General features: G+C 42.0%; 1 protein-coding gene and 1 non-coding gene across 2 annotated transcripts; one reads left to right on the forward strand and one right to left on the reverse strand.

Moving 5' to 3' along the window:
• The first annotated feature begins 3,093 nt into the window (after positions 1-3,093).
• On the forward strand, positions 3,094-38,307 carry LOC133088297 (monocarboxylate transporter 1-like). The gene is made up of 5 exons (XM_061186171.1): positions 3,094-3,238; positions 28,860-29,120; positions 30,150-30,293; positions 33,334-34,200; positions 37,755-38,307. Exons 2-5 carry the CDS (start codon positions 28,904-28,906, stop codon positions 38,006-38,008), a joined length of 1,482 nt encoding a protein of 493 aa, XP_061042154.1. The 5' UTR covers positions 3,094-3,238; positions 28,860-28,903; the 3' UTR covers positions 38,009-38,307.
• Positions 11,280-11,386, reverse strand: LOC133089350 (U6 spliceosomal RNA). Its single transcript, XR_009700712.1, has one exon. It is a non-coding gene; the product is annotated as a U6 spliceosomal RNA (small nuclear RNA).
• Positions 38,308-72,089: the final 33,782 nt, after the last annotated feature.

The following is a 72,089-nucleotide window of genomic DNA, read 5'->3' on the forward strand; positions in this document are numbered from 1 at the left end:
AGGTGTCCCAGCACCACTTGTTGAAGAGACATTTCTTTTCCCATTGAATGGTCTTGGCATCCTTTTCAAAAATCAATTGGCCATAGATTTGTGAGTTTGTTTCTGGACTTTCTATTTTCTTGGTCTATACAGCTATCCTTATGCTAGTACCACACTGTTTTGATCACTATAGCTTTGTAATAAGTTTTGTAAAAAGGAAATGTGAGTCCTCCAACTTTGTTCTTCTTCAATATTGTTTTAAGTATTCAGCGTCCTGCACAATTCTATATGAGTTTACCACTTTTGCCAAAAGGGCTATTGCAATTTTAATAGGTATTACATTGAATCTGTAGATCACGCTGGGTAGTATTGCCATCTTAACAATATTAAGTCTTCCAATACGTGAACATGGATGTCTTTTCCACTTATTTAGGTCTTCTTTAGTATCTTTCAGCAACGTTTTACAGTTTTCAGTGTGTCTTCCACTTTTGTGTAGTAAGGAATCTGGCCTTGTCTAAAGAGAGGTCTGGCCTTTGTCCCAGCTCCTGGGAGATGACCGCCACACCCTTGCAATTTCCCAAGTGATAGGAGTGTCTCTGTAATTCATTGTGGGTCCCTCAGACCAACTCTGACAGTTTATGCTAATGAGGTGTCTAAGGGTGGGCCCCTTCTCAGTTCAGGCTAATGAAATGACTCAGGGTAGGGCTGGCAATGTCAGAAAGACCAACAGTGTGATTGGAGAGTTAGGGCTTTGTGTCACATGGTAACAGCCCAAACTTCAGGGAGGCAGGTGACTGGAGATTTTAGTTTGATCACATGGACTATGATTCATGCCAAGTAATGAAGCCTCACAAAGCAATGGACACCAGGGCTTGAGTGATATCCCAGGTTGGCAATACTCTTAGAGCATTGTCACACATCATAGCTGAGAGGAGATAACTCCACTCAGGACCTCACCTGGAGAGGACAACCAGAACTGTGAGTTTGGACCCCTCCCAGATTCTGCCCTATGCTACTCTTCCCTTGCTTGATTTCAGTGTACCCTTTTTCTGTAATAAATGTGACTGTGAATATAATAGCTTTCAGGGTGTTCTGTGAGTCTTTCTAGCAAATTATTGATCCTAAGCAAGGTTATGAGAACCCCCAAATTTGTGGCCAGATGGAGTGGAGTGAGGGTGACCCTGGAGACCCCCAATCTTGCAGATGGTGTCTGAAGTAAGGGCAGTTTTGTGGGCAGTGTTTCTTCAGAAAGTAGAGTTGCCTAAAATCTTTGCAACCTGCTTAGTTAAACCTATCCCTAGGTGTTTTTATTCTTTTGGATGCTATTGTAAATGAAATTATTTCCTTAATTTCCTATTTATTCATTTTAAAAAAATACTTACTGAGCACTTGCTATATGCTAGGCTCTGTTCCAAGTGCTTCACAAAAACTAATTTTATTCCCCTAGCAATCTTAATTAGGTACTTTGTTGGAAACTGGGCAGTCTGGCTCCTGAGTCCATATTCTGAACCCACTATGCTGTTGCTTTACGTGCCTTCTTTGAGAAGTTTCCTGGGAATCTCTTATCTACCTCTTCGCACTGCCATTCCATAGTACAGGCCCTTATAAATTTACACCCGAGCCACAGTCTCCCACTGTCTCCCTAACTCAACTATCTACCATCTACTCTGAATGCTGCTGCCACTAACAATCCTGAAGCACTGCTGATCTAAGTCCTGGCCACTCCAGTGACCTTAAGTGCCTTTCTTCTCTGCATTTACAAAGGTAAAAAACAATTACTGCTCACCGGCAGTACTTGACCATAGATTCTGCAATGTCTTCTACTAACATATTGAACTGTTACTGAAAACTTTGCTGTGAAACAGGCAGAGTGGTTGAGAGGAGGGCGCAAGGCCTGACCCCACAAACCCCACTCCTCCTCAACCTCAGGTTATTCATTTGCAAAACAGAAAGGCCTATAAGGCCTACTCAAAGTGTTGTGGGAATGAAGTGTGTGTGTGAGACAAAAGATGGAGTGGTAGGACAGGTCCTGGCGTGAGCAAATGCTCAGGAAATGTGGGCTGATTTGTATCTCAGTTGCCCCAAAGAACTTGTAAATTCTTTGAAGGTAAGGGCCTTGACATACTTTTTTGGTATTTCTCAAATCAAGATTATTTAATCACTTTAACAGATACACTTTGGTATCTGGACTTGCTCAAGAACCATGGCTCTTATGGCAAAAACCAGGCTCTGAAGTCTGACTTCAAATGTTGGCCACTACTAGGTCAGTGGCCTCTGTAAAGTTACTCAACCCCTCTGAACCTCAGGTCCTTTATTTGTAAACTGTCAATAGTACCTACTCCACAGAGTCATGAGGATTCAGGTGAAGTGTTTAGTATATAATCAATCCCCCCAAAACTTCCAGCCATAATTACATCCTGTCCCAAACATTTAGTGTCCACAAAAATCTGGCCTCTCTGCAATCTTCATTTCTCCATCTTTCACACACACACACACACACACACACACACACCCCCTCCCCCTCTTGGACCAATCTTGCTACCCTCTTACCCGCTCTTCTTTCCCGACTTCTGTGTACCTCAAAGACCATGGAAATCTCCTAAATGAGATCGCTTCTACTACTGTTGCCATTTTAGGGAGCAGGAAACAAGCCCTGAGGGTTTTGAGTGACTTCCCCGACGTCACGGAACTCAAGCAGCGAGCCCACAGCCCACGCTCTTAACCTCTAGCCCTCGGCCTCTTCCCGGGTCGGAGGTGCACCCGCGTCCATTCAAACCCCGCCCAGTCCCCCACTTCCAGTCACTTCCCCGCTCTGCCGCGCGCCCATCTCCCCCCACACCTGAGTCAGGCCCCGGGGGCACGCCCCATCCGTCCTTGGCGGTTTCCCCTTTTCTCCGCCAGAGACTGAGGGTGAGGCCGACATTGGCGTCCCGCACGCGTGGTGGTGACCGCGACGTTGCGGGGGAACACCCGGCGGGACAGGGAGCCGACGCCGGCGGCCGAGGCGGAACCACACAGAAGTCAGCGCTGTGAGGGCGGACGGAGGGGGCGGGGGCCCGTAGGGCCAACTCCGCCCCCTGCGTGCATGCTCCGACCCCCGCGGCGCGGTATAAGGCGGCGGCGCCCAACCCTCCCCACAGTGTCTGGCGAACTCCCACCACGTGGAGGGGCGCTTGGCGCCGAGAGGAGCGCCGCCCCGAGCCGCCCCGTCACGTCACGTCACGTCACGCTCACGCGGCGCCGCGACCCGCGCACAACGGTTAGATGGGTAACGGCGGGTGGCGTGCTGGGAGCCCTGGCTGCTTGGGCGGGGTGGGAGGGAGCCTCGGGGAACGGAGAGCTTGGTTTCCTGGGGGCGGGGGGCGGCCCTGCGAGGGCTTCGTGGCTGCAGCGCCGCGGAGCAGCGAGCGGTTGGTGAAGGAGGTGTGGACAGGTGTCCCGGCCAAGTGTCCCGGTCACCGGCGCGGGGAGATGAGTGAGATCGTGGTGACCTGGGGGAAATCTCTTCATCCCCACTGGGGATGCTTTCCATCTGGAAGAGTAATGACCTGAGGCTATAAAATCTGATAGCATTGATTAACCTCTTGCCTCCAGGATCTCTTGGCCAGGTTGTGCCTGAGCGAGGGGTGGGGGGTGGGGGGAGGTGATATGGGGTGGGAGGTTGTTTTGGCGTTGTGGCATGCCACCTGTAACCTTTTTTTTTTTTAACATCTTTATTGGAGTATAATTGCTTTGCATTGTTGTGTCAGTTTCTGCTGAATAACAAAGTGAATCAGCTATACGTATACATATACATATATCCCCATATCTCCTCCCTCTTGTGTCTCCCTCCCACCCTCCCTATCCCACCCCTCTAGGTGGACACAAAGCACCGAGCTGATCTCCCTGTGCTATGAGCTGATCTCCCTGTGCTATGCGGCTGCTTCCCACTAGCTATTTTACATTTGGTAGTGTATATATGTCCATGCCACTCTCTCACTTCGTCCCAGCTTACCCTTCCTCCTCCCGGTGTTTGCAAGTCCATTCTCTACGTCTGCGTCTTTATTCCTGTCCTGCCCCTAGGTTCTTCAGAACTTTTTTTTTTTTTTAGATTCCATATATATATGTTAGCATACGGTATTTGTTTTTGTCTTTCTGACTTACTTCACGCTGTATGACAGACTCTAGAGGTCCATCCACCTGACTACAAATAACTCAATTTCGTTTCCTTTTATGGCTGAGTAATATTCCATTGTGTATATGTGCTACATCTTCTTTATCCAGTCATCTGTCAGTGGACACTTAGGTTGCTTCCATGTCCTGGCTATTGTAAATAGTGCTGCAGTGAACATTGTGGTACCTGAGTCTTTTTTGTTTTGTTTTGTTTTAATTAATTTATTTATTTATTTATTTTTGGCTGTGTTGGGTTCTCGTTTCTGTACAAGGGCTTTCTCCAGTTGCGGCAAGCGGGGGCCACTCTTCATTGCGGTGCACGGGCCTCTCACTATCGCGGCCTCTCTTGTTGCAGAGCACAGGCTTCAGACGCGCAGGCTCAGTAGTTGTGGCTCACGGGCCTAGTTGCTCTGTGGCATGTGGGATCTTCCCAGACCAGAGCTCGAACCCGTGTCCCTTGCATTAGCAGGCAGATTCTCAACCACTGCGCCACCAGGGAAGCCCTACATGAGTCTTTTTGAATTATGGTTTTCTCAGGGTATATGCCCAGTATTGGGATTGCTGGGTCATATGGTAATTCTATTTTTAGTTCTTTAAGGTGTTCTCCAGAGTGGCTGTATCAATTTACATTCCCACCAACAGCGCAAGAGGGTTCCCTTTTCTCCACACCCTCTCCAGCATTTATTGTTTGTAGATTTTTTTGATGATGGCCATTCTGACCTGTGTGAGGTGATACCTCATTGTAGTTTTGATTTGCATTTCTCTAATGATTAGTGATGTTGAGCATCCTTTCATGTGTTTGTTGGCAATCTGTATATCTTCTTTGGAGAAATGTCTATTTAGGTCTTCTGCCCATTTTTGGATTGGGTGGTTTGTTTTTTTGATATTGAGCTGCATGAACTGCTTGTGTATTTTGGAGATGAATCCTTTGTCAGTTGCTTCATTTGCAAATATTTTCTCCCATTCTGAGGATTGTCCTTTCGTCTTGTTTATGGTTTCCTTTGCTGTGCAAAAGCTTTTAAGTTTCATTAGGTCCCATTTGTTTATTTTTGTTTTTATTTCCATTTCTCTAGGAGGTGGGTCAAAAAGGATCTTGCTGTGATTTATGTCATAGAGTGTTCTGCCTATGTTTTCCTCTAAGAGTTTTATAGTGTCTGAGCTTACATTTAGGTCTTTAATCCATTTTGAGTTTATTTTTGTGTATGGTGTTAGGGAGTGTTCTAATTTCATTCTTTCATATGTAGCTGTCCAGTTTTCCCAGCACCACTTATTGAAGAGGCTGTCTTTTCTCCACTGTATATGCTTGCCTCCTTTATCAAAGATAAGGTGACCATATGTGTGTGGGTTTATCTCTGGGCTTTCTATCCTGTTCCATTGATCTATATTTCTGTTTTTGTGCCAGTACCATACTGTCTTGATTACTGTAGCTTTGTAGTATAGTCTGAAGTCAGGGATCCTGATTCCTCCAGCTCTGTTTTTCTTTCTCAAGATTGCTTTGGCTATTTGCGGTCTTTTGTGTTTCCATACAAATTGTGAAATTTTTTGTTCTAGTTCTGTGAAGAATGCCATTGGTAGTTTGATAGAGGTTGCACTGAATCTGTAGATTGCTTTGGGTAGTATAGTCATTTTCACAAGGTTGATTCTTCCAATCCAAGAACATGGTATATCTCTCCATCTGTTTGTATCGTCTTTAATTTCTTTCATCACTGTCTTACAGTTTTCTGCCTATGGGTCTTCTGTCTCCTTAGATAGGTTTAGTCCTAGGTATTTTATTCTTTTTGTTGCAGTGGTAAATGGGAGTGTTTCCTTAATTTCTCTTTCAGATTTTTCATCATTAGTGTATAGGAATGCAAGAGATTTCTGTGCATTAATTTTGTATCCTGCTACTTTACCAAATTCATTGATTAGCTCTAGTATTTTTCTGGTAGCATCTTTAGGATTCTCTGTGTATAGTATCGTGTCATTTGCAAACAGTGACAATTATACTTCTTCTTTTCTGATTTGGATTGCTATTATTTCTTTTTTGTCTCTGATTGCTGTGGCTAAAACTTCCAAAACTATGTTGAATAATATTGATGAGAGTGGGCAACCTTGTCTTGTTCCTGATCTTAGTGGAAATGGTTTCAGTTTGTCACCATTGAGAATGATGTTGGCTGTGGGTTTGTCATATATGACCTTTATTATGTTGAGGTAAGTTCCCTCTGTGCCTACTTTCTGGAGGGTTTTTTTATCATAAGTCGGTATTGAATTTTGTCAAAAGCTTTTTCTGCATCTATTGAGATGCTCATATGGTTTTTCTCTTTCACTTTGTTAATATGGTGTACCACATTGATTAATTTACATATACTGAAGAATCCTTGCATTCCTGGGATAAACCCCACTTGATCATGGTGTATGATACTTTTAATGTGCTGCTGGATTCTGTTTGCTAGTATTTTGTTGAGGAGTTGTGCATCTATGTTCACCAGTGATATTGGCCTGTAGTTTTCTTTTTTTGTGACATCCTTGTCTGGTTTTGGTATCAGGGTGATGGTGGCCTCATAGAATGAGTTTGGGAGTGTTCCTCCCTCTGCTATATTTTGGAAGAGTTTGAGAAGGATAGGTGTTAGCTCTTCTCTAAATGTTTGATAGAATTTGCCTGTGAAGCCATCTGGTCCTGGGCTTTTGTTTGTGGAAGATTTTTAATCACAGTCTCAATTTCAGTGCTTGTGATTGGTCCGTTTATATTTTCTATTTCTTCCTGGTTCAGTCTTGGAAGGTTGTGCTTTTCTAAGAATTTGTCCATTTCTTCCAGATTGTCCATTTTATTGGCATGTAGTTGCTTGTAGTAATCTCTCATGATCCCTTGTATTTCTGCAGTGTCAGGTGTTACTTCTCCTTTTTCATTTCTAATTCTGTTGATTTGAGTCTTCTCCCTTTTTTTGTTGATGAGTCTGGCTAATGGTTTATCAATTTTGTTTATCTTTTCAAAGAACCAACTTTTAGCTTTACTGATCTTTGCTATCGTTTCCGTCATTTCTTTTTCATTTATTTCTGATCTGATCTTTATGATTTCTTTCCTTCTGCTAACTTTGGATTTTTTTTGTTCTTCTTCCTCTAATTGCTTTAGGTGTAAGTTTAGGTTGTTTATTTGAGAATTTTCTTGTTTCTTGAGGTAGGATTGTATTGCTATAAACTTCCCTCTTAGAACTGCTTTTGCTGAATCCCATAGGTTTTGGGCTGTCGTGTTTTCATTGTCATTTGTTTCTAGGTATTTTTTGATTTCCTCTTTGATTTCTTCAGTGATCTCTTGGTTATTTAGTAGTGTATTGTTTAGCCTCCTTGTGTTTGTATTTCTTACAGTTTTTTTCCTGTTATTGATATCTAGTCTTATAGTGTTGTGGTCAGAAAAGATACTTGATACGATTTCAATTTTCTTAAATTTACCAAGGCTTGATTTGTGACCCAAGTTATGATCTATCCTGGAGAATGTTCCATGAGCACTTGAGAAGAAAGTGTATTCTGTTGTTTTTGGATGGAATGTCCTATAAATATGAATTAAGTCCATCTTGTTTAATGTGTCATTTAAAGCTTGTGTTTTCTTATTTATTTTCATTTTGGATGATCTGTCCATTGGTGAAAGTGGGGTGTTAAAGTCACCTACTATTATTGTGTTACTGTCAATTTCCCCTTTTATGGCTGTTAGCATTTGCCTTATGTATTGAGGTGCTTCTATGTTGGGTGCATAAATATTTACAACTGTTATATCTTCTTCTTGGATTGATCCCTTGATCATTATGTAGTGTCCTTCTTTGTCTCTTGTAATAGTCTTTATTTTAAAGTTTATTTTGTCTGATATGAGAGTTGCTACTCCAGCTTTCTTTTGATTTCCATTTGCATGAAATATCTTTTTCCATCCCCTCACTTTCAGTCTGTATGTGTCCCTAGGTCTGAAGTGGGTCTCTTGTAGACAGCATATATACGGGTCCTGTTTTTGTATCCATTCAGCCAGTCTGTGTCTTTTGGTTGGAGCACTTAATCCATTTACATTTAAGGTAATTATCGATATGTATGTTCCTATTACCATTTTCTTAATTGTTTTGGGTTTGTTATTGTAGGTCTTTTCCTTCTCTTGTGTTTCCCACTTAGAGAAGTCCCTTTAGCATTTGTTGTAAAGCTGGTTTGGTGGTGCTGAATTCTCTTAGATTTTGCTTGTCTGTAAAGGTTTTAATTTCTCCATCAACTCTGAGTGAGATCCTTGCTGGATAGAGTAATCTTGGTTGTAGGTTTTTCCCTTTCATCCCTTTAAATATGTCCTGCCACTCCCTTCTGGCTTGCAGAGTTTCTGCTGAAAGATCAGCTGTTAACCTTATGGGGATTCCCTTGTATGTTATTTGTTGCTTTTCCCTTGCTGCTTTTAATATTTTTTCTTTGTATTTAATTTTTGAGAGTTTGATTAATATGTGTCTTGGCATGTTCCTCCTTGGGTTTATCCTGCATGGGACTCTCTGTGCTTCCTGGACTTGATTATTTCCTTTCCCATATTAGGGAAGTTTTCAACTATAATCTCTTCAAATATTTTCTCAGTCCCTTTCTTTTTCTCTTCTTCTGGGACCCCTATAATTCAAATGTTGGTGCGTTTAATGTTGTCCCAGAGGTCTCTGAGACTGTCCTCAATTCTTTTCATTCTTTTTTCTTTATTCTGCTCTGCAGTAATTATTTCCACTATTTTATCTTGCAGGTCACTTATCCGTTCTTCTGCCTCAGTTATTCTGCTATTGATTCCTTCTAGAGAATTTTTAATTTCATTTATTGTGTTATTCTTCATTGTTTGTTTGCTCTTTAGTTTTTCTAGGTCCTTGTTAAACGTTTCTTGTACTTTCTCCATTCTGTTTCCAAAATTTTGGGTCATCTTTACTATCATAACTCTGAATTATTTTTCAGGTAGACTGCCTATTTCCTCTTCATTTGTTTGGTCTGGTGGGTTTTTACCTTGCTCCTTCATCTGCTGCATATTTTTCTGTCTTCTCATTTTGCTTAACTTGCTGTGTTTGGGGTCTTCTTTTCGCAGGCTGCAGGTTCGCAGTTCCCCGTTGTTTTTGGTGTCTGCTCCCAGTGGGTAAGGTTGGTTCAGTGGGTTGTGTAGGCTTCCTGGTGGAGGGGACTGGTGCCTGTGTTCTGGTGGATGAGGCTGGATCTTTTCTTTCTGGTGAGCAGGGCTGCGTCTGGTGGTGTGTTTTGGCATGTCTCTGACCTTATTATGATTTTAGGCAGCCTCTCTGCTAATGGGTGTTGTTGTGTTCCTGTCTTGCTATTTGTTTGGCATGGGGTGTCCAGCACTGAAGGTTGCTGGTTGTTGAGTGGAACTGCGTCTTAGCGTTGAGACGGAGATCTCTGAGAGCTCTCGCCAGTTGATATTATGTGGGGCCGGGAGGTCTTTGGTGGTCCAGTGTCCTGAACTCGGCTCTCCCACATCAGAGGTTCAGGCCTGACACCCGGCCAGAGCACCAAGACCCTTCCTCATGTTTAGACTTCCATCACCCATCTGGCAGGGAGCAAGCCTCCTCAAAGCCCACGCAGCCGTCTTCCGGGAGGAAACACCACACCCAACAGAAGCCCGCAAGACAAAAGCAACTCAGCAAGATCCCCCGGCAGCTGAGAGCACGTTTTCTTCCTCTTTTTCTTTGATCTGTTGCTATACGCACTCTGCCCAAGACAACATCAAGTTTCTCAAGCTTTGCTTCCCATCCTATGAAAAGTTGGGCACAGGGCCACCTGTAACCTTCTAATCTTTAAACTCTTTTAAACTTTTTTCCCTCTTCCTTTGACTCATCCTGAGTTCTACCCCATTCTTGATTCTCCGTGACTTTGTCCATAGAAATTCCATTTTCTCCTCAAATCCTACCTATCCCTTGTCTCCATTGTATTTTTAAAAAATATTTATTTATTTAGGCTGTGCCAGGTCTTAGTTGCGGCACATGGGATCTTTTAGTTGCGGCATGTGGACTCTTAGTTGTGGCATGCAGACTTCTTACTTGTGGCATGGATGTGGGATCTAGTTCCCCAACCAGGGATCAAACCCAGGGCCCCTGCATTGGGAGCATGGAGTCTTACCCACTGGACCACCAGGGAAGTCCCTCCACTGTATTTTTTGTATTATGTGAATCTTTACACTTGTATTATTTTTGCTTACTTTCTCTCCTCTGTTGTAAGTTTCTAAGGTAGTAGCTGTCTTTGAAGTTCCCATAATGCATAGTTAAATGGAACAGTGTGTCTTGAGCAACTTTTTGGCTAATTACCGTGACCCATGGAATTCTCTCTTCTTGTGGATCCAGTAATATCTGTTACATTATTTAAATTAGCACCAAACCTTGTCTTCAGTAATTCCCTCTAAGGTGTAGGCCTTTGTCATGCCAGTTGCCGGTAACCCCTCTAGAGGTTGATGATTCAGATTTAGGATGCAAATTAGAAATGCACAATTTTACCTCGCTCTGTTGTGATTGCACCTTGCTGATGTTTGTCATTTTTCATACAGAAAACAGCCCCCTAAGGGGAGCAGATTAATGATTTACTGTATTTTTTTAGGAAAGTAAAATAGATTGTTGAAATTACTGTAAGTGTATTATAAAGTGGTTTTTGTTTTACTGACAGTATATTCTAGGACTTACATTGTCAGCATTTAAAGACTTAAGTTTAACCTATAATCGTATTTTGAGGTAACAAAATTTCATTTTTGATACTTTTTTAGTGTCCAGAAATGCCCTTTAAAACAACTTTGCAAATAACTGTTTATCTGTGCTTAGTGTAAGTAGTGCTTATGTTAGACAAACAGTACTTAATTTATTAGTCTTTTGTGGATTATCAGGTACTTTAGAAAAACAACTTTGTTACTTCTTTGAAGTAGTGGGCTCATATGTAGTAGTAATAATGATGTTCAGACTCAGTGATGGATATTAAACAATTATGTATACAGGAAAGAACTGAAAGGAGACAAATGTAATTGTCTTGAATTTGGGATGAAAAAAATTTTTTTAACATCTTTATTGGAGTATAATTGCTTTACAATGGTGTGTTAGTTTCTGCTTTATAACAAAGTGAATCAGCTATACATATACATATACCCCCATATCTCCTCCCTCTTGCTTCTCCCTCCCACCCTCCTATCCCACAAAAATATGGAACACTTCACGAATTTGTGTGTCATCCTTGCGCCAGGGCCATGCTAATCTTCTCTGTATCATTCCAATTTTAGTATATGTGCTGCCGAAGCAAGCACTGGGATGAAAACTTTAAGAATGATGAGTAAAGCATAGAGGTAAAATTTTAGTCTTTATTCATAAAAACCTATGAGATACTTTTAATAAAAGCAACTATAAAACTATTAAAAATTATGAAGCTAATTATAGTGTTAAATATTTCAGTAAGCAGTTCAAGTCATACCTTTTTTTTTTTTTCAAGAAAAGGAAGAACAACTTTCTCTGCTGTCTTCCTCCTTGTGACTACTTATTTTCCCAACTTGGCCTGAAAGAACTAGGTGTGAAGTAGATACCAGCAGTGGTATACTAGCATTTCTATTCAAAAGGAGTAATGTAGATGACCATAACCCTAACTCCGTACCTGTTTATTTATTATTTTAAAGTAGTCAGTACATTTGTGCTTCAAACCCTGAGACAAAATCAGTCATATATTAATAAATAAAAATAGTGTATTTAGGTTTTGGAAAGTCTACTTTGGATTACAGAAAACAATGTTTATAGATTATAGTCTAGATTATAATCTGGAATTCTACTGAACAAAACTCTCCTGTATAGTGTAAAGGACTTCAAAGGACACAGTCTCTAACTTCCCTTTCTTCACTATTACTTCAGATTTTTATGTCCTTTCTAAAATGTGAAGAAAATTGGTATTTAGAAATCATGCCAAAATAAAAAATTTCAAATAACAAAGACAGGAATTTGGTAATTTGGCCGAATTGTGTTGAGTCCATGTCTAGGTTTTGAATTTTTTTATCCATAATTTTTCTTTTGAATGCTCGTATTTTATTCCCTTTCTTCTTCTCTCTGAATCTTTTTCTTCCTGAAGATACTTGCAGTTTTTAATTTAATTTTGACACTGTGGAATAAAGTTTTTAATACAAGACAGTGTTATTATTAAAACTGATGAAACAGTTCTTGGTGACCAAAAATTGTGACCTTAAAAAGCAAATTGTGGGAGTTCCCTGGTGGTCTAGTGGTTAGGACTCGGCGCTTTCACTGCTGTGGCCCGGGTTCAATCACTGGTCGGGGAACTGAGATCCCATAAGCCAAGTGGCATGGCCAAAAATATATAAATAAACAAACAAACAAATAAATAAATAAAAGAAATTGTGAGAAATCAGAACCGGCAACTAAGCTCAAAGTTTAATCACATTCAACAAGTATTATATTAGCTGTTCCAACTGAACCTTACTGCATCAAACAGCTCTACTATCACAGAGTATGTATGTAAATTTAAGTGTAAATATTCTGAGATTAATTAACCTTTAATGTTTTTTTTACTCTTAATTCAGAAAATAATTTGTGAAATTCATGCCATGGAGCATTTCTATTTAACTTCAGAGCCCAGATTGTTTCCTTTGAACTGAGTTGTTATAGCTTCTATTAACTCAAATGGAAATTTTAGAAATCTTGGAGATATTTTTATTATCCTACCTTCAGCATACGTAGGTGAAATGCTCTGGGACAGGTAGTCTTCATTTTCAAATGGTGGTATAGTTTTATGGAATTATTTGAAAATCCTCAGTTTCATATGTACCCTGAATTTAGAATGAACTCTCCTAAGATGAGACTGGATGCCTCAGGACTTCTTTAACTGACTCATTTTATGCAAATCCCCTTCTCCATCATTTAAAAAAAATTTCTTATTGAAGTATAGTTGATTTTCAATATTGTGTTTCAGGTCTATAGCAAAGTGATTCATATACTGTGTGTATGTGTGTGTGTATATATATACACTTTTTCAGATTCTTTTCCATTATAGGTTATTACAAGATACTGAATATAGTTCCCTATGCTATACAGTAAGTCCTTGTTTATCTATTCCCTTGTCCTTCTTTACAAAAGAAAGACTGCCTCACTCATCTCTGTTCTTACTCTGGTGTGCTGTTCCATGCTATAAAAATCTTTGGGGAACAATCCAAATAAAGGGAAAAACCCAGAATGCATAGCTCCAGAGAGAGAATTTTGAAGGAGACAGGGATAGGTTGTAACAGGAATGTTTTTCAACGCACTGCTTTGAATTTGTAGGGAAGGAAAACTTTTCCCTTCTTACCTTCTAAGCTCTGTGGTTGGTCTAATAATTAAATAATAATTAAATTGACATAAGGCAGATTAACAGCAGAAAAACATTTAATTTTGTACATATGCGAGCCCATAAAAATATAACACTTGAGACTTCCCTGGTGGTGCAGTGGTTAAGAACCTGCCTCCCAATGCAGGGGACACGGGTTCGACCCCTGGTCCAGGAAGATCCCACATGCCGTGGAGCAACTAAGCCCGTGCACCACAACTACTGAGCCTGTGCTCTAGAGCCTGCGAGCCACAACTACTGAGCCCACGTGCCACAACTAATGAAGCCCGCGTGCCTAGAGCCTGTGCTCCGCAACAAGAGAAGCCACCGCAACAAAGAGTAGCCCCCACTTGGAGCAACTAGAGAAAGGCTGTGTGCAGCAAAGAAGACCCAATGCAGCCAAAAATAAAAAAGATAAATAAATAAATAAATTTATTGAAAAAAAATATGACACTCAAAGAAGTAACCTAAGCAGGCAGCTTTTATACCTTTTAGACAAGGAAATAATACATTTGTGAAGAATTGACAAGAGAAAGCATTTGGGCTTGGGTGGCATATTAGTGAAGAAGTAACAGGGTTTGTTTATACAGCCTTCTAGGCCCTAAACTCACTATCTCTGATAATAAGGATGCCTGCTATCCTCCTGGTACTGGGAGGGTAACTTTCGAATGGGAGATTTATTTCCTGCTACTGGGGACAAAGGAGGTCAGAGTGTCCATCTTGTACCGGCTGTTTCTTAAGTTACTTTAATTCAAAATAAACAATATGCCAAATGGCATATTTTGGGGTGACATATTCTATTCCCTTTCAAATTCAAATGAGGTCACACCTTTTCTGATAGTGAGGACTGGCCAGTTATATAGTGGCCATTTTCCATAAACTGAATGAGCCCAACTGCCAAGGTTTTGACAATGATATATTTAATGCACATATAACACAATATACAATATGCTAGAAATTACATGTTTGCAACTATCAAACTTATACAGTTTAGTAGTCAATGTGTAAGGAAGTACAGTTTCCAACGTTCATTTTGGGGCAAAATGGTTGAAGACCACAGGCTTGGGAGTCACTTGTACACACACTTAGTTCCTTTCAAAGTAAATCTAAGAGATTAAGAGAGGATATAATGGTATAATTTAGGACATTATATCAGCAAAGAATTTTGCTTGATTTTTTTTTCTTTCTTACACCAAATGTGATTCTTATAAAAAGCCTGTAGTTGTGGAAGAGAATTAATTTGGTAGCTCTATCTAAAAGACCCCAGGCAAAGGACATTATGGGATGTGACAGTATTTTCCTGAGCAAAAACAGAAACTAAGCTAGGGACCAAATTCCTGCGTCAGAACCATCCAGGACCCACAGAGACCTTTACCAAGGATGAATCATGCTTTGGGAGATGAGGGCCCAGTGGCATTGGGGAAACTTTGAAATGGCTCTTACATCAATCATATCTCTTCTGCAGGTGAAATTTACTATATGTCCTATACTCACTCGAGGACTTTCACTTATCCTTGTTTGTCTCCGTCAGTGAATGGGAATGGGCGGAAAATTGTATTTCTAATAATTTCGTGGTATAATCTTACCCATTCTGATGAACAGTGAAAATAAACGGAAATCTCTGAAGGAGATGAATCTGTAATTGCTACCAGGCCATAGAGTAATGGTGCTTTCATGTCCTGATTTGATTCCATCAATTTCTGGGCTTGAGCAGCTACTTAGAAAGTTGTAAATGTTAGGAGGAGATATCTGGGCTATTTGTGCCAAATCACTTTAAAGGACTTGAAACAATCTGATTGTGTCTGAGCTCCTGTAAACAGGACTATCCTAGTGGAACTTGCTGGCCCTGGTCATATCCCAGTCCTGTTTATCTGACCAGGAGACCCTGGGGAAGTTTGGAACAAGGCCAGAGCCTCTTAAGGAACATTGTTGAAGAAGTCTCAGATCCTTCTGGAGGAACAGGAGGAGTCTGAGAAGTTTGCCCAGGCTCCTGCTTTTTGTGGTGGCATTGCCTTGGGTGGGGGTGGTGTGTGTGTGTGTATCTGTTTAAATGAGATTACAAAATATGTCTTAGATATTTGTGTTCATGTGTACATATTATTAGGGATAACTAGTTCTGTAGGAGAATTTTTCGTATCTTGTATTTGTTTTCACTTGACAATCTAAAATAGATAAAGTATTTTCTGGATATTGTGGATGACCATTGTTTTAAAAGGAAAGTTCTTTGCATTTGTATTTGATTAAAATTAATACAGGTACCAAATAGTATGGATTTAATGATGCAGGCTAGTGAAGAATATGGATGAATACTTAATATTTAAATGATGGGTTTATACAAATGTAGACCAGATGATTTTATGGCATACTCTAAACTATGTAAAAACAAATTCAATATTAGTTTAAATAGAGAAAAAGTATATAATAGGATAAGCATATTCACTATGACAGCACTAATCTGATCACAGCATTAATTTATAATTAATTATAAATTACAATTATATAATTATAAATTAATGTTTGTAGTGCTTTTGTTTAGTATTACTATATCTAATATGTACATATGTAAGTAGCATTACAAATAAAATAATTTTATCAACCCAGTGATCCAGAAGAATTTTTATCTTTCCTCTTTTAAAAAGGGTCTGTACATTAAAGTACATGTGTTTTGGAACCAGACTCACTTGAATTTGGATATGGGCTCTACTGTTTAACAACTTTAGGCACATCTTCACCAATTAAATGGGGCTTCATTTAATTTTCCAAATAATATATTTGCCTGGTATCTGCCAGAACCTATTCTAGATAATGGAAGTATATCATTGAACACAATAGATATGGTGTCTGCTCACAAGAGCATACACAGTTTAATGGGAGAGCCGGGCAAACAAATTATACTACAATGTAGGTGTTATGATAGAAGTAAGACTGGGGTCCTATGGGTGCACATAGCAGAGATGACAAGCCTGCCCCTGGCAGTTCAGGAAAAATGAGACCTGAAAGACAAATAGCAGTTAGCCAAGTGATGGGAGAGCCAGAACTAGGCACAAGGAACAGAAACGTGCAAAAGGCAGAGGATGAGAGAGGATGGCATTTTGAAGAAGTTCAAGTACTCCATTAAGGCTGGAGCATAGTGTATGATGGAAATCAGGAAGAGATAAAGTTGAAGAGGCAAACAATGGTGAGATTAGAACAGGTTTTGAATGCTTTGATAAATTATTCTGAGGGTGATATATCTGGAGCCATAGAAGAATTTTAAGAAAAAGAGCAAAATGACCAGGCTTTACTTTCAGAAGATCATTTGGACTGCAGTGTGGAGAATGAAAAGGGGAGACCAAAAGGTGGAAAGTAGGGAAACCAGTTAGGAGGCTATTGCATTAACCCCTGGGAGATTGGTGACCTGATCTAAGGTGCAGTGGCTGTGAGGGTGGAGAGGAAGATAAATACAGAGCTATTCAGATTGATTAGATATGGGACATGAGGGCAAATGAGAGAAGGATGACCCCCAGATTCTGGACTGGCTAGCTGGAACTATGCAATTGAGTCATCACATAGATGATAAGGAAACCACTGGAACAGATAAGCTCTCAGTTTGCAGTGTTAATTTAGGGCAACCTGTGTGTAGTACATGTTTAAGGATCCATTTTCCCTTCTGGCTATATTGGCATCTTTTATTTGTTCATCAAATATTTGTTGAGTATCTATTATTACGTGCCAAAGGGCTAGAGATATATCACTATAAAAAGTCCCTGTTTTCATGCAGCTTATTTTTTGGTGTGGAGAGACTGACAACAATAAGAGGTAATGTGGTCTAGTAGTTAAAAGCACAAACTTGGGAGCCATTCTGATTACGTTTGCATCCCAGCTCTGCCATGTCCTGAATAAGTTCCTTAACCTTTCTGTTCTCCGTTTGCTCAACTCTAAATTGGGAGTAGTAATAGTACTTACTTCATAGGGTTGTTAGAGGATTAAATTAATCAAGTAAAGTGCTTAATCTAACTCCTGCTGCATAGAAAGCACTATATGAGTATTTGCTGTTATTTTATATATTCTTTTAGATAGGTACCATGGAGAAAAACAAAGCAAGGTAAGGAGTGGGAAGTGGGAGGTTGATCTAGGATTGATCTAGGATGATCCAGAAAAGGCTCCCTGATATGGGAACATTTGAACAAAGATTTAATTGAAGTGATATCTGGGTTAACAAAATTCTAGGCAGTGATAACCGTAAATTCAGAAACCCTGAAGGGCAAGTGTGCTTGACATCCTTAAAGATAGTAAGAAGGCCAGTATAGCAGGAGTGGTATAAGCCAGGAGGGACAAAGGTAGGAGATGAAGTTAGGATAAATTATATAGGCCTTTGCAGCATTTAAAAACTCTGGCTTTCCAGTCTATCTGTTCTGTGACTGGACCCCAGGCTTCAGAATTAGGCATATGAAATAGATCCAGCCAGTCAAGGCTCACACAGTGATTAGACCTGACCAAACCAAGTATTTACTTAAAGCTAATTATGTTGCCAAAGTGAACATTCTGGGACTTCTGTTGCCTGGAACGAAGCTGGGATTTTATGGAAAGTATGTAGGCTTGGAGTTACTGGCAGTCTTCTTGCCTCAGTGAGTTGAGGACCTGCTTGAAAGTGAAATCAACACAGAAGAAAGTAGAACCACAAATAGGGAAATATCCCTGACCAGATCATTTGGTCCTTGTATCAAGCGGTGCCTAAAGCCAGAACCACTGCCTTAGATTTCTTGGTTACATGAGCCAAAAACATCTTCTTTTTGGTCAAGTCAGATTGAGTTAAGTTTTTGGTCACTTGCCAACCTGATTAACAAAATAGGCAGAAGAAATGGAGTAACAATCAAACTGAAAAGGAGTGAATGGCCTGCAAGAAAGGAAGACAATCCAGAGAGAAGATAAAAAAGAAAGCACTTGAGAGTGCATTTTCAACAATTTGAACAATGAATGAAGAAATTAATTAATGTCCAGGCAAGGACACAAGAAGCTTTTCATATAAGCCTGGTGAAAGTATCTAGCACAAAATAGATAATTAAAAAATAGTATCTATAATGGTAATAGCTTCCATTATCTGCCACTAAATTATAAATTCTTTGGGAGCAGGAACCATATTTCAATTTTTATTGCTTTTAGTAAACTGAAGTCACTCAGATATTTGAATTGAATTTACGTTGTGCTATGCCTTGCATACTTGGGCTAGTAATTGGGAGGTAAGCCTGGGATCAGCAGCAAAGGAAAACTAACCTTAGCTCCCACATTAAGCCAGGAATCCTGGCTAAAATCATCCAGGTCCATAGCATTCCTAGCTTCTGGGAGATGCAAATTTTTTTTCTGGAAGAAAGTGCCCTCAGTTTAGGCCTTCAAGTTTCTCAGAGATTAAGATCAACCACCTAAGTTCATAAGCATTACCAAAAGAACGACATGGAAAAATTGAGAAACACATCGTCATTAGGAGATTTCAACATACTTCTCTTCAGTTATTGATAGATGAAGCAGAAAATAGAAAACTAGTAAAGATTTAGAAGATTTGAAAAAACAAAAGTTTGATTCAACAAATAAATAATTCAACCCAACAGCTAGAAAATGTATATTCTTTTCAAGCATACATGAAATATTTTCAAAAATTAATGTACCAGCCCATAAATGCCAGTCTTATAAAATATCAAAAAATTGAATTGTACCAACCTTGTCATCTTACCACAGTGTTGTTAAGTATAAGTCAATAAAGTCAAACAAAAGATTTCCTTTGGAGAGTTAAAAACCCCTGAATAACTCTGGGTCAAAGAAGAAGGCACAATGGAAATTTTTAAAACACTTGGAACAAACAATAGTAAAAATACTGTATATAAAACTACATAGTATGCAGTAAAGGTGATAAATAGAGGGAAATTTGTAGTCTTAAATGCTCATATTAGAAAAAAATTAGGGCTAAAAATTAATCAGCTAAGTAGCCATCTTATGTTTGAAAAGGAATAGAATAAATTCCAAATATGTAGGAATACAAACGATGATAAAAAATAGTAACAGAAATCAATGAAATAAGGGGAAAGTATCATAAAATATAGATAAAACTGAGAATGTTCTTTTTTATGGGTATGCTATTAACATTTAAATTTTACCATCAATCAAGTATATGCTGGCCATATGTTCAGATTTTTGAAATAAAGATAAATGGACAGCTTTAAGGGTCCAATGTATTAAACACTGAACAATATATTCAACAATTAGAAAACATCTAGGGGGTGATATAACTAAATATACTAGCACAAGTATAAGGCCAAGCCCTGCAATTGGAGGAAAAACCTGTTCAGGACAGAGAGGTTCTTGTGAAAATGTTCCTTGAAGAAAACTAATAAGATAGATAAATTCCTGAGATTAAAGGGGGGAAAAGAAGGCACAAATATCAATGATAAAGAGGATATACCTATACCCATAAAGAGATTAAAATATAAAAATTCTATGCCAGTAATTTGAAAACTTTGACAAAATGGCAGAAGCTATAGAAAAATACCCTAAAAAGACAGACTCAAAATGCAATAGAAGGAATGAATAGACCTATAATTGTTAAGAAAATTGAAGGAGATGACACGAAATCTTCCAAAAAGAAAATAAAGTGCCGAAATAGTATTACCAGTAAATTCTACCAAACTTACAAAGACTAGATCATTCTAGTCTTATATAATCTCTCCCTGAGAGGAGGAAAAAAGAGAACATCTCCTAACTCACTTTATGACTAAAATCAGAAAAGGACGATATGAGAAGGGAAAATTATATTTCCAAATACTTTATGGACACATTTCAAAAAATCCAAACAAAACATTAACAAATTTAACTTAGAAATGTATTAAAAAGATGTATATTGTGACCAAGTTGGGCATATTCTAGGAATTCAAGGGTGGTTTAACATGTAAAAGATCTATAAATGTTACTCACTACTTGTACAGATGAAAGAAGAAATGCCTTGTGAAGGTATTATGAAAAAAAACAAAAAACAAAACCTGAATTCAATTGTCAATGGATTTAAAATAAATTCTTAATGAACTAAGAATAAAACTTCCTAAATCTGATAATGTATCTGCCAAACTCTGGAGTAAATACTTTTCTTGATGATGAAACACTATATACATTATTTTACTTATTAAGTAAAATGAGGTTTACTTCAGCACAAGCACTGCGATACCATGAAAATCGATCTGAAAACTGAGACAGCTACTAAGTGACTAATGAGCTGGTAGCATATACAACATGGATATGCTGGCACGGGAATGATGCATGTCCCAGGCAGGAAGGAGTGAGATGGTGTGAGATTTATCATGCTTCTCAGCACAGCATGCAATTTAAAACTTATAAATTGTTTATTTCTGGAATTTTCCACTTAATATTTTCAGACCACAGTTGACCATGGGTAACTGAAACTGCAGAAAGCAAAACTGCAGATAAAGGGGGACTACTGTATACAAAAATCAATTGTAGTGGTACTTCTGGAATGGTGGAGTAAGGTCCTCTGAAATTCTGCTCTTTCATAAGAGCAATAAGAACATTGGCAAAAAAAAAAAAATCAACTTTTCAAAACTCAAAATTAACCAGAGGCTTGCAATAATCCAAAGAGAATATATTCAAGAAACAACTGAATCTCAGAACAGCAAGATTTGTGGTGGGTTTTTTTTTTAATTAATTAATTTATTTATATTTTATTTTTGGCTGCATTGGGTCTTTGTTGCTGCACACGGGCTTTCTCTAGTTGCGGTGAGTGGGGGCTACTTTTCGTTGCAGAGCATGGGCTCTAGGCACGTGGGCTCAGTAGTTGTGGCTCAAGGACCCTATAGAGTGCAGGCTCAGTAGTTGTGGTGCACGGGCTTAGTTGCCCCATAGCATGTGGGATCTTCCCGGACCAGGGCTCGAACCCGTGTCCCCTGCATTGGCAGGCGGATTCTTAACCACTGCACCACGAGGGAAGTCTGATTTGTGGTGTTTTAATATGATCTATTCCAGTTCTCATCCCCCCAACTCTAGTAGAATTAAAACAAAAAACCTCATGATCATAGGAGCCATGAAAATCAGCAGTGTAGTAACCACTGGTGGGGGCAGAATGGTTTGGAACCTTCAAAAAAGCCTCATTCTTAGAGAATTATCATTATTCAACATGTCTGACAGTTTCCTCGAAACCCCCACTCACAGGGCTTGTCTTTCTTTGACCTGATTCAGAGCTTGCTCAGTGCAAACAGCTTTTTCCCCAGAACATTTGTTGAAAACAATCAGGGGCAATTATTTAAAATCTCAGCTGCCTGAGTTGGAAAAACAATTGGGACAAACAAAAAGCTGACCAAACACTTCAAAGCAAAAGCTAGGAAGTGAGATGTCCATAGAGGGCTTTGAAAAGCTCTGACATATTCCCAGGATGCTAGAAGGTCATGCACATGTGCACATGCACACTGTGCCCATGCTCATGAAATACCTGAGAAGGCCTGAATCTCCCTCCTCTGACTGAACTTGAAGCTCTATAGAAGCAGGAATTGAAAGCTAAGGCAGAAGTGTAAGCTGCCTGCTGGAGAATTGAAAGCATGCCCAAACATACACATAATACCCTTTGGTGAAGCCTGGGAGATATACTGATTCAAGGCATTTTAAGGAAATTTTTGTCCAATCATTGGCTGATCACTAAGCTAACCAAGCAAGATTTCAATAGCCACATATGACAAAAAATACAAACTTCACAGAATTTATTTAGGAAATTCATTAAACAAACAAAAGGCAATAGGAGTAGTATCAACATGAACAACCAATAGCAATAACAACTAGCCCTGGGGAGGGAGGGAATCTGATTTCCACAGTTGCCACATCATATTATTTTATTTTTTTAAATTAATTTTTATTGGAGTATAGTTGCTTTACAATGTTGTGTTAGTTTCTACTGTACAGCAAAGTGAATCAGCTATGCGTATACATATATCCGCTCCTTTTTGGATTTCCTTCCCTTTTAGGTCACCACAGAGCACTGAGTAGAGTTCCCTGAGCTATACAGTAGGTTTTCATGAGTTACCTATTTTATACATAGTTTCAATAGTGTATATATGTCAATCCCAATCTACCAATTCATCCCACCCCTGCTTCCTCCCTTGGTGTCCATACATTTGTTCTCTACGTCTGTGTCTCTATTTCTGTTTTGCAAATAAGATCATCTATACCATTTTTCTAGATTCCACATATATGCGTTAATATATGATATTTGTTTTTCTCTTCTGACTTACTCTGTATGACAGTCTCTAGGTCCATCCACGTCTCTACAAATGACCCAATTTCGTTCCTTCTTATGGCTGAGTAATATTCCATTGCATATATGTACCACATCTTCTTTATCCATTCCTCTGTTGATGGACATTTAGGTTGCTTCCGTGTCCTGGCTATTGTAAATAGTGCTGCAATGAACATTGGGGTGCAGCCACATCATATTATTTTAAATGTCCAGTTTTCAACAACAACAACAACAAAAACAAAAACAACAAAATATGTGACACACAAAGAAACTGGAAAGTATGGTCTATATACAGAGAGAAAAGTCATTTAATAGAAACTATCCCCAAGGAAGCCTAGACATTGGACTTACTAGACAAGGCTTTAATTTAGGTATTATAAATTTTTTCAAAGAATTAAAGAAAACCATGTCTAAAGAACTAAAAGAAATTATGAGAACAATGTCTCATCAAATAGAGAATATTTATAAGAGATAGTTATTACAAAAAAAAAGAGACAAATAGAATTCTGGAGCTGAAAATTACAATAACTGAATGAAAAATTTGTAAGAGGGGCTCAAAAGCAGACTTGAGCTGGCAGAAGAATCAGTAAACCTGAATATAGGTCAATTGAGATTATCAAATCTAAGGGAAAAAAAGAAAAATGAATGAAAAATAAATAAAACCTCAGCGACAAAGACAAAGAGAGAATCTTGAAAGCAACAAGAGAGAAGCAACTTATCACAAACCAAGTATACTCAATAAGAGTAACAGCTGATTTTTCTTTAGAGACCATAGAAGCCAGAAAGCAATGGGACAAAATACCCAAAGTGCTGAAAGAAAAAGACTGTCAACCCAGAATTCTATATCCAGCAAAATTATCCTTCAAAACGAAGGGGAGATTAAGACATTCCCAGATAAAAACTGAGAGAATTTGTTGCCAGCAGGACTTCCCTACAAGAAATACCAAAGAGTGTCCTTCAGGCTGAATTGAAAGGACACACTACACAGTAACTTGAATCCACATGGAAAAAAATAAAGAACACCAGTAAAGGTAACTACATAGGTAAATATACAATAAGACAGTATGAATGTATTTTTTTTCTTTGTAAACACTTTTTTTCCCTTCTACCCGATTTAAAAGCAATAATTATACAATTTTTAATGGGCTTATAGTGTATAAAGATGTAATTTGTAAGACAATAGTGTGAAGGGGGAGACTGTACAGGAGCAAAGTTTTTGTATACTATTGCAATTAAATTGGTATTAAACTATACTAGACTGTTTTAAGTTAAGATGTTAATCGTAATCCACAGGACAACCACTAAGAAAATAACAAAAAACATAGTAAAAGAAACAACGAGGTAATTAAAGGGGCACACCATAAATATCTATTTAACATAAAAGAAGGCAGTGATGGAGGCATAGAAAAACAAAAAAGACATAAGACAGAGAAAACAAATAGTAAAACAGCAGACCTAAGTCCTACCTTATCAGTAATTAAATTAAATGTAAATAGATTAAACACTTCAATCAAAAAGCAGTGATTGGCAAATTGGATCCAACCCTATGCTGTCTACAAGAGGCACATTATAGATTCAAAGACACAAACTGCTTTAGAGTATACAGATGAAAAAAAAATATGCCATGCAGACAGTAACCAAAGAAACCTAGGCAAAATAGACTTTAAGACAAAATTGTTTTTAGACACAAAGACATTTTATAATGATAAAAGGTCAATCCATTATGAAGACATAACAATTATAAACATATATACACCTAACCACAGAGCCCCAAAATAGATGAAGCCAAAACTGACGGAAATAAAGAGAGAAATAGACAATTCAATAACAATAGTTGAAGATTTCAACAGAACTTCAATAAAATAACTAGGCAGAAAATCAACCAGGAAATAGAAGACTTGAACAACCAAGTATGTACCAAGTATAAACCAAATAAATCTAACAAACATCCGTAGAACATTTTACCCAACAACAACAGAATACACATTCTTCTCAAGTACACATGGAACATTTTCCAGGATAGACCATCTATTAGGCCATAAAACAAGTCTCAGTACATTTGAAAGGACTGAGTATGTTCTCTGATCATAATGAAGTAAAATCAGAAACGAACAACAAAAGAAAATTTGGCAAATGAGCAAATATGTGGAAATTAACAACGCATTCCTAAATAACCAATGGTTCAAAGAATAAATTATAAAGGAAATTAGAAAACACATTGAGGGCTTCCCTGGTGGCGCAGTGGTTGAGAATCTGCCTGCCAATGCAGGGGACATGGGTTCGAGCCCTGGTCTGGGAAGATCCCACATGCCGCGGAGCAACTAGGCCCGTGAGCCACAACTACTGAGCCTGCGCGTCTGGAGCCTGTGCTCAGCAACGAAAGGCCGCGATAGTGAGAGGCCCACGCACCGTGATGAAGAGTGGCCCCCACTTGCCGCAACTAGAGAAAGCCCTCACACAGAAATGAAGACCCAACACAGCCAAAGATATAAATAAATAAATTAATTAATTTAAAAAAAAAAAGAAAACACATTGAGATGAATGAAAACAAATTACAAAATACCAAAATTTCTGGAATACAGCTAAAACAATGCCTAGCAGGAAATTTATAGCTGTATACATCTATATTTAAAAAGAAAAAAATCTCAAATCAATAACTGAAACTTTTGGGACTTCTCTGGTGGCACAGTGGTTAAGAATCTACCTGCCAATGCAGGGGACATAGGTTTGATCCCTGGTCCGGGAAGATCCCACATGCTGCGGAGCAACTAAGCCTGCGTGCCACAACTACTGAGCACACTTGCCACAACTACTGAAGCCCGCATGCCTACAGCCCGTGCTCCGCAACAAGAGAAGCCACCACAATGAGAAGCCCATGCACCACAACGAAGAGTAGCCCCTGCTTGATGCAACTAGAGAAGGCCCACATGCAGCAATGAAGACCCAGCACAACCAAAAATAAATAAATTAAAATAAAATTTAATTTAATTTAATTTCCATCCTGTTGGGAAGAAGTCTCTAAAAAAATAATAATAATAACTGAAACTTTTACCATAAGAAACAAGAAAAGAAGGGTAAATTAAACACTAACTTAATAGAGGGAAGGAAATAACGAAGATTAGAACAGAAATAAATGAACTAGAAAGTACAAAAACAATAGAGAAAATTAATAAAACCAAAAGTTTGGTTCTTTGAAAAAATCAATAAATTTGACAAACTTTTAGCTAGACTAACCAAGAAAAGAGATAGAGAGAGAACTCAAATTACTAAAATAAGAACTGGAAGAGGATAAATTATGTATAGTGAAGAATTAACCTTACCAATAGAGAGGTTTGGCCTTTGTCCTTGGCTACTGGGATATGATGTCTAGGCCTCTGAAAAGTCCTGCCTGATAGGAGTGTCTTTGTTTGCTGGGCACTTTAGCTATATTGTCTTATTTCCAATCTCCAAAAGAACTGGAGACTAAAGTATTAGCCCCTGGTAAGGGCTCTAGTAAGGGCTGGAGACTAAAGGTCAGCACTCACGTGAGCAGTATGTGATCAAGCCCTACTAAATTCTAGACACCAAAAGCTTAGGTGAGTTTCCCTGGTTGGTGGTACTCTATATTGTCACACATTGTAAGTGGGAGAAGGTAATGCTATCCGTGACTCCATGGAAAGAGTATGATCAAAAGCTCCACACTTGAACCTCTCCCAAACTCTGCCCTGTGCATCTCTTCCTGTGGCTAATTTCAACCTGTGTCCTTTCCCTGTAATAAATAATGAATATAATAGCTTTCAGTGAATTCTGTGAGTCCTGTTGAATTGCCAAAACTGTTTTGGAAACCACCCCGCTCCACACCCCCTGACCCCCGCTGCCTAAATTTGCAATTGGTGTTAGAAGTGAGGTCAATTTTGTGGGGCCTGTTCCCTCTAATTGTACTGTTGGTTAAACTCTTCATGTATCACTACTAACCTTATAGAAATAAAAAGGGATTACAAAGGAATACTATGAACAATTGCAGACCAACAAATTAGATAACCTAAATGAAATGAACACATTTCTAGAAAGGCACAAACTATCAAATGACTCAAGAAGATATAGACAAGCTGAATATACCTATAGCAAGTAAAAAGATTGACATAATCATCAAAAAACTACCCACAAAGAAAACCTGAAGCCCAGATGGCTTCACTGGTGAATTCTATGAAACATTTAAAGAACTAACACCACTCTTTTACAAGCTCTTCCAAAAAACAGAAGAGGAGGGAACACTTCCCAGCTTGTTCTTTGAAGCCAGTATTACCCTGTTACCAAAACCAGACAGACATCACAAGAGAAGAAAACTGCAAACCATTATCCCTGGTAAATATGGACGTAAAAATCCTCAACAAAATATGAGCAAACAGAATCCAACAACATAAAATGGGTTATATATCATGACAAATTGGGACTTACCTCAGGAGTGAAGGAATTCATAAATGGTTCAACATATAAAAATCAGTCAAACCATACCATATTAATAGAATAAAGGCCCCAAACCACAAGATCATCTTCATAGACACATAACAAACAATTTGCTACAATCCAATATCCTTCGTGATAAAAATACTCAACAACTAGGACTAGAAGGAAGCTTCTCAAACTTAATAAAGGGCATCTACAAAAACCCACAGGTAACATCATACTTAATGGTAAAATACTGAAAACTTCCCTGTAAGGTCAGAAATAAGACAAGGATGTCCACTTTCACCACATGCACTGGAGGTTTTACCCAAAGAAATTAGGCAATGAAAGGAAGATGTAAAACTATCACAGATGACATGATTTTGTAAATAGAAGATCCTAAGGAATCCACACACATATATACATATATATACATAAGTCTATTAGAACTGATAAATGAGTTCAGCAAATTTGCAGGCTACAAAAATAACATACAAAAATCAATTGTATTTCTAGACATGAGCAATGAAAAATCCAAAAGTAAAATTAAGAAAACAGTTCAATTTATAATATCATCAAAAATAATATTCAGGAATAAAATTAATTGCTAATGGGTACAGGGTTTCTTTCTGGGGTGATGAAAATGTTCTGATATTAGTGATGATAGTGTACAGTTTTGTGAATATACTGAAAACCACTGAAATACAAACTTTAAAAGGGTGAATTTTATGATATGTGAATTATATCTCAGTAAAGCTATTATTTAAACAAATCAATTGTGTCTTTATACACCAGCAACTAACAGAAAATGATTTTTTTAAATTACCATCTGCAAGAGTAATAAAAGCTACCTTGGAATAAATCTAACAGAAGTGCAAACCCTGGGAATTTTATAATTTTATAAAGCTTTTAGAAACTTCTATAAAAGTTTTATTTTAAAAACCTAGTCTTTTAGCTTCTTAAGCAGAACTCTTCCTAAGAGTTGTTTTTTTTTAAATCACTACAGGAGCACTTTCTAAATTATATTTGAAGTGTTTAGATTAGTTAAAGGTGAGCTATTTAAAAGTTGATTTCTATGGATAGGAAGGTAGGATTTGTATTAAAGAGTAAGGAATAGTAAAATATATTATTGTCATTGTTGACCTGTACAGTATTAATACTGTACTACATCACTCCAGGTAATGTTAGGGTGGCCAGAATGAGTATGATAACATATTGTTGAAAGGTTTATTTTGACATAAAATAGAAGCTGGTTTAAGTAAATCAAAGGAGAACTTAATTTCTTTAAAGTAGACTGGTAAACCTTTTAGCTCTCAACTTCTCCCACCTGCTAGTAATTCATAATCACATTGTATTTCTTTTTCTAACTATGTTTTTCACTAATGCTGGGGCTTAAGAAGAAAAGGGGAAATCTTTGGTTTAAAACTACTAGTCTCTGATATCAGGGTTCATTTTGCAGGTTTAAACAGTATTGGTCAGCCATCGTTTAGGAATCTTTCTAGTCACATATTAGTAAAAAAATACCTTAAATCTAAGCAGCTAGATGAAAACCCAACTTTACTGAGCTAACTTTCCATCCCGTTAAATGAGAATCTAATGTTTGAAATCACCTTTTATTTAGAAAATTGCTATATGCCTTTATTTATTTATTTATTTAATAAATGTAAGGGATTTTATGGGAGTGCTTTGTTATTGACCTACTTGTTATGTACTATTTTAATTTCATACCCTTTAGATATTTGGATTTGAACTGCATTTTAGAATTCATCTTTACTTACAATGCCGCCATCAAACGGAGGTCCAGTTGGATACACGCCCCCAGATGGAGGCTGGGGGTGGGCTGTGGTTGTTGGAGCTTTCATTTCCATTGGCTTCTCTTGTGCATTTGGCAAATCTATTACTGTATTTTACAAAGAAATTGAAGAAATATTTAAAGCCAGCACCAGCGAAGTGTCATGGTTATCTTCCATCGCGTTTGCTGTCATGTATGGTGGAGGTAAGTACTCATGACCTGCTCTTTTAACTTTCAATGGGTAGACAAAAGCTCTGTAGTAAGTGCTTTTTGTTCTTGATGCCTTTGTCAGTGAGATATTTGAAATGTTAGTTCTTGGAGGTATGTGATTAGAGTCATGTTTTTCATTGTCTTTAACAATAAAATCTACATAGCAGCTGTGTGCTCTGTTAGGTCAGTTATAAAATGGTGTCATTATAAAGGATAACTTTCTTCAAAAATGTGTTTTGTATTGGCTGCTGGGTATAGAAAGGTAATTGATGTTTGTATTTTAATCATATATCCTGTAAGCTTGCTAAACTCTTGTTATTTCCAATAGTTTATTGGTAGATTTTTTGTCAAAAATTTTTGATAGACAAATCTTCTGCAAATACTGATAGTTTGGTTTCTTCATTTCCTTACACCTTTTTCCCCCCTGTCTTACTGCTGGCTCGGACCTCCAGTATAATGTTGAAGAAAAGTGGTGATGGTAGGCGTTCTTGTTTTGTAGTTCTGTTTTGGTTGTGTTGTTGTTTTCTGTGAGAAACAATACATTTTAGTTAGTTTGTAAATATGCCCTTAAGTCAGAAGTTTGATCAAACTTGCTCATAAATCTCATCATTCATGTGTGTTTGCTCTAGATGACCATCTAAAAATTTAAAACAGAGCAAACTTGCTACATATATGTGGATAATATCCTAGATACATGAAGAATCCTGTAAACACTTATAATCAGGGTATTTGCAGCCTCTTCTGCCTTAAAATAATTAGATTATGGTCTTGCATACTTTAGTTAAAACCCATCTAATATGTCCTAGGTATATAGAAAATGTACAATCAATACTATATGTATTCCATTACACAAACCTGTGACTCTGAAATAAAGATAGAAAGTAATATTCCTTACCACTGTCTTCTGTTTTATCTGTTTATTTTCTGGGGTGGCATCCTGTCATGTTGGTAATGTCATATGCAGGTGTGGATGTGAGGGCTGGGCTTCTCCTCTATATGACTAAGCTGTTTGTTCTCTCCTAGGTCCTATCAGCAGTATCCTGGTGAATAAATATGGCAGTCGTCCAGTTATGATTGTTGGCGGCTGCTTGTCAGGCTGTGGCTTGATTGCGGCTTCTTTCTGTACCACTGTGCAGGAACTTTACTTGTGTGTCGGAGTCATTGCAGGTGAGTTGCTACTAATGTATTTTCAAGCATTAATTTTTGTGTGGACTATTTATAGCATTAATTTGCCAATTCTTTTGAAAAATGAAAGTTCTTTGTTATAAAAATTACCAGGTCACTATTTTTTAGAGCTGTTGATATGTTAATTTAAAAAAAGCAAGTCTTTAAAGAAAGTTCTGGCACTTAATGGGTGATTATTTTTATTGAATGAATAAATTGAAAGAGCTTCTTTCCTTTCTTCCTTTCTTTCTTCCCTCCCTCCCTCTCTTTCTTTCTTTTTTTGTCTTAAGAAAGAAGATAGTGGTGATAGGTAAAAAGCTGTTGAAAGGGAGGTCATTAGCTATTCCCACTCATTTCCCATTCTACCCAAGAAGAAATTGGCTCAAATTAGAGAAAGAGAGAATGGCAGATATAAAGCAGTTTCTGATAGAAAAGACAGATACATTTTTCAAGGGTTAAAGGGCACGCATGAGGAAACCCCCCTTTCTAATAGCTAAATTAAGAAAATAAAATTGCTGAATATAAATACAATCGACACCCATAGCTCTACAGTTCAGAGAAAACTACCATTAATATTTTGATGCCATATCCACTCATTTTTCTATGCACACATAGAATTTTTAGAACAAGAAGGGATGAGATTAGTGAAGTCAAACAGAGGAAGACAAATATCATATGATATCACTCATATGTAGAATCTAATTTTTTAAAATGATACAAATGAACTTATTTACTAAACAGAAACAGACTTACAGATATCGAAAACAAACTTATGGTTACCAAAGGGGAAAAGTGGGGGTGGTATAAATCAGGAGCTTGGGATGAACATACACACACTACTATATATAAGATAGGTAACCAACGAGCACCTACTTATAGCACAGGGAACTCTATACTCAATATTCTGTGATAACCTATAAGAGAAAAGAATCTAAAGGAGAATGAATGTATGTATATGTATGACTGAATCACTTTGCTGTATACCTGAAACTAACACAGCACTGTAAATCAACTGTACTCCAATAAAGTTAAAAAATTTTTTTAAAGGGATGAGATTATGTATAATGTTTGTAACCAATTTTTTCACTTAATAATACATCATGTATTATACATAGTTTCTCCATCTCAGTAAATATACTTTAGCAGCGATTATTTTTTCATGGAATAGATGGATATACCATAATTTATTTCACCATTCTCTAATTGAAGGACATTTAGATTGTTTATATTTTCACTCTTAACAAACAGTATTTGCATGATAGTGCTTCTGTATGCATCTTTGTGAAAATGATAATTTCCTTTGGATAAATTTGTAGAAGAGCAATTACTGGGGAAAAAGGGTTTTGATATCATTGGCCAAATACTCTTTTGGAAGGGTTATAATAATTTACAGTCCCACCTGCAGGACCTGAGATAATGCCAATAATGGGTATTATCTTTTTGGATCTATACTTTTACTACATTAATTAAAATTTTAAACATTTAACTATTTTAACTCATCTGGATTATTTGAATAACATAAGGAAGGAATAGAACTTTATTTGTTCCCATGTGATTATTCAGCCTGTTCATTATTTCATTTATTAATTCACTCAACAAATATTTATTGAGTCCCTAACTATATGCCAGGCACTGGTCCAAGCTCTGTGGGGAGAGCCAACATGACAGGCAAGATTCCCACTGTTTAGTGGAGGGAAGCAGAAAATAAGCAGACCAACAAATAAATGAATAAATAAGAAAAATATTGGGTAGTAATAACTGCTTTGCAAAGACTTAAAACAGAATGTTGATAGAGAAGGATTGAACGGTCCCTACAGGGAAGGCTTCTCAGAGGTGGTGATTTTAAGTTGAGATCTGAATGAAAACTAGGAGAAGGCTTTGTGAAAATCTAGAAGAACAGTTACACGTAGCACAAGTAAGAAAAGACTGAGATGAGGGCAGGGAGGTAGGTTAGGGCCAAATCATGGAACCTCTTAATCCAGAGTGAAAAGTTATGGATGGGCAGTCATTAGAGAGATTGAAATGGGCAAGCATCCTAACCTGGTTTACCTAGTAGGGAAGCAAGATTGGGAGACCATTTAAGAGGTTATTGGGATAGTTACTGTCCCAGCCCCATTAGCTGGAAAATCCATTCTTTCCCTATTAATTTAAATGTATCTTTTGGTTCTGTTTCTGGACTTTCTGCCCACTTTTAGTAATCAGTTTTTCTAATTTTGAGTAAGTGCCACACTATTCTAATTACCACAGCTGTACAATATATTTATATATCTGTTAGGGTAGGCCCACCAATTATTTATCCTTTTCCAATACTTCTAATGCATTTGTTCTTCGGGTGTATTTTAGAGTCATTTTACCTCATTTGAAAAATAAAACACATTGAAATTTTCATAGAAATTTCATTAAATTAATGGATTTACTAAGGTAGTGTTAGCATCTTGACAATGTTGTGTTTTACTATCCAAAAACATTTTCTCTCTCTCTCCCTCCCCTCCCTCTCTCTTGTTTCCCTTCCTTCTGCCCCTTCTCCTATCTTGCTTTCTGAATTTATAAGATTTATCCTCTCTCCTTTTTACTTTCAATTCCCTATTCCTCAGGAAAGCTAAAATTATGAAATTAGACAAAGGATCTTACATTTATTGTTCTTTTTGTTGCTAAAGGAAAAAGAATTATTTTTAAAAATATACATTTTTTAGGGACTTCCTGGTGGTCCAGGGTTAAGACTCTGTACTTCCACTGCAAGGGGCCTGGGTTCGATCCCTGGTCGGGGAAGTAAGATCCTGCATGCCACATGATACGGCCAAAAAATATATACATATATATACACATATATATACATTTTTTATATTATAAATCTAGTATTTGCTGCATAAAGAGACTTTATGTCTGTATTTATTTGATAACAGTCCACTTAATTACCTACTAGTTATAATAGCCTCTCATGATTTTGACCTCTTTCCACTTCATTTCTTTGCCTAGTTAATTAATTCCAAATATGTTTCTGACATTTATTGGAGTATGTGATTCTTTTTTCCCCTCTCGCCAGGTCTTGGGCTTGCCTTCAACTTGAATCCAGCTCTGACCATGATTGGCAAGTATTTCTACAAGAGGCGACCATTAGCAAATGGACTAGCCATGGCAGGCAGCCCTGTGTTCCTCTCCGCCCTGGCCCCCCTCAACCAGGCTCTTTTTGCTGTCTTTGGCTGGAGAGGAAGCTTCCTAATTCTTGGAGGCATCCTACTAAACTGCTGTGTGGCTGGAGCCCTGATGAGACCAATAGGGCCCAAGCCAACAACTGCAGGGAAAGAGAAGTCTAAAGAATCCCTTCAGGAAGCTGGAAAATATGATGCAAACAAGGGGGCAGGTGATGCAAATACAGAAGTTAATGGCAGAAACCCCCCAAAGGAGAAACAATCCGTTTTTCAAACAGTTAACAAACTTCTAGACTTATCCCTATTCAAACACAGAGGCTTTCTGCTGTACCTCTCTGGGAATGTGATAATGTCTTTTGCGCTGGCTACACCTTTAGTCTTTCTTAGTAATTATGCCAAGAGTCAACATCACTCTAGTGAGAAGGCTGCCTTCCTTCTTTCCATTCTGGCTTTTGTTGACATGGTAGCCAGACCTTCTATGGGATTTGTAGCCAACACAAAGTGGATAAGACCTCGAATTCAGTATTTTTTTGCTGCTTCTATTATTGCAAATGGAGTGTGTCATACGCTAGTACCCTTATCCTCTAGCTATATAGGGTTCTGTCTTTATGCGGGATTCCTTGGATTTGCTTTTGGGTGGTTTGGCGCCATATTGTTTGAAACGCTGATGGACCTCGTTGGATCCCAGAGGTTCTCCAGTGCTGTGGGATTGGTGACCATTGTGGAATGCTGTCCTATTCTCCTGGGGCCACCGATTTTAGGTATAGTATGTCTGTCTCCCTATTTCTATGGTTCTATTAACATAAAACAGACAGAGAAGATTAGGAAGGTGATAGAAAGCAGAAATCAGTGAGCTGCTTGATAGTCTTTCTTCGCTTCTGTACCCTCAGTGCTGGCACAATGCTTGGTACAGCATAATTGCTCAAATACTTAATAGAACTGAATTAAAGTGAATCATCAAGCTGAAAGAGGAATAAAAAACTATTACACACTTAAGTATGTATAATAACTTTTCCTGGTAAAAAAACTAACATGTTTATTGTAGAAAAATATGTAACCACCTTTAAAGTACTGTTGGTGATTTCTTTTTAATTGTGGAATTTATCTCAGCAGTAATATTTAAAATAATAACAATAGGTACCAGGTGAGGGCTCACAGTATACCAGGGACTGTCCTAGTCGTTTTCTATATTCTGTCATATATTACAAGTCTGTGATGTAGGACAATTATTGTTCCCGCTTTATAAATAAATAAATAGAGGCTTCTAAAAGTGAAATAACTTGCCCAGGATCACACAGCTAGTAAGTGACCATAAAACTTGATGTATTATTCTCTTAAGAATGCTAAATGGTGAATGGATAGAGAAGATGTGGCACATATATACAATGGAATATTACTCAGCCATAAAAAGAAATGAAATTGAGTTATTTGTAGTGAGGTGGATGGACCTAGAGTCTGTCATACAGAGTGAAGTAAGTCAGAAAGAGAAAAACAAATACTGTATGCTAACGCATATATATGGAATCTAAAAAAAAAAAAATGGTTCTGAAGAACCTAAGGGCAGGACAGGAATAAAGACACAGACATCGAGAATGGACTTGAGGACACGGGGAGGGGGAAGGGTAAGTTGGGACGAAGTGAGAGTAGCATTGACATATATACACTATCAAATGTAAAATAGATAGCTAGTGGGAAGCAGCTGCATAATACAGGGAGATCAGCTTGGTGCTTTGCGACCACCTAGAGGGGTGGATTAGGGACAGTGGGAGGGAGATGCAAGAGGGAGGGGATATGGGGATATACATATGCATATAGCTGATTCACTTTGTTATACAGCAGAAACTAACACAACACTGTAAAGCAATTATACTCCAATAAAGATGTTAAAAAAAATGCTAAATGGTTTACATTTTAAAATTATTATTAATACAAAATACAACAATAATTTGGACTTCTGGATGTGACTCATGCTTTTGAGATTATGCACTATAAAGTAAGGAAGGATACATAACAGAAGATCACTACTGACTTGTCCACCCTCTCTCCTCCCTATATATACCCAAGGAGATTCCAAATCCTGTCCGTTTTCGCTTCTTAAATCTCTTTCTAATCTGCCTGTTTTCTCTCCATCACAACTACCACTCTTATCCAAATCTCCTATCTTCTATCAGTAGCCTTCTAACTTTACCCATATCCACTCTAGCTGTTCTTTGTCTCTTAGAACACTCCAGTTGCTTCCCACGTTCTCGGGGTGAAGATCAAATTCCCTGTTGTGGCCTATTAGGTCCTGCGTGGCCTGGCCCACCTGTGTCTCCAGCCTCATTTCCCACCACTCAGTTTGCTCTCTGTGCTTCTCCTCTCACACCCTGTGCTTCCTCTTACCACCTGCCTTTGCACTGGCTGTTCTCTGCCCTGAGCCTTTTCCCATCTCCCTTCTCCTTGATAACTCCTATCCTCCTGTAAGTCTTGGCTAAGTTTACACTTTAAGAAAAGACTTCCTGGGCTTCCCTGGTGGCGCAGTGGTTAAGAATCCGCCTTCCAATGCAGGGGACACAGGTTCGGGCCCTGGTCCGGGAAGATCCCACTTGCCATGGAGCAACTAAGCCTGTGTGCCACAACTACAGAGCCTGCGCTCTAGAGCCCGCGAGCCACAACTACTGAGCCCGCGTGCCGCAACTAATGAAGCCCACACACCTAGAGCTCGTGCTCCGCAACAAGAGAAGCCACCGCAATGAGAAGCCCAAGCACTGCAGGCAAGAGTAGCCCCCGCTTGCCGCAACAGGAGAAAGCCCGTGCACAGCAACAAAGACCCAACACAGCCAAAAATAAAATTTTTTTTTTAATTTTAAAAAAAGAAAAAAAAAAAAAGCCTTTCTGACCCTACTTGCTGGTCTAAAACCCCTATTTTCTGCCTTCAAACCTTCCTTGTAGCACTTGTCACAGTCTGTGTAGTTATTGGATTAACATTTCTCTTCTTCACTGAGCTGTGGACGTTACCTCCTTTGCTCACCCTTAACTCAGGGCCTAGCAGACCCAGGGCCGTGTGTATATTTAGAGAATCAATAAGTATTGCTGAGTGCGTGATGCCCTGCGTTGGAAAACCATATGGAGTCATATTTGAATTGGTTATTATGTCCTTTATATGGGTAGTATTTTCCAAAGTTTATTTCTTTTATTTATTTATTTGGCTGCGTTGGGTCTTAGTTGCGGCACGCGGGATCTTCATTGTGGCTCTTGGGCGCCCTAGTTGTGTGGCATGGGCTCCAGAGCACGTGGGCTCAGTGGTTGCAGCACGCAGGCCCTCTAGTTGTGGCTCGCGGGCTCTAGAGCGTGCAGGCTCAGTAGTTGTGGCGCGCAGACTTAGTTGCCCTGCGGCATGTGGGATCTTAGTTCCCTCACCAAGGATCGAACCTGCATCCCCTGCATTGGAAGGTGGATTCTTAACCACTGGACCACCAGGGAAGTCCCTCCAAAGTTTATTTCTTAATACTAGTTTGAGATACTAATAAATTTTACTATTACAAGGATTTCATGGCCAAAAAAAGATTGGAAACACCAAAGTAAATAAGTTTCGTTACCTCATAAATAAGTAAATAAGTTTCTTTACCTCATAAAGCCTTTAATAGAAAAGACTATGTGTCATTTCCAAATTTCTTGACTTTGGAAACATTAGGGAGTATCCTGTAGAACAGAAGTTATGGTGCAGACCTCAGAGTCAGACTTGCTGGGTTGAAAGCCAACCTGTTTCATTTACAAGCTTTGTGACCTTGGACAAGTTACTTAAGGTTTCTGTACTTCGGTTTTTCTGTTATACAATGGGAATGATGATAGAACCTTCCTGTTGTGAGGATTAAGCACTTAGAATGGTGGAAAGGTGTTGCTGTTAGTTAATGTTAGCAGAGGATGAGTGTTCACAGGAACGCCCTTTGGGAAATGCTGATGTCAGAGAAAGTGCATTGGCCTGGGAGACTGGAAGTAGCTCTATGGCCTTGGGCAAGACTACTAAACCTCTTTTGAGCAACAAATTTTTCCATTGAATATTGAGAGGATTGACTCTAGGTGTTCTCTAGGACTTCCCCAGTTCAAATTTGCCAAGATTTAATTACTTTCAAGTTGCTAAAGTTAACAGACTACGCAGGGCCATCCAAAATCAGTTGACATCATAAACAAAAGATCAAATAATTTTGAGCAGTTTCTATTTAGACTAATTTGTCATTTATGAGCTCTTTGAGTGGATCCTTAAGCTTTATTTGGGAAAGGGTATAATTGTTTACCCACATAACTTTTCTTTTTTTTTTTTTTTGGACATCCTTAGGTCGTCTCAGTGACATATACGGAGACTACAAATATACATACTGGGCATGTGGCATAATCCTTATTGTCGCAGGCATCTATCTCTGCATTGGCATGGGCATCCATTATCAACTTGAGGCAAAAGAACAGAAGGCAGAGGCGAAGCAGAAAAAGGAAAGTAAAGAGATGGAACCAAAAGAAGTTATTAAAGCTGCGGAATCTCCGGAACTGAAAGGCACAGAAGGAGAACCCAAAGAGGAGAAACTTTCAGGCTGAAGTCAGGGATAAACAGAAGCTTTGGACCAAAGATACTGAAAAATTCTACTGAATCGTGTTCTACTCTTGGTGCTCACAGTGGACAGTGGACATTTGTGTGGAAGTCATACCAGGTGTTCATTGATAGAATTTTTATTTCCTTCCTTTACAACAGTCACAATAGATATGTCACGTCCTTTAGGGGCAGGGGATTTGCAAAAGGTGACAGAAGGAAATAGCTTTTATTTGAAGTCATATTTATTAAGGTATACCTTAAATACTGTACAAATCCCTTTTATAAGAGTAAAGTTTAATGAATTTTGACACAGGTATTTTGTCAAATAACTACCACACTAATATAGAATATTTCAAACAGCCAAAATAATTCCCTTCTGCTCTTTTGCAGTTAATCCCCTCCCCTTAGCTATAGCCCCTGGCAGCCACTGATCTGATTTCTGTCCCCTGTAGTTTTGTCTTTTCCAGAATGGAATAAATGGAATCACATAGTATGTAACTATGGCACAATAGTATATATATGGTCTTTATCCTCAGTTCCTGGTATACAGCTCCTAGAAGCCTTGGCATCTCTGGAGTGATAAGAGTATCTTTTGCGTGCTAATTAGGTGACTGGTGGCTGGAGACCCCTTTCTTAACTTCAGGATAGGGGCTAGTCTCCAAAAAGGCCAAAGCATGATTAGAGGGTTGGAACTTTCAGCCCCATCCCCTGACCTCTGAGAAGGGGAGAGGGGCTGGAAGTTGGGTTCAATTATTAATGTCCAATGATATAATCAATCATGCCTATGTAATAAAACCCCCTAAACTACAGAGAGCTTCCTGGCTGGTGAATACTTTGAGGTACTGGGAGAGTAGTGTGCCCAGAGAGGGCATGGAAGCTCCCTACCACTCCTCCCCACCATATTTTACCCTATGCGTCTCTTCCATCTGGCTGTTCTGAATTGTATCCTTTATAATAAATCAGTGAACGTAAGCAAAGTGTTCCCTGAGTTCTGTGATCCATTCTAGCAAATTATCAAACTTGATGAAGGAGTCATGGGAACTCCCAATTTATAGCTGGTTGGTCACAAGTACAGGTGGCAACCTGGGACTTGAGACTGGAATCTGAAGTGAGGGCAGTCTTGTGAGACTAAGCCTTTAAATCTGTGGAATCTGACACTAACTCTGGGTACTTTATGTCAGAATTGAATTGAATTGTAGGACACCCAGTTGGTGTCTGGAGAGTTGGTGAAATGGTTGTTGGTATGGGAATAACCCACACATTTGGTGTCAGAAGTGTTGTGAGTAAAAGCAGTTGGGAGTAGCCTTTTGTGTCTGGCTTCTTTCACAATAGCATAATGTTTTATGGTTCATCCATGTTGTATTTTTCAGTAGTTCATTGCTTTTTATTGCTGAGCAGTATTTCTTTGTATAGATGTACCATAATTTGTATATCCATCCACCAGTTGGACATTTGAGCTTTGTTCTAAGTAAAGGTGCTATAAACATTCACATAGAGATCTGTGCAGACATATGCTTTCATTTCTCTTGGGTAAATGCCTAGGATTGGAATTGCTGGGTCATATGGCAAGTGCATGTTTAACTTTGTAAGAAACTATCAAACCATTTTCTCAGTAGCTATACCATTTGGTAATCCCACTAGCGATGTATGAAAATTCTAGCTGTTCTACATCCTTGTCAGCACTTGGCATTGCCGATCTTTTTAACTTTCCTGTTCTAGTTGGTATGTAGTGTGTGACATTTCCCTGAACATTAAAGATGTTGACCATTTTTCCATGTGCTGTCCTCCGTATATTTTTAGAGAAGGTTTTTTTTGTGGGGGGGGGGGGGCGCTGTGCTGCGTGGCATGTGGGATCTTAGTTCCCTGACCAGGGATTGAACCCGTGTCCCCTGCAGTAGAAGTGTGGAGCCCTAACCATTGGACTGCCAGGGAATTCCCGAGAAGGTTTATTTTTTAATCCTGACATTTAACAGTCTTAAAAATATTTAGGTGCCTTGAGGTTTTGTCTCTCAAACTCGTTAGGTGACTTTTCCTGGCATATCTGACAGTGAAATGAACAATATATTTGAACATCCTTAAATGTGTGGCAGTGTATTTAAATAGATGGTTATGAAGTCTAATAGCATGGAAAGATCCTTCTGTTATAAGCATGATACAATGTTACGTGAAAAAAGCAGAACACAAACTAGATAAGTATATATAATATACTCTCAGGGAAAAAAAGAGGAAAGAGATAAACACAAAATTCCAACCATACTTGTGTTGGAATGGTGACTTTTTCCCTATATTCATTTTCCTTAACGTGAATGTGATTGTTATATTTTCACTAATAACAGAGGAAAAATGAATAGATTTGAAATAGAAGAGTTCTGACAAGAGGCACTTATCTCCTAAGAAAATAAAGCTAATGGTTATTATAAGCCATTATCTATTTGTTTATCTTTAAGAGTTGCATTCTGGTGAAAGGGAGGCGAGTGTGACATGGAAGTTGAGAGCACAGAGCACGAATAGCCTCAAGGCATGATTTTGCTTGTCCTGGACAAAGCTGTGGAGGGTGGAGTCCACAGGCCACCTGTGTCAACCATCATTGCTTCCCTCCTGGAGACAGTGCTCTTGGGGACAGCATTCCTGTGGTTCCCCTTCCAGTCATCATTCAGCTGCAAATGCATGTTTAAATCAGGAAGCCAGCATTCTGCACTTACCCACATCACAGCGTTATGCTTTTGAACATTATCTTACTGAGATCAGCATCGGAAAAAAGTACAGTGAGGGACTTCCCTGGTGGTCCAGTGGGTAAGACTCCGTGCTCCCAATGCAGGGGGCCCGGGTTCGATCCCCGGTTGGGGAACTAGATCCCGCATGCATGCCACAACTAAGAGTCCGCACACCACAACGAAGATCCCGCATGCCGCAACTAAGACCCGGCACAGCCTAAATAAATAAATTTTTTTTTTTTTTAAAAGAAAAGGGTACAATGATGTCACAAAAAGACAGGGTGATGTGGACCAAAGGAGGAAGTCTACCTTTCCATACATTCACTCAACAGATATTATTGACATTTACCCTAAGTGTCAATTCTAAGCAGGGTTCTAGGCATTGAAGATTCATTCTGTGTTCTACAGATCTCACTTTCTGGTAGGGGAAGGCAGACAGTTAACAGTAAGTTGTAAGGAAAACAGCAGTTTTCAGAATAGAGCAATGGTTAAAAGATCAGCCTTCATTTATTCATTCATCTAAGCAGTGTTTTTTTTGAGTATCGTCTATGTGCCTGACTATTTGCTGGATAGAGGGGATAACAGTGAACAAAATCCAGTTCCTGGAACCCACAGCTTCTAGTCTAGTGGGGAAGACTGCACAGTAAGTGTTGTGATGAGACAGCACATGAAAAGGTACCTAACTCTACCTTGGGAGGGCCTAGAAAGCCTAAAAGTATATCAGCTCTGAGTCTCATAACAGGAGCATAATATAATTGTTGTGAGGATTAAAGTGCCCAGCATATGGTTTTAGTCATTTTAATAATGAAATTGGAATCTACTCACACCGAGCAGTGCAGTGAGGGAAGCGTCAGTATGTTTCATCATTAACCAGAACAACAATGAAAAAGAACTGCTGATAACACTTACATAGTTCATGGTTTACGTAGCCCTTCTACGTGCAGTTTATCATCCAATCCACACAAAACCCCAGGGAGGTAGCTATAATTAAAAACAATGCATGTGATATCCTGGATTGGGTCCTGGAACTACAAAAGGACGTTAATGGAAAAACTGGTCTGTAGTTAATAGGATTGTCCAGTGTTAACTTCTTAGTTATGACCAATGTTCCATGATTATGAAAGAAATTAACATCAAAGGAAGCAAAATATGTATAACTAAATCACTTTGCTGTGTACCTGAAACTAACACAACATTGTGAATCAACTATACTCCAATATAAAATAAAACATTTAAAAAAAATAAGTTAATTAAATTTAAAAAAAACATCAGAGGAAGCTAGGCGAAGAGCATATAGAAACTCTCTGTACCAACTTTTCTGTAAATTTAAAATTTCAATGAAAAGTGAAAAAACCAAAAACCAAAATATTCACAACACAACCCCTCCATCCTAGCAGGTCATCTACTGTCAGAAGAGCATGGCAGCTCAGCGGCTAGAGCTGAAGGTGGGGCTGGATGGAAACTCTGGAAACAAACACTAGAATGGAAGAGGCGGGTCCTGTGTAATCCCGGAGGGTAAATAATGGCCAAAGCAATCACTCAGGTCCTGCACCAAAAAGAGCAAGATGATTCCTGGTCCCCAGTGGATTCGCAATCCGATTTACAGTCCTTTTCTTTGGCACTGGAATTCATAATGTGATTTCTTCACTTGTGGATTTCCTTTCCTACCATGCTTTACCATTTCAAGAATTAAAAGAGCTTGCATTGGTGAGCTCTTGCCCGCTGGGTTGCAGGAGGAGGTGGCCAGCAGCCATTAAGAAGCCAGAAGGGGAAGTGGGCTGGGACTAAGCCCCTCGGTAGGCTGACAATCTATAAATGTGTAATCAAGAGATGTTCACCCTGGGGTGTTTTTCTCTTCTTGCTGTGCTTCATTCTCTGTACCCTCCCACCCCACTTAAAAAAAAAAAAAAAAGGAACAAAAACACCTGACTGCTTTTCCAACTATAATTCTGAATACTTTTCAAATCTGAGGCTGTAGAGACATTTTTAAAAATTTTATAAGTATTTCTTTATTCATCTTATATGTAATATCTGAAGGCCAACCACATGCCCAACACTGTATAGAGCCTTGGGAATATACAATAGTGACTAACATGGGGATGTTCCCTTGGAGAGTTGATAGTCTAGAGGGTGAGAAAGACATTAAACAGAGTACATAATCTGTAATTAAATTTAAGGAAAGACCAGGGTTAGACACTATGCTGCTTTTTACCACCTGATGACTATATTTGATCTGTTACTATGTCACTTTGTGAAACACCTGGATAAAGTCAGTAAATTCTAATACTTTTCAGTCTAGCAAAACAGTTTTTACCTAAAGTAGCTTTTAAAAATCCTGCTCGCCCATAAACAAAACAAAAAGACACCCTATGGACTGGGAGAAAATATTTGCAAACAATGCAACCAACAAGGGCTTAATTTCCAAAACATACAAACAGCTTATACAACTCAATAACAAAAAAACAAACAACCCAATCAAAAAATGGGCAGAAGGACTTCCCTGGTGGCGCAGTGGTTAAGAATCCGCCTGCCAATGCAGGGGACACGGGTTCAAGCCCTGGTCCGGGAAGATCCCACATGCCGCGGAGCAACTGGGCCCGTGCACCACAACTACTGAGCCTGCTCTCTAGAGCCTGTGAGCCACAACTACTGAGCCACGTGCCACAACTACTGAAGGCCATGCTCCTAGAGCCCGGGCTTCACAACAAGAGAAGCCACTGCAATGAGAAGCCCAAGCACCACAACAAAGAGTAGCCCCCGCTCGCTGCAACTAGAGAAAGCCTGCGCGCAGCAACAAAAACCCAAGGCAGCCAAAAATAAATAATAAATTAATTAATTTTTAAAAAATGGGCAGAAGACCTGAATAAACATTTCTTTTTCTTTTTCTTTTTGGCTGCCTTTGGTCTTCGCTGCTGTGTGTGGGCTTTCTTTAGTTGCGGTGAGCGGGGGCTACTCTTTGTTGCGGTGCGCTGGCTTCTCATAGCAGTGGCTTCCCTTGTTGCGGAGCATGGGCTCTAGGCACACAGGCTTCAGTAATTGTGGCTCGCAGGCTCTAGAGCGCAGGCTCAGTAGTTGTGGTGCACGGGCTTAGTTGCTCTGTGGCATGCGGGATCTTCCCAGACCAGGGCTCAAACCCATGTCCCCTGCATTGGCAGGTGGATTCTTAACCACTGTGCCACCAGGGAAGCCCCTGAACACACATTTCTCCAAAGAAGATATACAGATGGCCAATAGGCACATGAAAAAATGCTCAATATTTCTAATCATCAGGGAAATGCAAATAAAAACTACTATGAGGTATCACCTCACAGCTCTTGGAATGGCCATCATGAAAAAGTCTACAAATAATGTGTTGGAGAGGGTATGGAGAAAAGGGAACACTCCTACACTGTTGGTGGGAGTGTAAATTGGTGCAGCCACTATGGAAAATAGTATGGAGTTTCCTTAAAAAACTAAAAATAGAGCTGCCATATGATCCAGCAATCCCACTCCTGGGTATATATCTGGAAAAGATGAAAACTCTAATTCGAAAAGATACATGCACCCCAATGTTCTTAGCAGCACTATTTACAATAGCCAAGACATGGAAGCAACCTAGGTGTCCATCAACAGATGAATGGATAAAGAAAATGTGGCATATATATATATATATACATATATATATATATATATATATAAAATAAAAAAGGAATATTACTCAGCTGTAAAAAAAGAATGAAATAATGCCATTTGCAGCAACGTGGATGGACCTAGAGATTATCATACTAAGTGAAGTCAGAGAGAGAAAAACAAATAATACATGATATCACTTATATGTGGAATCTAGAATAATGATACAAATGAACTTATTTACAAAACAGAAATAGACTCACAGACATAGAAAACATATTTATGGTTACCAAAGGGGAAGGGGGGAGGGATAAATTACAAGTATAAGATTAACAGACAGAGACTACCATATATACAGTGGATAAAAAACAAGGATTTACTGTATAGCACAGGGAACTATATTCAATATCTTATAATAACCTATAATGGAAAAGAATCAAAACAAATATATACCCAAATCATGTTACTGTATACCTGAAACTCACACAATATTGTAAATCAACTGTACCTCAACTAAAAAAAGAAAAAGAAATAAATAAAAATTCTGATCACTTGGACACACCCAAGACCAGATAAGTCAGATTAGGGTGGAACCAAGCGTAAATGATTTTTTTTTTTAATTGATGTACAGTTAATTTACAATATATTAGTTTCAGGTGTACAACGTAGTGATTCACAATTTTAAAAGGTTATACTCCATTTATAGTTATTTAAAAATATTGGCTATATTCCCCGTGCTGTACAATAAATCCCTGTAGCTTATCTATTTTTTACATAGTGGTTTGTACCTATTAATCCCCTGAGGCTGTAGAGTCATTTAGTAACAACCACTGCCTCAGTCCCAGAACCAGGTAAATTCTAAGCATTATCCACTTTCTCAGATGCTGAGGATAAGCACAAGCCAAGGAAGACTTGGACCTGCTGGGCTAGTTTTCTGAGCTGGATGCTCTGGAGTACTCTTAGCCTCTCCCACATGGAAGGAATCCCTCCTGCTTACTTCTCATCACTTACCAACACCCAAAAGTTGTTGTGTTTCAGCGTCTCCCCTGTCCACCCCCTCCTCACTTGTTTTCCCTGCTACAGCCTTGGGTCAGGCCCTCACACACTCATCAGAATTCCTGAAATAGCCTCCAAAGGACCCCCCCAGGCTGGGGTCTCACTCCTCACTTCCAATCCACCCTCAACACTGCTACTGTCAAAGTATAACCATGACGAGGTTAAAACATGCCCATCATACACATATATAAGGAGCATGTGGCAAAGATTAGTTTAACTCCTTAACGAAGGAACTAGCAGAATAGTAAATCCAGTTCAAAGGAAAATTCAAGAAACAATATAGTCGATGAAAAAAAGAATGCCGGAATGATTGCAAACTTAGAGATACAATAAAACTAACTAACCTTCGCTCTTTCACACATTTACATTCCTCAGCCACTGCCTTCATTCCCAGGTCTCTTTATCTGAGGCCTCGGTTGAAGTCCTCTTCAGGCACTTCTGCCCAGGCCTCCTTGCGGGCAGGGGAGGGGGGAGGGGAAAACCAGTCCTCAGTGCCCAGGTCTTTCCCCAGCTCACCCTTCCCCAACCCCAGAGTCCATCAAACTGCTGGAGCCTTTTGTTGGGCGCTCCCTCAATAGTGAAATGACCCCACATCTCTGCTGACCCACCTGAGCCTCAGGAAAATGGAACAGGGAGAGCTGCTGCTTCCTCAGTTTTAGCTTCTTGTTTACACCATCACAGCAAGTGGTTACAGGCTTACCTCTTCCATTTAGGGCTGGTTGCTTTAACTGGCTACTCTGACACCTGACAGCTCTGTTGCTCCTGTCTCAGCCAAGCTCCTGCCAGGGTTATATATTTTTACTGGATGAGGGATCATTTGCATCTCTGCAAGGCAAAAACTATGAGTGAACACAGAGCATCCCAGAGCCTGGGCCCTAAACAATAGTAAATAGATAGCAAAGGTTTATTCTCCTGATACTAATCAGTCATAAAAAAGAGTGAAATAATGCTATTTGCAGCAACATGGTTGGACCTAGAGATTGTCATACTAAGTGAAGTAAGTCAAAAAGAGAAAGACAAATACCATATGATATCACTTATATGTGGAATCTAAAATATGACACAAATGAACTTATCTACAAAACAGAAACAGACTCACAGACATAGAGAACAGACTTGTGGTTGCCAAAGGGGAAGGGGCGTGGGGAAGGGATGGATTAGGAGTTTGGGATTAGGAGATGCAAACTACTATATACAGAATGGACAAACAACAAGGTCGTACTGTACAGCACAGGGAACTATATTCAATATCCTGTGATAAACCATAATGGAAAAGAGTATGAAAAAGATGTATGTATATGTATAACTGAATCACTTTGCTGTACAGCAGAAATTAACACAGTGCTGTAAATCAACTATACTTCATTAAAAAAAAATGTTTTTTTAAAAAAGGTTTATTCTCCTGGATTCTAGAACCTAGAGAATTAAATAATCTGTAGGTAGGTCCATTAGGCAAGGATCCATCCAAGGAGGACTTTGAAAGGACACATAATCATCCTTTGCCCTATTTCTAAGTTTTAGATGATTTTGTGTAACACTGCCAAAATGAGGTACTATTGCAACCTTGACACTTAACTGCTGGTTCATCCTGTTGGCACTGCCTGGACAGTAGCCAAGCTCACAGCTGCTCCAGCTCCCTCCAAGTCCGGGGCCACCTACCTATGCAGCTCCAGGCCAAATGGCACCAGCAGCTTCCACTGCAGGTCACCTGGCTCCGTCAAGGCTGGAGGCAGTAAGGGAGAGACATGGGTTCTAGTTTGTTCTTATGGGGCTTGTTGACCTTGTTCTCCCCAACCTCACCTCCAGTTTTTCTTCCCAAATCCTGTCCCTGCAGGTATACAGCAATTCCAGGCCCAGGCCAGATGCAGGGACCACAACCTTCCATGGAATCCTTCACCGGTTCCCACAATTACGTAAGGTGTAATTCTTATCATAAATTGCTTATTTCATATCATACTTAGTGATTCTGTTCTCTGCACAATCCTGACTGATACACTCCCCAAATTTTCTCAATGGACCTTTTTGGGTTCTGATGTCTCTTCATGGCTAGAGTGCAATAGTTATTAAGAGAATAAACCTTGATGTTAAATTCCAGCTCAGACCCTCCCCAGCTCTGACTCCCCAGGCACGGCATTTAACTTCTCTAAGCCTCAGTTTCTACATCTGTAAAATGGGAATAACAGCAGAACTCCATTAGAAGGTTGCTATGAGGATTAAACAAGGCAATGGCAGTAAAATCCTTCCTGACCTAGTGTAAACACTCAGTATTCACTATGATCATTACCTCTATCATAAATAACACTTATCACTGTGACTTGCTTTTCTGAACCACCACCATCACACACATCAGAGTGTGAACTTCTTGAGACAGTGAGCAAAGAGACATCCCTTTTGATTGGAGGGCTGAGGAAGCTTCCTGGAAGAGGTGGCATGTCAGCTGGGCCCTGAATTGTTGGATGGGGGTGGGTAGATAGGGGAAGGATGGCATCTCTCTTAGAAAGGAAAAACCAGAGATAGGTGTGTAGAGACCAGCAGTAGAACCAACGAGGCTTTGAAGTTGTACAAATTATCTTAATTGAGCAACCATGTGTTAACAGACTATGCATCAGGCCCTGGGCTGGGCTAGGAAGATAGAACGTTGAATAAGAAGCTTTCTGTCTGGACTTCCCTGGTGGCACAGTGGTTAAGAATTTGCCTGCCAATGCAGGGGACATGGGTTCGATCCCTAGTCCCGGAAGATCCCACATGCCGCGGAGCAACTAAGACTGTGTGCTACAACTACTGAGCCTGAGCTCTAGAGCCCATGAGCCACAACTACTGAGCCCGCATGCCTAGAGCCCGTGCTCTGCAACAAGAGAAGCCACAGCGATAAAAAGCCCACGCACCCGCAACAAAGAATAGCCCCCGCTTGCCGCAACTAGAAAAAGCCCCCGCGCAGCAACGAAGACCCAATGCAGCCTAAATAAATAAATAATTTTTTTAAAAAAGGAAGAAGACTCCTGCCTACTTTAAAAAAAAAAAAAAAAAAAGCTTTCTGTCTGTTGGGGGCAATAAAAGGATATCAGTACTTATAACACAATGTGATGAGAACCCCAAAAGTCCAGGAGCTGAACTCCAAGGACTCAAAAGTGAATCAAGGGCAGAGTGTTTCCCAAGCCCAGGTCTGATGAGGGCAGAGGGCAGAGGACATCCCTGTGGGCCTATGGGCTGCCCTGGAGAAATGAATGAAGAGACATCTGTGTTCTACGCCCACCCCACCCCCCACAACCTTCTCCCTCCCTCTCTCCCCTTTGGGTGAACGTGGGTTAGTATTGAGAAGGAAGTGAATGTCCCTATTCCTTGAACCCAATTCTCTAGGCCTGATTATGGAAGAGGCAACCAGAGGCTGGGGTAGTACATCTAAAATTATTGAGAAGAAAATGTATTATCTGCCTAAAGAAATGTGTCAAAAGAAAACACAAGGAAACACAGTAAAATGTGTTCCACCTGGAATGTAAGCTCCATGAGGCAGGGACTTTGAGTATCTGAAGATTCCATCTCTGGTATGCAGTCGAGGATGTGGTATGTGGTAGCATTCAAGTATGTGCCAAAGGTATAAAATAATGAATAAATGAATGAGTGAATGAAGACTCAAGAGACAGATCTCCCCCGGGTGGGGACTGGCACACAAGCTGCCCTGCTCAGTGCTCTCAGATGTAGCCAGAGACCTGTGTTCTTTTAAACACTTGAAGCATCAACCAACTCCTTTGGCTTTACTTTTCTCCCCACCCGTAGCACGTGCCTCACCTCCCCCACCCATAGTTCTATCAGCCAAAGGGAGCAAAAATGCTCAGCACGCAGGAAAGATATTCCAGTCCAGATGACAGATACCCTCCTGCAAGAACTCCCCACTAGGCAACCTGGCGTGTGGCCTCAGGTGAGTGAATGATCATGTGTCCGTCAGGCTCTCAGGCTCCATTCAACCCTGGGGGACTAACAGGAACAAACCACTACAAGTTCACCGAGGTGGTGCCGCCCAAGACAGCCTCCGGGCCTGGTGACACCTCCACCTCACCATCCCCCGAATTTGATTTTGCACTGGTCACTTAAGTGTTTCTCCAGACACTGCTGAAGGGCTCCAACCCTGGGAACTGACTGACGCGGTGCCCAGACGTCTTGGCTCTCAGAAGCCCCACACATCCCACAGCCCCAGCCTCGGGGTCAGTCCCCAGGAACCCGAGCCGCTTGTGCTTCTCAGGAAGGAACAGACACCTTGGGGACCTGCTCAGGACCTGCCACGGGCGTCAGCCCAGCCCACCGCCTAAAAGCTCACCGGGCCTCCTCCCACATCCGGCAACACCAACACATATTCACCAGGCAAGATGGTGCAGTGGGCTCGGGGCTCAGAAAGACCTGGGTTTGGAGCCTGGCCCTATCACCCACGGGCTGTGTGGCTCTGGGAAGATCACTTTGCTTCTCTGTGCCTCTGTTTCCCCATCTGTAAAATAAGGATAACAACAGTCATATCAGCCAGAGTTTAGCACAGGAAATAGGAATCACTCAAGGTATTTTGAGCAGAGAGTGACTTGATACAGGGGGTTAGGTGCTTATGGGATGGCTGGATGGGGGAGGGGAGGGGGTAAGGCTGAGTCTCCAGAGGATCTGCTCCCTCGCTGTGGGCAGGAGAGGAAGGTGAGCATCTGGAGGTTGCCCTGGCACTCCTGAATTCAGGATACAAGTGTATCCTGGCGATTCAAGGAGCAGGCAGGGCCTCCACTGCTGCTGCCAGGGGTAGGGACCACACACTGGACAGCACTGCAGGAGAAGATGCACATCTGTATGACCCCGTTTGCCAGAAGGGAGCAGCCAAAGCAGTAGGAAGGTGGCCTCTGGCTCCCTTCCACCTTCCAAATCCCATGTGAGGGTCTCAGCGTTGCATCACAGGATGCTTCCCCCCCACCCCAACCTCCCCAAAAGGCCTCTCCCCCACCCCCGCTTCCCTCCTTTCCTGCCACCCCCAGGCTGGATGTGGCGGTGTGGGGTGCCCTCGTGTGGTCGAGAGCGGCCCTGCAGCCCCGCCACCAGGATCCCAGGCTGCCCGCCTTCTCCTCCTGCACCGGCGCTGCCCTCCTGCCGGAGCCCCGGGCTCCGCTGTCCCACGGACGTCATGGCTGTGCCACCGCCCACGCCCACTACTCCAACTGGCCTGCCTCCAAGCTACATTCCCTCCTTCTTTTACCTCTGAATGTTTTCTCACTTATATTTTAAAATTCAGTGTTCTATGCATATCAAAGAGTATGTATTAGTTATCTAACCCTATGTAACCAATTACCCTAAAATGTAGCAGCTTAAAATAGCAAACATTTATTACCTCACACAGTTTCCGATGGTCAGAAATCCAGGAGCAGCTTAGCTGGGTGGCGCTGACTCAGGGTCTCTCATGCATGTGGGGTCAAGATACTGGCTGAGACTGTGGTCATCTGAAAGCTGGGGTGGCTCCACTTCCAAGTTCACTCACACTGTCTTCCTCGAAAGCCTTTAGTTCCTTGCCTTTGGGCCTCCCCATAAAGCTGCTGCCGACATGTCAGCTGGCTTCCCCCAGAGCAAATGCTCCCAGGGAAAGAGAGCAAGAGAAACCAAAATATTAAAACCCAACCTCAGAAGTGACCTACCAGGAGTTCCCTGGCAGTCCAGTGGTTAGGACTTGGCTCTTTCACTGCTGGGGCCGGGAACTAAGATCCTGAAAGCCGTGTGGCACTAGAACAAAGTGGGAGGGAATATGAATTCCAGGAAGTGGGGATCGCTGGGGTCCTTCTTAGAGGCTCGCTATCACAAAACTTTTTTTTTTTTTCCTTTTTTTTGGCCATGCAGTTTTCGGGATCTGAGTTCCCCGACCAGGGATTGAACCCGGGGCCATGGCAGTGAAAGCACCGAGTCCTAACCACTGGACCACCAGGGAACTACCCCCCCCAAAATTTTTTTTAATGTTAAAAACAAAATTTTAAAAAACAACAAAATATGATCAACACCCATGAACCCACCACTCACACAAGAACCAGAACATCACGTCTCCTGTCATCTACCCTCTGCCTCCCTGTGTGAGAGGCTAACCCCATTTTGAATTTTGTGTCTATCATTCCTTTGCTTTTCAAAAAGTTTTGCCACATAGGCACATATGTCTAAATAATATGTTTGTTTCATTTGCTTTTTTGATCTTTATAGAAATGATTGGCTGTAAGTAGTAAGTGGTGCTCCCTCCTCCAAGATTCAAGCTTCTATAAAGCTCTTCTTTTCCCTTTTGTTCCCCTCCTCTGGAGGGGTAGCTGCTTCCTGGCATTCTTATTTCTGGGTTGCCTCAGCATTCTTTATTTATCCATTCTCCTGTGGATGGACATTTGGGTTGTTTCCACTCCTGTTTGAAAAATGATGCTGTCTCTTGGGTCCATGTCTTCTGGTACATGTGTGCAAGTTTCTCCACATTTATACCTAAGCATAGGATGCTGCGTCCTAGGATATGCAAATAAGACAACGTCAAATTATTTTCCGAGATGGTTGCACCAATTTTACACTCTCACTTGCAAGTTACACAAAATCCTATCGATCCACATGTTCTCCCTCAGGTATGTGCTGTGGGGAGGTGGACCCAGGGCCTTGGGAGAGAAGAGAGGCTCCCAGGCACTGAGGCTGGCAGTGGGAAGACCCACATGCCCATGGACCCCAGCCCAACTCAGCCAGAGGAGATATCAGGCCCTGTGATATTGTGATTTATGATAAGAAATATATATTTGGTCTTCATACCCATCCCGTTTCTGGCACAGACCTCCTAAAACCCTTGGAATTTCCTAATTGAGGAGGGCAGACAAAGGTGTCTTTTGTTATGTTAATGAGATGACTTTTGAACAGCACCTAAGGTTGGCTGCTGGTTACCAGAGGAGCCTGCCCTGTGAATAAAGGGTTGGAACTTTCAGTCCCACCCACCGACCTCCAGGGAGGGAAGAGGGATTGGAGGGTGAATCAATTACCAACAGCCAACGATTTGATCAATCATGAATGTGCAATGAAGCTCTATAAAAACCCAAAAGGAGGGACTTCCCTGGCAGTCCAGTGGTTAAGAATACTGGCTTCCAATGCAGGGGACGTGGGTTCGACCCCTGGTCGGGGAACTAGGATCCCCATATGCTGTGCAGTGCAGTCAAAAAAAAAAAAAACAAAGGAGAGGGTTTAGGGAGCTCCTGGATTGGTGAACACATAGAGAGCTGAGGAGAGTGGCACTTGGAGAGGGCATGGAAGCTTCGTGCCCTTCTGCCATACCTTCCTTGCCCTACGCATCTTTTCTATCTGGCTGTTCCTGAGTCATATCCTTTCATAATAAACTGGTCATCTAGTGAGTAAAATGTTTCTCTGAGTTCTGTGAGCCTAGCTAGCAAATTAATCCAACCCAAGGAGGATGTCTTTGGAACCTCCAATCTATAGCTTGTTGTCAGAAGTCCAGTTAACAACCTGGGCTAGCAACTGGTGTCTGAAGGGCAAGAGAGTGGGGTGACGTGCGGGGAAGTCTTGTAGGAGCCCTTAAGCTGTGGAATCTGATGCTGTCTCTGGGTAGATAGTGTCAGAATCGAGTTCAATTGTATGTAGGACACCCACGTGGCCTCGGAGAATTGCTTGTTGGTTGGGAGACGCCCCACACACACACAGTCCCCCACATGCTGCAATTGGGTCCAGGAACCTATTTAGGCCCCCGGGAAGTATTCGGCTGGCCCCTCTTGAGGGAAAGCTCACTTAGATAGGGACACCTTTGCGCTCAGCTGCTCAGCTGCTCCAGGGAAAACCGTTTATACCCTCCTTGTTGTAAGGATTCCATGTTGTAAGGACTTCATGAGAATCCTAACAAAGAGTCAGCTGCACAGCAGATGCTCACTAGAGCATCTTTCCTTCTTCCCCCTGCTCCCTCCCCTGCTGCAGCTACTTCTTCTGGAAAGTAGAAGTAAGTGAAAGAAACAAACTCCCAAGCAAATCACAGTGCTCTGACCTCCACCGTCACTAACACAGCATTGATTAATTGCTTACCCACAGAAAGGAAAAGTTAATTACCTATCAAGGAAATTTTAAAAAGAAAAAAGGAAACATGAGTTTAAATCTTAATTAGGGCCCCTGCATGGTGAGAATGGAAATGAGCTGATTTCCCTTGGATCTACTTGTTGGCAATTAAAGCGAAGGCCTCTGATCTCTGGGCAGCCTCCTGCTCCCACTGTCTCCCCCCAGACCTCCAGCCACACCTCCTCTCAGAAGAGGCAGAGAAGAGGAGCGTAGAGGGGAAGACCACTGCCTCCAGGACTCTGGCCATCGCCCGCAGGGAGATGCTCCTGAGCAGAGGTTAGAAACACTGGGCAGAGTCCGTTGCCCCAAATCCACCATTCTTGCTTGGTTCACTGCTGCCTAAAATGTCACCACAGGAATAGTGGTAGATGCTGTGATGCCCTGTGGCCCAGGTTCCGCTCCAGGCATGCAGGACACTCCCCAGCTGCTGGGATGGCTGCCAGCAGACAGCCTCAGCTGCCGCCCTTCTGGATTGCCCAAGGTCACACCTTGGCAGGTGTGACCAGCCAGCCTACACCCAGTGACAATTAACATGAGGTCCTAAGGCCCAGCACTCTCACCTAGATTTGGGTCACCTCTGAAAGCTTTGTCAGCTCCTGTGCTCCCGGTAGGGTTGGCCGGGCAGTTGTTCAGACTGCAGTGCAGCTCATCTCCCTCTGGTCAACCCTGTTGCCAAACCCTCTTCCACAGGTGACAGTCCCAAGAGAACTCCCTAATGAATGTCCTGCACACTTATCTCCAACTCAGAGTTTGCTTCTCGGGCATCCCAACTTGTGACAGAGATTTAAATTAAGCAAATTTAAATTTGAATGTAATTTTACAAATTAAGAATGTAAAATTTTACATTCTATAGAATCATAAACTAAAGGAACCTCAGAAGGCATCTAGCCCAGCCTCCCTCCCAGCACGGTGGTACGGTTAGCATCTGACCTGGCTGATGCGGCCTTGGTGGAACACTGACCGTGACAGGGACTTGTCATCTCAGAGAGTGGCCCTTTCGGTGCCCGGACCGCCTGGACTGCTAGAAGTCTCTTCTCATTCTGGTCAGCTCCTGCCAGGCAGAGCCACAGAGCAAGGGTCTGTGTGGTGCCAGGATGGTGCCAGGCTGTGGGGAAGACAGGATGGTGCAGACCCTGCCCCAGCACCTCAGCAGTCCTGACGACGTGCACTTGTCCCACAGCTGAAGTGCTGCACTGCCCTCTGGACAGCGGAGCACAGACACACAGTAGGACAGCCACCCGATGGCCTGGACACTCCACTTCTGTAAGCAGCCTGGTCCCCAGCTGGCTCAAGTCAGACATTTCCAGGTGCTTTCTTTCTTTCTTTCTTTCTTCCTTCCTTCCTTCCTTCTTTTCTTTCTTTCTTTTTGGCTGTGTTGATTCTTCGTTGCTCCGCGCGGGCTTTCTCTAGTTGTGGTGAGCGGGGGCTACTCTTCGTTGCGGTGCGCGGGCTTCTCATTGCAGTGGCTTCTCCTGTTGCGGAGCACGGGCTCTAGGCGCGCGGGCTTCCACCAGGGAAGTCCCTTTCCAGGTACTTTTGATAAGCCTAGTCCCCACCTGGGGCTCCTCCAAGGGTATCCTCAGTCTGACCTGGGTCCCCCTTTCAGCAGCACAGGTCCCCCAGCTGAGGACCAATTAAGCTGAGGTTGTGTCACCCCCTATATGGCAGGAAAGGCCACTGGTCTGCTAAAGAATTGGCCAGTGCCCAGGGATTCCCTGCATGACGTCGCTTGACTGAGCCAACTCTAGGACCCTGTTGTTGCTCTGGCCCCAGGTGCAGCTAGATGGCACTGTCCCTTCATGGTGGCACCTGCCCTGGCCTGACCAGCCAGCTCACCCAGCACACACCCACATGACTGCATGGATGCCGAGGGGTCCACACCGTTCCTGGACCCCAGCCCTAGGCCTTTATGGAGGCCATGGTCACAGCCCATTGGAGACACTGCCCACTCCTTCCTCCAGGGCTCAGAGCAATAATTGTTCATTCAACAAGTATTGGTTGAGGGGCCAAGGTGGGTGGGAGACACCCAGAAGAGGTTTTGGGGAGGGAGGAGGGGTGTGGGGTGGGCAGAGCAAAGCCTTCTGCAGTCTGGGCCCTGGCAAGGTGGGGTGGAGAGGAGGGCTGGGCTCTTGGCTAGTCCAGGCAGGACCCACAAACAAACGCGAGCCAATGAGATGCACAGAAGCAGGCAGGATCCCGTTCAGCTCAGCTGGACTCTCCTGAGCCCACACAGCACAGTCCTTCATCCTCTGGGTCCCAGCGCCGGAGGGCTTTCCCTTCCTGACCCCACCCCACAATGGTTCTCCCACCCTCTCCCTAGGCTCTTCCTCTGGGGCCTCTAAACAACCAGCACCTTCCAGATAGTCCACACAAAAGTTTCTCCAGGACTGATGCGGACACCCAAGCATTAACCCTCTGGGCCTTAATTCTCTGGGCAGGAGATAGGCGTGGGAGTCAGGGCAAGACAGAGCTGCAGTTAACAACTGTCTACACATCTGTCTGCACCAGCCTGAGAGCAGAAGGGACAGAATGGCCTCCTGGGGAGCCTTCTAGCCCCAGGACTGCCATGGGCAGGCTGGGAGAAGGGTATTAGATATTCAGCGAGTGCTCGGCAGGCAGGGATAGATGGAAGAGCTCAGGCCAAGGGACGAGTTCAGGGCTGGGCTGAGAGCCGGGCCTGTTCCCGAATTAGGACCCAGGTGGAGTCCATCACCATGATCCGCAGCCAAGGGGAACGTGGAGATGAGCCTTCTCCACGGTGTTCTGGTCTCTGAACAGTGGGGAGGGTGTCAGGGACAATAAGGAAATGCTGTCTCCTAAGCCAAGGCCCAGGCCTATTTAAAGGTTTAATGTTGTCAAAGGTCTGGGGCTGGGTTGGGCAGGAGAGCTCAATAATTCAGAGAGCAAGTGGAGAAGTGACTTGCTGATGCCGATTGAGGTCTGCGCCTGGCTGCACTCCGAGCATCACCCTTGGCCTCCTGGGTGGTGACTTCGGGGCAGGCAGAGGAGGGAGTGAGCACAAAGCCAGCCTTTCATGCAGTTTTGTTAGGGGAACCACTGACTGAACCTGCCCTCCCGGGCCAGGCACCACAGTAACCGTTTGCATGAGTTTTCTCGTGACAGGAGGTCCTGGTAAGGAACGCGGAACTAACAAGCCACCACCAACCGGAATAATTCAGGAAAGGTCAAAAGGAGAGAGGAGACTCCAGGCCTTATGTCCTACCAACCTCCCAGAATCCTTCTCTCTGGAATCCATCTTGGCTGAGCGATGTGCGCGCTACCAGGAAGGACCCCGAGTCAGAATGATTGGCCAGAGACAACCCGGAAACTAACCCCATCACCATAAAATCCAAGACAGCGAGTCACGTGACAGAGCAGTCCTCCTGGGTTCCCTTACCCTCCTGCCCTCCGCCCGGGCGCCCCTTCCCAGTGAAGTCTCTTGCTTTGTCAGCACGTGTGTCTCCTTGGACAATTCATTTCCGAGTGTCAGACAAGAGCCCTCTCTCGGGCCCTGGAAGGGGTCCCCCTTCCTGCAACAGTTTGATGGGCTTTTTTTCTTAAGACACTTTCACAAGTCTCCTTTCTCACCTCACACCCTCTTCCCCAGGGCCCTGTGAGGTAAGCAGGGCAGGTCATGAGACTCAAGGGGGCCAAATGAGCTGGCCATGCTCGCGTGCCTGGTAGGTGAGGCTGGAACCCAGGAGACTGCTGAACCTCCTCTCTCCACCCCCCATCCTCACCCCCCAGACAGGAACCCCTCACCTCTGCGTGGAGTGTCTCACTTTTCACACCACTTTATCTTCTCTCTTTCACTTTCTGAGGTCCCATGATAATCCTTTGAGGTACATCAGGGATCACTGAGCCTTGAGCAACCAAAAAAGACCTGGGTTCTGAGCACGGCTTTGGCACAGCTGAACTGTGTGACCTTGGGCAAGTTCCATCCCCTCTCTGGGCCTCCATAGCTGTATGTTTTCCTCTATAGGGTAAAGGTGTAGGCATCGATACACCTGAGGTCCCTTCTAGCTCTGACATTCTCTAGGTTCTAAGCTCCAAAATAAGTCATTTTCTTATAACGGATAAGAAAATCGAGGTTTAGTATGTGGTTGGTGTGCATGGGAGAAAGACCTCCTCCTGTTGTCCCACGGGGACCTGCCTTTCCTCTCCCCTCAGCTCAACCCAGGAACAGGCGAGGGACGCACCTCCAGCCCCTCTGCATCCCAGGGACTCACTTAAAGGAGAATCCAGTTTTTCGGCTCCTTTTCTTGTCTGGACCCAGAAGCAGGAAGCTTATCAGTGTTTAATGAAGCCAGGACCAACCTAATTATCAAAGGCACTTTCAATAAGCACCTTTCACTCCATGTAGGGAGCTAGCACACTCAGAATAAAAAGAGAAGAAAAGCCATTATCTTGAAATGCCTGGGCGCCTACCTGGGCTGAGCCCTGTGAAGTCATTATGAGTAATTATGGGCTATAGTCCCAGCACAGCACACAGTCCTAGTTGGTACAAGTAATGAGCGGGAGCACGAGGCCCCTGACAGGCAGGGAGGCTGAGGTCATCCAAAAGGGCAACTTTCCCTTTTTAGTTTCCTTCCATCCCACTTCTTACGAGTGTCCCCTCCCAGCTCCTTCATCTCATAGCTCTGGTTTCACTCGCAACAGATTTGTTATCCCAAGTTTCTTTTCATTCAGGGAGAAAGTCACTGTGCCCTGAGACTCTATAACGGTGCACTCTAGAAGCTCTACTGCAAGAGCTTTCCTAATTTTCTACCCAGCTTACTCTGAGCTGAGGCTTGCTTATACTGGGGTGATGTAGTGAAGGTGGTGACGTGTGGTCAGTTGAGATGAGGTGGACAAAAGGAGAAGCTTGTTTGGAAGAGAAGAAATTTAAAATTACGCTTGGACATTTAAATTGAAGATGCAGATTACACATCTAACTTAAATGTTAGACTTACACATCTAACATTTCAAATATGGAGTATAGGGAAAGGGTCAGTGCTAGAGATACAGATTTGAGAGTCATCAGAATATCTGGCACATAAATCCATAAACCAGCTGAAATCATTCATGGAGAATGTGTTCACAGAAAATGATGGGCATGCAGGACTGGACCCTGGCCCTGGAGCACCCAGGTGAACATTTAGAAGGTGAACAGAGGAGGAGCAATTGCAAATTGGAACCAATGGCTGCTACTGAAAGAGCTGCCTCAGCTGCTGTGAAAAAGCAAGACTAGATGATGCTGACAGAAACAGGAAGCAGAGGAAAATTATATCCCTTCTGCCTTCCAGTCTACCTCTGGTGAGCCCTAATGGCAGAACATAACAGGGTGCTAGATAGTTGAGCAGAAAAGTAGTTTTCACAGTTCTTGCCCCAGCATCACAAAGTAAAGGACAGAAGGATAGGATTGAAGCTGAGAGACAATAGCTGAATAACCGGCACGCATTATGGTTCTTGCCTACTGTCTAAGGCCAGTCCAACTACTGCTTTCTCTCATATTCACCTCACGGTCTCTGAGAGATAAGAGGTGGTTGAGTAAAGCAAAGATCAGGGGGAGCTGGCATCAGCTGAGAGAGCTGCCATATTGGGGAAAGTAGATCAGCCTATTAGCATCGAGATCAGAATGGAGCTGCTGGGAACTGGTAGTGTCAAACCCATAGCACTTGAGTGACCTAAGCTGATGGAAGGATGGGAGGAGAGGCAAGAGTGAGGGGAGGTCAGTATTCCCTAGGAATAAGGATGAGAAAACAGGCTTTCAGCTGGGATTCAGAGAGTAGAGATGGGAGAGCTAATTCTACCTCTGAAGCCTCCTTTCCCCACATCCGTCTCTGTTCGGGGCAGGGAGGAGGAGGGAACACTTAGTGGAACTAAATAACCCTGTCCTTCCTTTCAGATCACTTTGGATTAGGTTCTTAATGGACTTCACCAGGGGTGGGGCAGGGTGGGAAACCAGAGATCTGAGAAGGATGTGGGGATATTGGTCTCGGGGGGCACCTAGGCAATTCAGTTTTCTGTCTGGAGAGCTCTCCCATGCCAACAATTCTTTACCTCTTATGTCCTAAAAATTAACAAGAGAGGCAGGAAGTACTGCTGCCCCACTAGGTCCTGACTGACTCACTTCTGTCAGCTCACCCTTCAGATTCCTCCCATGCTCACCACCTGCTAAGCAGGACCACAGCTCCGGAGCAAACATGATTTATAGACCTGTCAACCACCTCCATATTGACAGGATATCTGAGCTTAACCTTCTGAAATCTCTAGCTATCCAAAGTTTCCTGTGGAGGTCCTAACGCTTGGTGATTTGAGTCCCACTCCCAATCTATGTGGTTATATAGACTCCCCCTCTTTCCCATGTTCCCTCTACTGCCTCAGGACACAGAAGGCATTTTAAGGGCTTACAATCAAGGACTGGGGAAGATATCCTATAATGCTCCAATCTGGCTTCTCATGACCCCATGAATCTCAAGTATGATGACATTGAAATCCTGATGGGGTAATCATAGTTCAGGCATCAAAAATGGAGTTGGGTGGCCATGGAGGATCTGTTCTGACATGTCCCTGCACCACTAAGAACTTGAACTTTCTGTGAACTGTACCAAACCGAAGAACACCAGCCATTTTAAAACATCTGCTAGCTGCAACCTTGTGTCCCAAGGTTGTTCCCCCTTGTAACTATGCAACCATTTCAAACCCCAACCATCCTTGCTAAATAAGCACCCTTACTTCTTGCCAGCTCCAATTATACTTCTTGATAAACAACTCATGTAACTAACTGTGACCTTGAGGCTTTTGCCCTTATAAACTTTCTCCATTTTGTAGTCTAGCAGAACACAATTCAAGTGCTGCTTGAATCTGTGTCTCCCGGGCTGCGGTCCTGACAAATCCAAAATAAATGCGTCTTTATTTCAATCAGGTCCCTGCTTCTGAAATTTTGGTTAACAAGTCCTTCAGTGCAGCCAGGCTAGGACAGAAGTCCTGAACCCCAAGCAAGGACTCTGGCCATTCCCCCATCACATCTTCTTGCACCGCATAGCCCCCTACCTTCTGCAGAGGTTTGGCTCCTTGGTGCCTTTTCCTGGAACCCTCAGCCTACACTCTACATCTGATCTCTGCAGAAAAAGATGATAGAACCTAAGCTCACCACTGATTTGGACCAAAGCCCTGGTGATGATTTAAACTGAAATGCATTAATAGCTCTGAATATTTCATACCAGGTACATTAGAACAACCAGCATTATTTATTGAATGCTGATCACCCATCATGGGTATTAATACATTTTGCTTCACAGTGTCAGCCAACGGGAAATTAGCTTCAGGAAATAAGGTAGGAGGCTTTTGGTAGGAGGTACTTTTGCCTCAGGAAATAAAAAAATAAATCTTACATGGATGGAAGGTGTGGCCAAGTGGTGATATCCAACCTCACTCTGGCTTCTAACAAAACTTCTGCAAGGCTCACGAAGAGGGCTTTTAAACCACCACGTGAGTAGGAGTCCCACCATCATATCCCAGACAAAACCAGGCTGGGCTGAGCCTCCGCTTTCTCCAGCAGATATTAATTTCCCAATGTCTGAAATGGAACCCAACGTCTAGCGCTTCTGGTTTTCTGCAGAGGATGATAAAGGAGTAAATGGGCTTAATTGATTAAGTTGATCTGAGAGAGAAGCTCACAGCAAAGGGCAGCTCTATTCTCTCACGCAGGACGCAGTTTTCATCATGTCGAGTCTCTGGCACTGCTCCCTTTGACCTGTGCTCTCAAACCCATTTATCAGTCAGGGTCTGCCCAAGAAACAAACCACTCTAGCTATTTTAAGCAGCGAGAAATTTAATACAGAGAATGAGGTGCTTATACACCTGCTGGAAGGTTTGGAAGAGTGGGCTCTAGACTAAGCCTCCAAGGGTAACTCATGGAACTTCACCCAACCGACCCACCAGAATTATCAGTCTAGCCTTATCTTTCCCTTATTTTATGGTCACGCTGATGTTAATTTACTGTTAAAGAAATAAACTATAAAGAAAATATATTTCATTTCTAAAGCAATGTAAAACATTTTAGTTTATTTAAAAATTTTTTGTCATAAGTATATGGCTCTTCAAGCCTATTGGGGGTGTGGGGAGCCAATTAGAAAAAATTTCTTAGGAGCATTTTATGGGATCTTTTACTCACAGGACAATTTCATTTGTATATTGCACCCTGCCTGTTTACCTGGCCTTGCTCTGATCACGTCCCCATGCTCCTTCCCTCAGCATTCAGCCTCTCCATCAGATCCAGCCAGTTAACATCAACAAGGATGGGGCCCCATGTTCAAAAAGCAGGGAAAAAGTGCCATTAAAGTTACTAAAATATGAAGCCCTTTTCTTTCTTCCCTTCCTTTCTCTCTTGATTTGTTATGGTGTTTATTTGCTATTTAATGTCATTCTAAGTAAAAAAAAAAAAAAAACTTTTAAAAATTTTGAATTATTAACATAAATTTTACTGTTCATCTTTATTTTGCACAATTCCAGTTTAAAATGCAAATGTAAGGTCATTTAGTTCATATGCAGAATCACCAAAGTTACATAATTCACATTTCATAGTTTGTACATCTACACATATTTTGTTCTTACCAAAAGAGTAGAAAGGCATAAAACTAACTCAGCTGTTTTCATTTGACTTCCTGATATGTGCACATCCTACCAACACTTCCTACTTACAGCTTGTCGATGACTAAAGAAGGACAAAAAGCGAAAGGCACTATGAGTGGTCCTGTTTTTCCCTTTCCTTCTATGTCATCATTTTCAGTATTAGAGGCTGGCTAATTCAAGAAAGTTAAAGAAGAAAGAAAATGGCATTAAATAGCAAATAAACATTGTAACAAGTCAAGAGAGAAAGGAAAGAAAGAAAGATAAGGGTTTTCTATTTTAGTAACTTTAATGGTACTTTTCCCTGCTTTCTGAACAAGGGACCCCATCCTTGTTGATGCCCTAATGGAGGCAGCAACAAAATCCAGTGGGAGACCTGGGGGGAGGGAGACTCATTCTGACAGTGGGGATCTGAGAGCAGCATGAAGGACTGGACTTGGACTGGATACACGTTACTTTAGTCTTAGCTCCATTAAAGAAAAAATTATTCTGACACTCGTTAAATTAAAGTAAGGAAGACTTTATTCAGGACTATTGCAATAGGGAAGAGAGATTGGGCTCCTCTCCCCGTACAGCAAAGGCAGCTGGGGATTTATGGCCATCAGCAGAATGAGGGGGTCAGTGGATGGAAAATTTTTAAGAGAAGACATCAAGGGTAGAAGGAATCTTGCTAAACTGACTTAACGGGATCCTCGCTAAAGGCAAGGTCCAAAACTTACACATCAAAGGTGGGGATGAGGAACATCTGATGTCAAAGGTGGGGGAATTGTCACCACACTGACTTAGCAGGGCTCTTTGCTAAGACTGGGCTAGGCAGGGCCACAGGGCAGGACACAAGATGGGGGCCAATGTCAAGGCCTAGTTGAGAAAAGGCTTAGAGGAGCCTGACTAAAGTTTGGTCAAGGAGAGAGCCTTTGTCAGTTCTCAGCACTGTGCACATCTGTTTATTGCTGATGCTGTAAGAATTTCTTTGGGTACAGGGAGGGACGTGTGTGGGTGGCAGGAGGAGGGGTAATTCAAAAACACACAGGCCCCAGGGCTGGGGATCTGGCTCCAGGCCCTTAACCTTCAACTGTAAGAATTTCTTCTGCCTTGGGACGGGTGGCAGAAACCCTCACTCTACTGAAGCAGGGGGCTTATTTGTGTCCCAGTGTGAAGCCAGCAAAAGCTACAGGGTTCCCATCCTGGCCTCAATATCTCAATGTCCTACAGTCTCATTTCCAGTGACTGAGTGTAAGTGTGGGATGCAAGAGCTGGGAGGACTAGGACGGAGAGAGGGTCTAGGTGAACCTCATGCCTGGAATCTTTTGTAGCCCACACTCCCACCCTGCTCACTCAGAGAGATATCAGCCAAATAACTGAACTATAAAACTATGGTGGGGTTGGAGTGTGCTTCGGGGTGTTAAGAAAAAGTATCCAAAACTTGTAAATAAGGCAAAAATATTGCTGCATACAGTGGTTAAGAATCAGCCTGCCAGTGCAAGGGACACGGGTTCGAGCCTTGGCCTGGGAAGATCCCACATGCTGTGGAGCAACTAAGGCCGCGCGCCACAACTACTGAGCCTGAGCCCTAGAGCCCGCAAGCCACAACTACTGAGCCCACGTGCCACAGCTACTGAAGCCTGCATGTTTAGAGCCCATGGTCGCAACAAGAGAAGCCACGACAATGAGAAGCCCGTGCCCCGCAACAAAGAGTAGCCCTGGCTCACCGCAACTAGAGAAAGCCTGCGCGCAGCAATGAAAACCCAACACAGCCAAAGCTAAAAAATAAAATAAATAAATTTATAAAATATATATATGTATATATATATATATATATATATATTGCTGCATACACTTTCAAATTTATACTAGAGCATTTCCCAACGAGCCTGCCTATGCATCTCCTGACTCCCGAGGGACTATACCTTTGTCTGATGTTGATAGGGACCCACACTCTGTAAAGTTAGATGTTAACTTTTACATGATTGATAAGTTGTAAATGATTTTTTTTTTTTTTTGTCCAGTAGAGGCTCAAATATATTCTATCCAGTAGAAAAGATAGGTCCAAACATTACAGTATTCTTGCCCTGAAGAAATTAACCAAGTTTTGTAGTTAACTTAGCAATCTTTCTTTCTCTTGCTATATTTACTGCCTCACATACTTTTCTTTGAAATGGCTTTACCATTCTGCTCCTTCCCTCATTAATGAATTAAATCAATGCTCACTATATATTTACATGAGAGTCATGTCTTACTTTTTGAAAATTATATTTTGACAAGGGGAACTTCTCCTGACCTGCAGTTTCTCTCCCCTCTAAGACTTCCCCATAGATAACCACATCATCTAAATAAACCAGGGAGAGAGACCACAGGATGCCTGAGTGATGATAGTAGTGGTAGTGGTGGTGATGGGGTTCCTAAGAAGGGCTCCTCTCATTTTCCCAGGGGATAGGACATCTTCCTGCATTTATCTCACAGCAACCATTTCACTCTGGAGTCTCTGAATCCCACGGGCCTGAGCCTGGGCACACGAGATGAGTAAGATGCCCACCCCCTCTAGCCACACACACAGCGGGCTCTATAGGTCCCTGCTCCACTTTTCTCTCTTCCCCACCTCCTCCCAAATGCTCCTCCTCCTTTTTTCCTAAATGCATTAAAGGACTTGGAGTTAGAATGAGAAAGATATAAATGGCAGGACCCAAAGCCAATTTGTTTTAATATGCTATTGAAGCATGTGCTGAAACGTATTATTTTTGCATACATTACTTTGAAATGCAAATTACAAGAACTGTCAGTAACTATCTCGATAATCTCCTGGGGTTAAAGGACAAAGGGGAGAAAATTACTTGAAAACTCATTTGCCAACACTTTTGTAACAGAGAAACCTCTGCCATTCCTCAGAGGAATGTCTTCTACTCCTACTAAACAGAGTGAAATCCTAGAGTTCTCTTCACACTAAAGTGAATGTGTTACTTTCACAGCCAGTGGCCTTGCAGGTAACTACCAGCCTGGGGGACAGATCTGATAGTCAGAATGTAAACATAGTCACCTTGTTTCAGTTATATTTTCCTCTCTATAACTCCGAAAGGAAAGGGACCAAGAAGAGTCATCAGTGAAGGGTGTTGATGAATTAAACTGTCCTAGCAAAGCTGATTAGAACTCCAAATTCAGAGCCCAGGCTAACTCATTCACAGCTCAGGCCTCCTGTTTCTAACCTTAACATTCACTGGCCCGGCTTTATAGTTACAGAAACATTGCTGGTCTGACATTCCTTTATCATGTACCTTCTGAGGAGTCGGACTCCTGGTTAAAAACCCACGTGTGATTTTTCAGGCCTGACCTTGGGCAGTTACAAAGGCTTTACCTGGCAGGTCTATGGGAGAGGCTGCCCTCCCCACAGCAGACTTGGCCCAGTCAGTGTGTTACAGTGTCTAAGGGGAGTTTCAGTCAAGGACTCCGGCCCCTGGCCAGTCACGCTCTTTCACACATTCACATTCCTCATCCAGTAACTTCATTCCCAGGTCTCTTTATCTGAGGCCTTGGGCCAGGTCCTCTTCAGGCTCTTCTGCCCAGGTCTCCTTGTAGGGGAGGAGGGGAAATCTTAAGACGCTTTTCCCTACCCTGGCTCAGTGCTCAGGACTTTTACACTCTTCATACTTCTTCTTCGCTCCCCTCCCCCTACCTCTCAACAGTGAGATGACCCCACACCTGTACTGAGCCACCTTTCCCTCCACTGGTGGCTCTACAGGGGAAAATGGAACAGAGGGAGTCAGCACTTCCTCAGTTTTGTTACTGAACCTGATGCACAATAAGGTTTATTGCAGAGCCAAACAAGGAGAATGGGTGGCTTGTGCTCAAAAACCCTGAGCACCCCAGAAGGGTTTCAGGAAAGCATTTTTAAAGGCAACGTGAGGGAGGGGCATCCCAGGGTATGTGATCAGCTTGGTGCACAATTCTCTGACTGGTTGGTGGTGATCAATCCTTAGGCGCCAGAAGGTCTGGGGACTAGTGCTCATGATCATCAAGTAGTTAATTACTTCCTTTTGGTGGTGGTTTTAGCACCTGAAAACTCAGGAAATATGCATCAGATACCATTATCTAGGTACTTCAGAGAGGAGCTACAGCAGAGGATATGGGGGAGGGGTCTGTCCCAGGAAGACCCCATAGGGTCCTGCTCAGTTACAGCTTTAGCCTCTTCTGCCATCATAGTAAGTGGTTAGAGGCTTAAGGTTTTCATTTTTGGCTGGCTGGTTATGTAGGAGGGCAAAACTAGCCACCCCAAAATGTCTCTTCAGCATGCAGATTATTTTGAGCTGAAAACAATCAAGGCCCAAAAGCCTCAGGAAGAAACTTTGAACTTCCCCCTAACTGCCTAAAGAATATAGATAGAGGACCTGTTCCAGGAAGGCAGCCATCACCACAGATAACTGTAGTATGATCTAGGTGTGTAGACTGGGAGAAACCTAGAGAAATCCGTTAAAATTCTGTGTCCCATTGCCTTTGCATGGCTCAGCAAACAATTGTTTACCGAACTTTTGCTTTTCCAACTCCATGTCAATTGCCTTGCTCGCCTTCAAAATCCCAAACCACTACCCCCAACATTCTCTTTTGTCTTTAGCTGAAGATGGTATTTAAGGTGAGAGTTTGGGCCATTTGGGCCAGTTACTCAGTTTTTCTGGGTCTCTCCCATGCATACATGCTATTAAACTTTTGAGTGATTTTCTCCTGTTAATCTGTTAATCTTCTTAGACCAGCCAGAAGAACCTAGAAGGGTAGAGGAAAATTTCTTCTTTCCTGACAGTTGTGTTAGGGGAACCACTGACTGAAACTGCCCACCTGGGCCAGGCCCGATAGTAACCACTTGCATGAGTTATCTTAACAACAGGAGATCCTGGTAAGGAACACGGAACTAACAAGCCACCACCAGCTGGAAGAATTTGGGAAAAGTCAAAAGGAGAGAGGAGACACCAGTCCACGTGTCCTACCAACCTCCCAGAATCCTCCTCGCTGGAATCCATCTTGGCTGAGTGATGCGCATGCCACCAGGAAGGACCCTGAGTCAGAATGATTGACCAGAGACAACCCAGAAACTAACCCCATCACCATAAAACCTGAGACTGTGAGCCACGTGACAGAGCAGTCCTCCTGGGTTCCCTTACCCTCCTGCTCTCTGCCCGGGCGCCCCTTCCCAATAAAGTCTCCTGCTTTGTCAGCACGTGTGTCTCCTCATACAATTCATTTCTGAGTGTTAGACAAGACCCCACTCTCGGGCCCTGGAAGGGGTCCCCCTTCCTGCAACAGTTGCTATGCAGATAACTGACTGCTCAGCTACTGCTCTGTCTCTTGTCTGTCTCTATCTATTCCAGCTCAGCTGAGCTCCTAACACCCTTGCTGTTTTCATAACCATTAGACTAGGGTACCTTAAGCTCAAAAGTATTTTTTTCCTGATGATAACAGGTAACATTTTTTTTTAGCATTTGCTGTATGCTAGACACAATGCTATGCACTTTATATGCGTTATCTTCACTAATCCTCATGAGAACTGCCTTTATTATTGATGATTGTATGCCAGACACACTCTTCTACTTTTTTGTAAGATGAGAAAACTGTGGCTTAAAAACATCAAATGATTTGCCCAAGGTCCCACAGCTAGTAAGTGGCAAAGTGGGAACTGGGACATGGATCTGTATGATCTAAAGTCCGAGCATTAATCACCCCACTTTCTGATTGTGCTCCCAGGCACCTCTCCACCTGACACTTACCTGAACTCCTGGCATGTAACAGGGGCTCACTAAAGGTTCCTTATGTGAATAATTCTCAATTCTCTATCTCTGCCCTAAATGCTCAGTCCTATGCCAACCTTTAGTGAGGGACGTTTCAGTTAGTTGCCCCAAAGCCACTTCTCAGTGTGCCCAACCCTGAGTTAATCATATTCTCACCTAAATGTTCCTCCTTCCCAATGGTTCCATTTCTCATAATACCACCATTTCCCCCTCCCCAAGCTAACAACCCTACAGTCATTTTAGACATATCATTCCCCAATACCCCCAGCCCCATACCAGATCTGATATCAACTTTGATTATTTTTCTCTTTGCAGCAAATCTTAACCTCTCTGAAAGCACTCTGGCCTTAGCTCTCCTCACCCGGGCTGATGACCAGTACAGCCCCCTGTCTCAGAGCCCTGCCCCTGAGGACACTTTTCCCCCTGGCTTCTCAGATCCTAACTGCACACATGCACACATTCCCAAATGATGATGATGGTGAAACTGAGCAGGACCCTGTGTGGGCGGGGGTGGGGGCTCCTGGGCACAAAGGTCTTTGTGTCCCCCATTTTCTTGTTAGCAGGAAGCAGGCTTCATTCAGCCTCCATGACCTTCCCTGAATTCCAATGGGCACGTTCAAACAGTTGCTGATTAAGGAAGGGAGGGGATGCAGAAACATGGGAGGAAGAGTCAAGAAACAATAGTGCGGCCTTGGGGCAGGGTCCCGGTTCCACCTCAAGGGATATACATTACAATATCTTTGAGCTGTTTTGCAGACACTAAAACCCCCAGCAGGTGGGAGAAGTTAACTGTGTGCTACCCACAAGCACATAGACCCCAGACTGGTTGGAACTGGAAGGTTGATGATGCAGACTCCCACTTACCTCACCACCAACCAATCAGAAGAATGTCCATGAGCTGATCACACCTTCTTTGAACCATTACTATAAAACTCCTCACTACCCCCTCCAAGTCGGGGCACACAGTTTTGAGGGCATTAGCCAGGTGTGGCCCCCTTTGCCTGGCAAAGCAATAAACCTATTCTCTTCTACTTCACCCAAAACTCTGTCTCTGAGATTTAATTTGGTGTCGGGGTACAGAGAGGCCAGATTCAGCTTTAATGAGCCGCAGAGAATTGCATTTTATAGTAGAATATTTAGGCTTGGTTTTGATTGGAGTTGGGGGTCTGTGTTTTTGTTTGAGGAAAGGAGATTGGTAGTTTCATGTCATCATAAATAAAATATGAATTCATGCCCTCCAGACCTTGTCATGCTACAAGGAGCACAAGTTGCCCCAGTTGTCCTCCCAGATCCTAGTTTTCCCCTTTCACCTCTAACTTCCCACTATTTGCTCCAAGAATCCAGTTCCCATTGTTATAAGCAAACAAAAAAATACCAACTATTTCTAAGAGGGATAGCTCGTGTTTATTACGCTTATTCTATTTATTATAGTTGTTACTCATGGCAAGTTTTCTAGGCATGAAAAAGTGCGTAGAATAAGTATTTTTATGTCTTTAAAATAAAACAGAAATAATTTTATTAGTAATTGGAAAATTATAAAAATACTGGTAAGAATCAAGTTTGCTGCTACAGGGACTGCAAAACAAAGATTTTTAAAGGTAATACTCTTGGCTGATTAGATCAGGGATCACTGGACAATTAGACCTGGGGACAGGGGGAGTAACTACCCTCTTCTCCTTAAGATACCCCTGCTCCAGGCCACTATCAGTCCCACTCACCAACGGGACCCTATCAGCTTCGGAGCCAGGCGATGAGGAAGGGGTAGAGTGAAGGCCTGAGAGTGGGGGTCCAGAGAAAAAAGCAGGTCTGTGCACCTCTTTGGTCGCTAAAACCAAGGTCCCCAACAGCCCACAGTCTCTCCTCTCCTAACCTAAGATGATAGCACAGGCATTTTAAAGACCATATCTGTCAAGAGATATGAAGCTTTTGCAGACTATTATGAAAGTTTACACAAATCTGATTATCCCCCCAGTGAACCAAATTACAGTAAATTCTTCCAACAAGATTAGCATCAAATAGATTTGCTGAGTTTATTGCCAGCAGCCTTGGCCAGTAATGGAGAAAGAGCAGAATAAACAGAGACCTCTGTTTCTTTTTTTAGTCCTTTCCTTCATTCTCCTTTCCTTTCCCCACTCTCTGAAACTTCTAGATCTTCAAGGGTAAGAGCATGTAAATCATACATGCCATTCATTCAATCATCTGCATCCATTGGGGCAGTTTCATCTGTTCCTGACCACATCCTGCCCTGTCCTTCCTTCCTGCCAAACAGTAAACAGCCCCTCTTTATCTCAGTAGCTTTGTCTCTCTTCTCTGGCATTTTCTGCCTGCTGGGGAGTACTAACTGAGCCAAGAATTGGAGCTGAGGACTTCCCTGGTGGTGCAGTGGTTAAGAATCCACCTGCCAATGCAGGGGACACAGGTTCAATCCCTGGTCCGGGAAGATCCCACATGCCGCAGAGCAACTAAGCCTGTGCGCCACAACTACTGAGCCTGTGCTCTAGAGCCCGCGGGCCAAAACTACTGAGCCCGCGTGCTGCAACTACTGAAGCCCACACACCTAGAGCCTGTGCTCCACAACAAGAGAAGCCACCGCAATGAGAAGCCCGTGCACCACAATGAAGAGTAGAGAACTAGAGAAAACCCGCGTGCAGCAACGAAGACCCAACGCAGCCAAAAATAAATAAAATTAAAAAAAAAAAAAAAAAGAATTGGAGCTGAGATGAAAGTGATTTTTTCCTCCCAGATGTCTGGGTATGGGTTGGGTGTGAATTGACCAGTAATTGGGCACAGCCTGGGGTGGTCCTGCCTCCGTCATTACACGACTCAGAAATTTAATCAAGATCTAAATCTAAAGCCATTCCCCCTTGGAGTGACCTGCCCAGCTTTCGCTTTGGCATTTGATTTCTAAATCTTTCTTTAATGTACTAGAAGAGCAGGACTTGTCGTTAGTCATAACTGTCGATCATCACCTTGTAAGTGATGTCACATAACTTCATCTCCTCTAACTTCACCACAGTCCAGCTGGGGAGGTGGGTTGTTACCTCTATTTTACAGAAGATTAGGATGAGGCTCAAAGGACACCAAGCCAGGCTGGGACCCTGATGAGACCTCAGTGGGCTCTGCCCACATACCCTTAGCATTCACCTCCATACTCCAAGGCTGTCACTTAGAACATCTGCATGCCTGGCAAACCAGAAGTACCAGAGAGTTGAAGGAGCACCCCTCCACGAATGACAACAGGGTTGGGCATAAGCACGTAGCTTCCTCGTCCTCAGTTGAGATGACTCTAAGGCATGTCTCACACCACCTCCTAAGGCTCCCCAGCAGGACAGGGCTCCAGTTGTCCACAGTGGTAGCTGGCTTGATAACATCTCTTTATTGGCTTTCTTTTTTTCCCTATCTCACTTTCCCACCCCCATGAATGTTTCCTGGGATCACTCCTAAAACACTCTGCATTCACATCTATGTCTCAGGGTCTTGCTTCAGGAAAACCCAAGCCAAGACAAGTCACTTCAATTTTTGTTGCCCTAACTTCTAGCACTGCAGTGGTAGCAATAATAGCAGTAGTTAATGGGCTTCCCTGGAGCATCCAGCTAGGGTTTACATGGTGGGTTCCAGGTAGAATGACCTGCCCTCACCAGGAGGTTCAAATCCCACTACTGGACAGCATGGGATGGGTGAGGTGCACTCATGAGAGGGCAACGGAGAGAACATAGCACTGGAAGTCAGGACAACTGGTATAAGATAGTGGAAAATACTTAGCAAAAACCTGAGTTCATAGCATATTTATTCAACTTTCTAAAAATGTTTTGCTTTTCAGTTGATAATCCTTAGCTGAGTGACCTCAGGCAAACCACTTAACCACTCTGCATTGTTCATCCATCCATTAATTCCTCAGACATTTCTAAAGCTGTGTGCCAGGTACAGTGCTAGGTGCACAGATGCAGAGATGTCCCTGCCCTCTGGGAGCTTCTAGTCTGGAGGGGCAGACCCACACTGGGTCTGTGCTATGAGTTTACTGGATCTGTAAACTCAAGATGCAGTGAGAAGTGCATGGAGGGTCTTCCCATAAATCAGACAGAGCAACATTAAACATAATCCTGTGTAATGGTATTTGACAGCTGATGAGACACATTTACAATGATTTATTCAGCATGTGTTTATTGAGCTCCCATGCTAGGCACTCTTCCAGGTGCTGGGAACACAATAATTAAGAGGTAAGACATACTTCTGTCCTGTGGAGCATGGAGTGT

This window comes from Eubalaena glacialis, chromosome 3 (genome assembly GCF_028564815.1).
Source record: "Eubalaena glacialis isolate mEubGla1 chromosome 3, mEubGla1.1.hap2.+ XY, whole genome shotgun sequence".
Taxonomy (NCBI): Eukaryota; Metazoa; Chordata; class Mammalia; order Artiodactyla; family Balaenidae; genus Eubalaena; species Eubalaena glacialis.

Excerpts from the sequence above, each read along its gene's own strand:
- LOC133088297 (XM_061186171.1), top strand. The coding sequence starts at position 28,904 with ATGCCGCCATCAAACGGAGGTCCAGTTGGATACACGCCCCCAGATGGA. Across the intron at positions 30,294-33,333 it reads GTGTGTCGGAGTCATTGCAG|GTCTTGGGCTTGCCTTCAAC; the intron begins GTGAGTTGCTAC and ends CCCTCTCGCCAG. Across the intron at positions 34,201-37,754 it reads CCTGGGGCCACCGATTTTAG|GTCGTCTCAGTGACATATAC; the intron begins GTATAGTATGTC and ends GGACATCCTTAG.